This window comes from Phyllobates terribilis, unplaced genomic scaffold (assembly GCF_046119375.1).
Source record: "Phyllobates terribilis strain yellow unplaced genomic scaffold, ASM4611937v1 Scaffold_14__1_contigs__length_39327217, whole genome shotgun sequence".
Classification (NCBI taxonomy): Eukaryota; Metazoa; Chordata; class Amphibia; order Anura; family Dendrobatidae; genus Phyllobates; species Phyllobates terribilis.
Window position 1 is genome coordinate 3,120,520 of NW_027362774.1, and position 70,547 is coordinate 3,191,066.

The 70,547-nt window shown below is 49.0% G+C and overlaps 3 protein-coding genes across 5 annotated transcripts; 2 read left to right on the forward strand and 1 right to left on the reverse strand.

Moving 5' to 3' along the window:
• Positions 1-5,125: 5,125 nt before the first annotated feature.
• CUNH16orf87 (chromosome unknown C16orf87 homolog) lies at positions 5,126-15,998 on the reverse strand. 3 transcript variants are annotated; one of them, XM_073659925.1, is made up of 5 exons: positions 15,840-15,998; positions 8,462-8,558; positions 8,015-8,197; positions 7,224-7,334; positions 5,126-5,405 (listed from the first exon to the last, which is right to left on the reverse strand). In XM_073659925.1, exons 1-5 carry the CDS (start codon positions 15,903-15,905, stop codon positions 5,287-5,289), a joined length of 576 nt encoding a protein of 191 aa, XP_073516026.1. In that variant the 5' UTR covers positions 15,906-15,998; the 3' UTR covers positions 5,126-5,286. The 3 variants fall into 3 exon arrangements, with proteins under 3 accessions (XP_073516026.1, XP_073516025.1, XP_073516027.1); XM_073659924.1 differs by having other exon boundaries at positions 7,224-7,337; XM_073659926.1 differs by lacking the exon at positions 7,224-7,334 and having other exon boundaries at positions 15,840-15,996.
• Positions 15,999-18,778: 2,780 nt separating this feature from the next.
• On the forward strand, positions 18,779-31,718 carry GPT2 (glutamic--pyruvic transaminase 2). The gene is made up of 11 exons (XM_073659642.1): positions 18,779-19,086; positions 22,860-22,949; positions 23,025-23,133; positions 24,175-24,308; positions 26,112-26,355; positions 26,423-26,502; positions 26,575-26,711; positions 27,704-27,878; positions 27,955-28,110; positions 28,458-28,570; positions 31,130-31,718. The coding sequence occupies exons 1-11, from the start codon at positions 18,886-18,888 to the stop codon at positions 31,218-31,220; spliced, it is 1,530 nt and encodes a 509-aa protein (XP_073515743.1). The 5' UTR covers positions 18,779-18,885; the 3' UTR covers positions 31,221-31,718.
• Positions 31,719-33,593: 1,875 nt separating this feature from the next.
• Positions 33,594-36,886, forward strand: LOC141175923 (borealin-2-like). Its single transcript, XM_073659920.1, has 10 exons — positions 33,594-33,732; positions 34,043-34,171; positions 34,477-34,520; positions 34,604-34,664; positions 34,733-34,806; positions 35,008-35,075; positions 36,100-36,183; positions 36,257-36,374; positions 36,600-36,686; positions 36,827-36,886. The coding sequence occupies exons 1-10, from the start codon at positions 33,594-33,596 to the stop codon at positions 36,884-36,886; spliced, it is 864 nt and encodes a 287-aa protein (XP_073516021.1).
• The last annotated feature ends 33,661 nt before the right edge of the window (positions 36,887-70,547 follow it).

The window sequence follows — 70,547 nt, forward strand, 5'->3', positions numbered from 1 at the left end:
TAGTAGTTATATTCTTGTACATAGGGTGCAGTATTATAGTAGTTATATTCTTGTACATAGGAGCAGTATTATAGTAGTTATATTCTTGTAGACAGGAGCAGTATTATAGTAGTTATATTCTTGTAGACAGGAGCAGTATTATAGTAGTTATATTCTTGTAGACAGGAGCAGTATTATAGTAGTTATATTCTTGTACATAGGGGGGCAGTATTATAGTAGTTATATTCTTGTACATAGGGGGGCAGTATTATAGTAGTTATATTCCTGTACATAGGAGCAGTATTATAGTAGTTATATTCTTGTACATGGGGGGCAGTATTATAGTAGCTATATTCTTGTACATAGGGGGCAGTATTATAGTAGCTATATTCTTGTACATAGGGGGCAGTATTATAGTAGTTATATTCTTGTACATAGGGAGCAGTATTATAGTAATTATATTCTTGCACATAGGGGGCAGTATTATAGTAGTTATATTCCTGTACATAGGGAGCAGTATTATAGTAGTTATATTCTTGTACATAGTGGGCAGTATTATAGTAGTTATATTCTTGTACATAGGAGCAGTATTATAGTAGTTATATTCTTGTACATAGGAGCAGTATTATAGTAGTTATATTCTTGTACATAGGAGCAGTATTATAGTAGTTATATTCTTGTACATAGGGGCACTATTATAGTAGTTATATTCTTGTACATAGGGGGCAGTATTATAGTAGTTATATTCTTGTACATAGGGGGCAGTATTATAGTAGTTATATTCCTGTACATAGGGGCAGTATTATAGTAGTTTTATTCTTGTACATAGGGGACAGTATTATAGTAGTTATATTCTTGTACATAGGAGCAGTATTATAGTAGTTATATTCTTGTACATATGGGCACTATTATAGTAGTTATATTCTTGTACATAGGGGGCAGTATTATAGTAGTTATATTCTTGTACATAGGGGCAGTATTATAGTAGTTTTATTCTTGTACATAGGGGACAGTATTATAGTAGTTATATTCTTGTACATAGGAGCATTATTATAGTAGTTATATTCTTGTACATAGGAGCAGTATTATAGTAGTTATATTCTTGTACATAGGGGACAGTATTATAGTAGTTATATTCTTGTACATAGGAGCACTATTATAGTAGTTATATTCTTGTACATAGGGGGCAGTATTATAGTAGTTATATTCTTGTACATAGGGACAGTATTATAGTAGTTATATTCTTGTACATAGGAGCAGTATTATAGTAGTTATATTCTTGTACATAGGAGCAGTATTATAGTAGTTATATTCTTGTACATAGGGGACAGTATTATAGTAGTTATATTCTTGTACATAGGGGGCAGTATTATAGTAGTTATATTCTTGTACATAGGGGGCAGTATTATAGTAGTTATACTTATTAATAAATGCTGTGTGTTAATCTGAAGAACAGAGCACCATCACATTAGGTGAAATCTTTCAGCCCATATCCAAAATTAAACATTCTTGACACCATGTTGTAAACAAGATGATGATGATTAAATCCACTGCATTTTTTTTTTTTTAGTAAAACAATTCTGAAAAGTTAAGCAATTTTCTATATACTTTGTAGCAGTTCGTTGCTATTTTCCCATCCTCTCGCGGTGAGGACACGTATAGTCTACATGCAGAGGCTCATTGTGAACGGCTTCTATTAAAATTCTGGTAACATGAATATAACAGTTCCTTTTGCCTGACCACAAGCAGATTTATGCAAGATAATACAATGTAATTACATAAACCCACCTATACCATTGATTTACATCAGACACTTACGTTAGGTCTTCGGTACCAGCCATAGACATATCTAGAGTTTGACACCAGCATAAAATCACAGAGGTTTCCAGTAAGGTTCTTACACCAGGACGCAATGGAGAGGACTGAGGGTCCGGCCGGGATTGCCCCGAGATCTACTAAATCTGGTATAGATCATGGATATAAAAGTAATCCTAGCGGTGGCAACCGCAGTCCACAGCCATAGGGCATCTCTGGGAGAAGGTCCTGGCCGCCTGCCGCAAAGATTAATATCAAAAGGTCATTCCCTGCCAGCTGCGACCAAGCGGTATAAAAATAGCGCCATCCGATGCATCATTCCGTTATTTCAGGTACCTGGTGCACCCCACCCCCATCCCCCAGGATCCCCACCTGTAGCGCCTCCAAATGGAAAATTAAAGCAATGCACACTCTGGCCCCCCCAAAAAAATGGGTTTTCAAAAACAAGACAACCTTTTCCAAAATGAACCAATAATAGTCGCACTTGCAACAATGTATTTGTTGTTTGTAAATTACACTGTTCCTAGGTTCTAAAGTCTCAGCTGTCACCACTAGGGGGCGATTTGGGTGAAATTCTAAATTTGAATCCTCTACAAATGGCCACCTAGTGGTGACGATAGGCTGCAAAGATTTGTTAGAGATGCGTTACTGGTGTAAGGAACTGTACTAGAAAAAGGCTCCAAATCCTTTATCCCTTTGTTTAGTCAGAATATAACACAGTAATTCTAGTTTTCTTGTAATTAAAAAGGTGCATAGAAGACACAGATCATCAACATTAATAAAAAGGTTTCTAATGTGATCCGTGCATCAGTCATCACATGCGATAAGTGCTATACAGCTGCAGCTGGGATAAGACGTCTATATGAACGGCTCTCAAAGGAAGCAGATTTAAATGGTTGATTTTACAAGACGGCGCGCTGACAGCGTGAAAGAAAAGCAATGGATCTGATCTATTTAAATAGCACAATGGCCTCCAAATCTTTTAGTGCTGACCTTGAAATACAGACTCCCTGATAGAGCTGTTCTTATTACAGCAGTGCCATCTAGTGGTAGAAAATGGAAGTGTTAGTGCAGTGCATAACATCAAGCGCAGTATTATAGCAGTTGTATTCTTGTACATAGGGGGCAGTATTATAGTAGTTATATTCTTGTACATAGGGGGCAGTATTATAGTAGTTATATTCTTGTACATAGGGGGCAGTATTATAGTAGTTATATTCTTGTACATAGGGGGCAGTATTATAGTAGTTATATTCTTGTACCTAGAAGCAGTATTATAGTAGTTATATTCTTGTACATAGGAGGCAGTATTATAGTAGTTATATTCTTGTACATAGGGGGCAGTATTATAGTAGTTATATTCTTGTACATAGGAGCAGTATTATAGTAGTTATCCTTGTGGCCATTCTTATCTCTAATGTACATTTAATTTTGGGGTTAACTCCATTCCCCCCCCACCCTTTCCAAATTTCTCCATATGAAATAAAACTCAAGGCTTTTCTGTGTTGAGCACCGGTTTAATATATAAAAGGGTATATAAACTGTACATTTGTCAGACACTTCATTTAATTTATAAAATCGCAATATATATTTTCTTTATTTATATCAAGCATTTACATATACAGTACAGACCAAAAGTTTGGACACACCTCATTTAAAGATTTTTCTGTATTTTCATGACTATGAAAATTGTACATTCACACTGAAGGCATCAAAACTATGAATTACCACATGTGGAATTATATACTTAACAAAAAAGTGTGAAACAACTGAAAATATGTCTTATATTCTAGGTTCTTCACAGTATCCACCTTTTGCTTTGATGACTGCTTTGCACACTCTTGGCATTCTCTTGATGAGCTTCAAGAGGTAGTCACCGGAAATGGTTTTCACTTCACAGGTGTGCCCTGTCAGGTTTAATAAGTGGGATTTCTTGCCTTATAAATGGGGTTGGGACCATCAGTTGTGTTGTGCAGAAGTCTGGGGGATACACAGCTGATAGTCCTACTGAATAGACTGTTAGAATTTGTATTATGGCAAGAAAAAAGCAGCTAAGTAAAGAAAAACGAGTGGCCATCATTACTTTAAGAAATGAAGGTCAGTAAGTGCGAAAAAATTGGGCAAACTTTGAAAGTGTCCCCAAGTGCAGTTGCAAAAACCATCAAGCGCTACAAAGAAACTGGCTCACATGAGGACTGCCCCAGGAAAGGAAGACCAAGAGTCACCTCTGCTTCTGAGGCTAAGTTTATCCGAGTCACCAGCCTCAGAAATCGCAGGTTAACAGCAGCTCAGATTAGAGACCAGGTCAATGCCACACAGAGTTCTAGCAGCAGACACATCTCTACAACAACTGTTAAGAGGAGACTTTGTGCAGCAGGTCTTCATGGTAAAATAGCTGCTAGGAAACCACTGCTAAGGACAGGCAACAAGCAGAAGAGACTTGTTTGGGCTAAAGAACACAAGGAATGGACATTAGACCAGTGGAAATCTGTGCTTTGGTCTGATGAGTCCAAATTTGAGATCTTTGGTTCCAACCACTGTGTCTTTGTGTGACGCAGAAAAGGTGAACGGATGGACTCTACATGCCTGGTTCCCACCGTGAAGCATGGAGGAGGAGCTGTGATGGTGTGGGGGGTGCTTTGCTGGTGACACTGTTGGGGATTTATTCAAAATTGAAGGCATACTGAACCAGCATGGCTTCCACAGCATCTTGCAGCGGCATGCTATTCCATCCGGTTTGCGTTTAGTTGGACCATCATTTATTTTTCAACAGGACAATGACCCCAAACACACCTCCAGGCTGTGTAAGGGCTATTTGACCAAGAAGGAGAGTGATGGGGGGGCTACGCCAGATGACCTGGCCGCCACAGTCACCAGACCTGAACCCAATCGAGATGGTTTGGGGTGAGCTGGACCGCAGAGTGAAGGCAAAAGGGCCAACAAGTGCTAAGCATCTCCGGGAACTCCTTCAAGATTGTTGGAAGACCATTTCCGGTGACTACCTCTTGAAGCTCATCAAGAGAATGCCAAGAGTGTGCAAAGCAGTCATCAAAGCAAAAGGTGGCTACTTTGAAGAACCTAGAATATAAGACATATTTTCAGTTGTTTCACACTTTTTTGTTAAGTATATAATTCCACATGTGTTAATTCATAGTTTTGATGCCTTCAGTGTGAATGTACAATTTTCATAGTCATGAAAAGGCGTGTCCAAACTTTTGGTCTGTACTGTATGTATTCTGGCTGTTGGCCAGGATGATTCCTCTAAAACAAAACCAGCAGAATAAAATCACCATATTGTAAAATGTAAAAGAAACATAAAACAGCTGCGGTGTAAAATCTTAGAATATTTGTTAAAAGAAAAAAATAAAATAAAGTTATACATAAAACTCTTTAGTGCAGGGTCGTCCTTGTATCGTTTCCTGGAGACGCAGAGGTTTGGATTTTGGTATTGACAGTCACATAGATGGTGGCGGTATTCCCCCCCCCCTCTGGTCATAGTATCAGTCTTTGATTAATTATTTTTCTGTTAATTTCTGCCAGCGCCACTGAAAACACAAAAGCCTTTTCGTCCGATAGGTTGGCGTACATGTCCACCTCCTTCTCCTGTTTCTCTACAAAAAAAAAAAAAAAAAAAAAAAAAGAAGTGAGATGCTTCATATGCAGTTATTTAAGAAACAAAAAGAAAACAGGCAACAATAAGAACCCAGCATTAAGTGTTCCCTGCAGCACCCCCAGAGGTCAAATGAAGAATTACATGAATCCCAATGAAGTCAATGGGCTGGGTGTAACGCTGGGTCCTCCAGAGAGATCAGTTCTTTGTGGCAGCTCATCTCTGGGATGTATCACTGAGAAAAGTCTGGGAAAGCTGTGACGCAATATGGAGGCCATATTATTTATTCCACAGCATTGCAACTAATTACCCATTTTCTTAATTTAGCACCCAGAATTTTTTTTTTTTTCCCCCCAAACATAAAAATTGCTTTCCTGATACGAGGCAGCAATCATAACCCTGCAAATATAAAGAAAAACGGTTCTTTGACTGGGTTAAGTACAACATTTAAAAGGGGCTTTCTTAAACACTGATGGACTGACAATATCACTTTGATCTCCCCCACCGATCAGTTTGTTTTTTTTTTGAGCCAGGAATAGCGCCAATCATATTGTTGTGGCCATGCCTAGTACTGCAGCTCAATCTCACACAGCACCAGACACAGCACCAGACACAGCACCAGACACAGCACCAGACACAGCACCAGACACAGCACCAGACACAGCACCAGACACAGCACCAGACACAGCACCAGACACAGCACCAGACACAGCACCAGACACTGCACCAGACACTGCACCAGACACTGCACCAGACACTGCACCAGACACTGCACCAGACACTGCACCAGACACTGCACCAGACACTGCACCAGACACTGCACCAGACACTGCACCAGACACTGCACCAGACACAGCACCAGACACAGCACCAGACACAGCACCAGACACAGCACCAGACACAGCACCAGACACAGCACCGTTTCTCTATAATTCACTGATCTTGGGCTGGCAGAAGCTGGAGCTCCACTACTTTGATACCTTACAGATGGGCCATCAATATTACAGACCTGGAAAGCCCCTTTTAAAAGGAAATGATCAAAACAATAAAAAGGTTAAGAACAAGTGATGTAACAACATAGACATACACGTATACAATATGGAAACCCCTTTAAAAAAAAGACGCCACTACCCTAATATACTTAGGAAGGTGACCCAGACTAGAAGATGATTACAGCCGAATTCTGATTTTTGCCCTTAGTGGTCAGGACACAACCGTGAAGGGCAGAGGGATTTCTTAGCTCTAATAAGCAGAATTTTGAATGCAGCTTTGGATGTGACCAGAGTACAAGACCTGATGCAGCTTATAGGACCTGAAGTCATTACAGCTCCCCCCCCACCACAGAGAAGCGCCGACCGCGGCCAATAAACAGCGACAGTAAAGAACAATATGGCGACATTTATCATCGGACGAAGACATACACAGAAGTGACACAAAGTAACATCTTATAAGACAAATGTAACAGTTTCTACAAAACATGGATGTAACAAACAGTACAGCAAAGGGGAAGATGACGGCATTACAGGATGATGCACATTTAAAGGGACAGTGCGTATCAGTGGGATTTTTCACTTGCTGTTACCCCCCATAAATTCCAGGAGTGCCTTGCTTTTTGTCATACTGTACAGGATTTTTTTTTTTTTTTTGGTCTTCAGGTCACTGGTGTTTTTTTTTTTTTTTGTGGAGGAGACCAGGAAGCGACACAATTATTTATAAGGAAAATAAAATATTTAATATAAAAAAAAAAAAAAAACAACAACAACCGATGCTTTTCCGAGCAATTGCCGCCCCTACAATTGCTCCCAAGCAGTTACATTACCTTCTCCCATCCACTGCTGCCTCCGGCTCCCGCGGTCTCCCCGCTGCGCTCTCGCGTCTTCGCCGTATCTCGCCGCCGTCCCTTCAGCTCCGGAGTCCTTGCCGCTCCTCCCTGCTGCCGAGCAAGACTAATGGGTTAGGGTCAAGCTGCGTGAGGGGAGATGGGGGTGACGTGTGGCTGGTGATGGGGGGGGGGGGGTGCGGGATTAGACAAAAAGGTGGGAACCACAAGGTGAGATAAGCGGAAGCACAGTGCCCCCTGGTGGCTGCCCTGCTCTATCCAAAAGTAGGACATGGTGGGAGAAGGAGAAATTGGCATGATTTAGAAATAGTGAGGGTTAGGCGGCATTAATGCGGTTCTCCACGTTTGGGGACTTTTTTTTTATATATATATATATATATATTTTTTTTTTTTTTTGGCTAAAAATCATTTTTGGCAATTCAGCTTTTATTAAAAATGTTGCACCGTCTGCCTTTTACAGTCTCTGTTTTGCACTGTCTATTGCTGGCTGCAGAATGAGTTAACTGAGAATCCATCAGTGAGCTCACTAAAAAGGATTCATTTAGAGTTGTTGCCTTTTTTTTCCAACCCATCTGCAAAATAAATTTATTCTTGGCGGTTCCATCTGGACTTTTCCTAAAAGTTACATAAAATGTAACGATGCTATAAATAAAACATTATGAAAAAAAAAAAAAAAAAAAAGATTCATCATGACCATGATGGTGAAAGTTTTATCAAATGCAACAAAGTTTTTTTTTTTAAGGTTTTGCTCCTTTAATTTAACCATTTACCTTTCTCTTCCTCCTGTTTCTTGGTGGCCGCTGTCTTCGGCCGCCCCCTCCCGCGGCGGATGGGGTCCGACTGGCTGTTGGATCGGGACCTTCTCCTGTTTTCCAAGTCTTTCCGGACCGTGGAGATTATCCGCTCTCTCTTGATTCGCTCTGTCCTCCGCCTCTTGGGATCGGAGCGGTTTTCTGTAGGAAGTGAATAAAGGGGGTTTACATTGGGGGGTCCTCAATTTTTAAAGCCGATTTCATTTCTGTCTCATCTGGAAATTGGATGTAACTGGACGTCGACCGATCAAGTGGCCAAGATGGTCGGTAGAATTTCAGTCTCGGGCCGGACAGACGGCACAAAAGTTCACGTATGAAAAAACGCGAGACTCCATGTGCTGCCGAGGAAATGCTGGATAAGGTGTATAGTACTGCAAGGACGGCAGGAGACCCCCCCTGACATACCGGAGGTGGGGGGCACTCGCTCCATCTGTCTCCCGTGCAGAAGTCTCCGGCTGATGAAGATATAACCACACGGACAAGACTTACAGGCAACAGGCACCTGGAAAACAGAAGAAGGCAGTGGGCAATGGGGAGAACTACAAGATCCAGCATAACTCAAGACATTACATGCTGCTCAGTGAGTGTATCTAAGCCTATCATGTGTGATACTGACTGCTAAATCAATGTATCTAAGCCTATCATGCAACAGTATGCTGCTGAGCCCATGTATCCAAGGTTATTATGTGTGATACTGTCAGATGAGCTGGTGTACCTAAGCCTATCTGTGCAATACCAACGGCTACACCAATGTATCTAAGCCTATCATGTGACCGTGTGCAGCTGACCCAATGTATCTAAGCTGTTGTGTGATGTGTGATGCCGTCTGCTGAGTTAGTGTATCTAAGCTCCCCATATGACAGTGTGCGGCTGAGGCAATGTATCTAAGCCTGTAATACATGATACTGTCTGCTAAATCAATGTATCTAAGCCCATCATGTGGCAGCCCATGTATCTAAGCTTATCACATGTGATATTACAGTGGTCTGCAGAGGCAATGTATCTAAGCCTGTAATGCATGATGCAGTCTGCTAAATCAATGTATCTAAGCTTATGTCACAGTGTGCTGCTGAGCCCATGTATCTAAGATTTTCACGCGTGATGCTCCCTGCAGAGTTGGGGTATCTAAGCTCATCATCATATGACAGTGTGCTGCTGAGGCAATGTATCTAAGCTCACCAGCTTTTCGTATGCGATACAGTTTTCTATGCCAATGTATTCTGCGGAGCCCATGTATCCAAGCTTGACAAGCGACACTGCACTCCTCAGACATTGTATCTGAGCCTAAGGTGTGATACTGTCTGCTGAGCTGGTGTATCTAAGGCAGTGATAGTCACTCAGTACCCACAGTATGAAGGCAAATTCCCATATTGAATATTTCCCCATTTTTTTTTTTTATACTTGTTAACTACAATCATTTGTGTTAAAACAAAAATCCTAAAAAAGTAAAACTTCAAATACGGGGAAAGTTTTTCTTTACACTGGCGCTATATCAGCTAGTAACCACTAGATGGCACAATTGTCAATGCAATCTGAAAGAAGCCAATTGTATCATTATCTAACAAACAATTAACAAATGTAACAAGGTAATAAAAAGCTGAATGTCTCTCCTCCTTCTTCCCATTTTGTGGTTAAATAGAAGGAAAAAGCAGCTGAAACATGAAAATATGCACCCAGAGGGGGCACAAAGTAAAACCACCAACCAAAATGTGCCCTGTATTAGTTAAAGACCCCCATCATGCCTCCAATCTATTATTTTACTCTCAAGGAGCCCAAGATGACCTGTGTTCATTGCAACACAGCCCAGCAACTCAACAGTTAAGTAAAAGCAGCATCAATAAGATGCAGCGTCCCCCTAGGCTTGGGCTGAGCCTCTCGCAAGAATTGCTAACTATTGCATATTGTGTGCTCATGCCGCGTCCCCATGGGGCAGAGACTGGCGCTGAGACTGGCGCGCAGACTGCAGAGAGTGGGGTTTCCTTTAAATAAGTGAAAGGATAGAGCGGTGTCTGCTGGTACTGGATCTGGGAGGGGTGACCCGTCCAGCATGGCAGGAGGGAAAAATAGAAAAACCTAAAGCTGCTGTGTCACTGGTATCGGCACCCTTTACATTAATTTAGTATGGAAACACATTTTGACTCGTCTGTGGTAAATCACAAAAGAGATTCACCTGTGATTAATTATCCGAGCCCATGTGACATGAATTAGCCAATGACTTCACCGTTTTAAAAAGCCACATGGTAGGTCCTGTTCCTTTGTCACAATAGTGAGGACAAAGGAGCTGTCTGAGGACATCAGAACTGCTATTATTAGCAAACAGTAGACTTTCAAAGGGTATAAGGCCATCTCCAAAGACCTTGGTATCCCCCAGTTTCAACAGTGTGCAATGTTATTAAGAAGTTTGCAAAGCATGGAACCGTCAAGAACCTCCCTGGACGTGAGGGAAAGAGGAAAATTGACAACAGATGTCTTCGATGGTTGGTGCGAATGGTGGAAAACACCCCACGTCAAACATCCAAAGACCTGAAGGCCAACCTGGAACAGTCTGGGGTCATGGTTTCAACAAGTACCATATGCAGCACACTAAACCAAGCAGAGATTAAAGGGCAAAGGCCAAGGAAGAAACCATTTCTGAAGAAGAATGACTGATCTTTGCCAAAGAGCACCTTGAAAAACCACAATCCTGCTGTGGACAGATGAAACAAAAATAGAGCTTTTTGGCAATGCAAAGCAACAGTTTTTACAGACGGCGCAAAGAAGCTTAAAAGGAAAAAGAACACCTTACCAACAGTTAAGCATGGTGGAGGATCTGGTACTGGAGGCCTTGACTGTACCACAGGAATCATGAAATCAGAGAATTATCAAGAGATTTTAGAGCGAAATGTCCTACCCAGTTTATGAAAACTTGGTTTGAGTTGAAGACAATGACCCAAAGCACGCATCCAAAAGTACACAGGAATGGTTGAAAAAGAAACAATGGACAGTTTTAAAATGGCCAGCAATGAGTCCTGACCTCAATCCCAATGAAAATCTTTGGGGGTGAGACGAAATCTCCCATTGGGAAAAAGAACCCTGCAAACATTCAAGAGCTCGAACCAACTGCAAAGGAAGAATGGGAGGAAATTCCAGCTGAGAAGTGCAAGAAGCTTATAGATGGCTACAAGAAATGTCTGGAGGCTGTCAGCAATGCCAAAGGGTGGGCAACCAAGTATTAATTAGGGGGTCTTTTTTGCTGCACATTCTGTTTCTTCTTTGAAATTGCAACATGGAAGTTGAAAAACAATATTTTATTGTTGTATTACTTTGGACCACTGATTAAAAAGTCCTTAGGATATAACTTTGTACAATATCTTCAGAAATAAATGAAAATGGACCAGTCTACGAAAAAAAAATGAACGGTTAGAAGCTACAACTCCCAGCATGGCAGAGTTTCCACCATCCACAATCCATAGATTGCAGAGTTCTGCTTGATGATCTGATAATCGTTTTAGTTATTATTGCAGGACCGGCGCCAGCTGCCCGCTGCGGGGAGCCTCAATTCTTGGAACGCGAGCCGAGGATCATGACTAAACACAGATCCTGGAAAACAAAATTCAGCAGACGGAAATAAAATTCCATAGCTGGAAAAAATGTAACAAGTTGTTGCATAAGAGCCAGGAACGTGGTGAGAAGCCGGGCCAGACGCTGCAGCTCCGTCCCGAGAGGCGATGTTCTGTCTATGGTCTCAATTCACTTACCATAGACTTCAATGCAAGTCACAAGCGCCTGCATTTCGTTTTTTTTTTTACTGCAGAATCGCAACCTTAAAGAAGTTGCGCGATACCAAGTTGCACAAATGTTTTCGGTTGTGCGACTTGTCTGAGTATTGCTGTCAAACATCACATCACCTTGTAGCCCCCCCCCCAACCTAATAGATGCCAGACTTGCCCGTTTACATGGACCATGAGACCCTTAACCGCCCTCCACACTGGACACCTCTTCCTATTAACCTGGAATTCCCTAATAGGACCCTGGGAAGCAGGTGTATTACCGCAACTCTTTTTTTGGGATTATAGAGAAGTTGTGTCAAGTTGAAATTTTTGCCACACAGCAGTGTTACTACTACGGCTTCAGAAACATTGTGGGAAAATCCTTGAAATGTGAAGAAGTCATGTATCTTCATTATGCTGCAATCAGACAGCACTAGGCATTATATAATGTGCAGCTTAAATACAGTAAGTCCGGTGCCAACGATGAAGCGACATTGTAATGTGTGGGGTCACAGAGAGGCAATACTGAACATGTCCATCTCTAAACATTGTATAAATACATTACTGATCCTGAATTACATCCTGTATTATACCCCAGAGCTGCACTCACTATTCTGCTGGTGCAGTCACTGTGTACATACATTACTGATCCTGAGTTACATCCTGTATTATACTCCAGAGCTGCACTCACTATTCTGCTGGTGCAGTCACTGTGTACATACATTACATTACTGATCCTGAATTACATCCTGTATTATACCCCAGAGCTGCACTCACTATTCTGCTGGTGGAATCACTGTGTACATACATTACATTACTGATCCTGAGTTACATCCTGTATTATACTCCAGAGCTGCACTCACTATTCTGCTGGTGCAGTCACTGTGTACATACATTACTGATCCCGAGTTACCTCCTGTATTATACTCCAGAGCTGCACTCACTATTCTGCTGGTGCAGTCACTGTGTACATACATTACATTACTGATCCTGAGTTACATCCTGTATTATACCCCAGAGCTGCACTCACTATTCTGCTGATGCAGTCACTGTGTACATACATTACATTACTGATCCTGAGTTACATCCTGTATTATACTCCAGAGCTGCACTCACTATTCTGCTGGTGCAGTCACTGTGTACATACATTACATTACTGATCCTGAGTTACATCCTGTATTATACCCCAGAGCTGCACTCACTATTCTGCTGGTGCAGTCACTGTGTACATACATTACATTACTGATCCTGAATTACATCCTGTATTATACCCCAGAGCTGCACTCACTATTCTGCTGGTGCAGTCACTGTGAACTTACACTACTTAGATGGGCTGTACAGGACTGGAAATACATAGCGGCTTTCTACCAAAGACAGTGCCACACGTATTCCATAGGCTGTTTCCGGTATTGCAGATTCGCACCATTGAAGTGAACAGGACTGAGCTATAATCCCAAACTGAACCCATCAGTAATCACGGCTCTGTGTTTGGAATAAAGCAGCCATGTCTATCTGAACCTGTACAACCTCTTCCAAGGGGATTTCCAGTCCTACGGAGCAGATCAGAGGACAGAATTCCAGCGGTGATTACATTACAACGCGCTCTTTGTTTCCTGTTACAACTATTATTTCCAACAAACCAAGAGCAGAAAATATCCTTGTAAACCATAATGGAGCGAAACAATAGATTTATAGATTTGAAACACGCACGCTGCCCCTAGTGTTGAAATAAAGAAATACACATAGGGCTTGGGCTTTACATAAATAAAAGTTTTGAGTCGTTAATGAAAAAGTTCTTAAAACTTCATAATAGGAATAATGTGTAATCCCGTGGGCAGTTCAGATCAGAGGAGAAACAATGTGGACACAAAGCCTTTGTGAAATACATTGTTTCAGCCACATGCAATATTCCACCACAATCCACTTCACTTTTTCCATTACGCTAGTGTTCATACAAGAGGTCCATTAGGTGTGCGATAATGTTACAATGTATGAATTTGATGCCCGATGGTCCAAATGTGGGGGGGGGGGTCCACAATATTACGCACGGTATTAATAGACAATTATAACAAAATCCGCTGATGTAGCACTAGACAGAAATCTACGTTCTCCTGGTGGTAAAAGGAGGCTGCAAACTGCATTACCAAATATTCTGCACTTAATAATAAATATATTGATTAAAATAATTTGTATAATATTCACACTGCAAAAAAAATATATATTCAGAAAAGGTACAAAAAAATAAATAAATAAATAAAGAAAGAAAAATGGAGGTTGGAACCTTTCTGCACTATTACTAATTATATATATATATATATATATATATATATATATATATATATATATATATATATATATATATATATATATATTAGTATAATATTCACAATGCACAAAGGATAAAGAGCAAAATTAGTTGCAAAACTGTACAATAAAAAAAAAAAAAAAATGGAGGCTGGAATGTTTCTGCACGTATTATTTTATATATTACACTATATATATATATTTTTTTGTAAAATTTATAAAGTGTAATATTCAGATTGCAGAGGATAAACAAAAAAACCCCCACAACTTTTCACTCCCCCCCCCCCCCCCCCACAATATAAGGTCTCCTTTCCTTAGCCTGTACAGTATGAGGCCCAGACATGTGTAGCTTATACACAGCTCAGCACAATGTGAGCGCCTAGTGTTAACCCCTCCCACCCTGCAGAGCTCTCACTTCCCTCTCTTCACTGTGACTCCTCCAGAAAAAAAAAAAAAAAAACACAAACAGCCCTTAACAGTAATAACTGTTCTCACAGTGCAAAGACCTGAAACCTGAGCTCAGCTTCCACATCACAGAGGAGGTCACCCTGCTCTACTGTATGTACAGGATGTAGGACACCAGCAATTACTACACCTTCCCACTCCCAGTACTGGAATCTGGGGGAGGGGAAAGCAAAATATCACCTTAAATGGGGAAAAAAAAAATATATATATTTATTAATATTTATTTTTTATAAAAAGGCACAAAAACACACACTAACCCCTCAATGTAGAGGCTATGGCCACTTTATCTACATGATGTAGGACACCAGTAATTACTACACTCCTCCAGCAGAGGAATCTGAGGAAGGGGTGGGGGGGGGGGGGACAAGATAACATCACCTTAAATAAAAATAAGTAAATAACACAAAACACACCAACCCCCTAGGCTGAGGCCTCTTTATCTACAGGACATCAGTACACACTCACAGGAACTAGAGGAAATACATATTTATACACAAACAAGTCAATATTTATATATACACTAAACAAACATATTAACCCCTCTGTGTCTGGGTGGCGGCCAAAATATGTACAGGACTTGGATCGTCAGAAATTATTATACCCCCCCCCCCCCCACCACCAAGTCTGGAGGGGAAAGAAGATGAAGTCACCTAATAGTAGAAGCAAAAAGCAGTACAAATAAATAAAATATATAATAATAATAAATAATAATAATAATATACAAACACAGTAGGATGTTGTAAAGTGAGGGGTTAATGTCTGTGTATATAGTTATTACACATACATACATTAACCCCTGCCTTTACAACATCCTATAGTTACCAGACCCCATTCACCTCCTAGAAATGAAGCCCCCCCCCAGCATAGTCGATGCTATAATTAACCCCTTCATTCCTGCACCAGCCTGCCATTTCCTGTAGCTCATCTGATCCATAATATATATATATTATAGGACACATTTATAACATATTTATACAATATCTCATTAGAAACATAATAAGGAAAGGAAAAAATGGATAAAAAAAAAAAAAATTGCACAAAATCGGTTACTAATTAGACAAAATGAAGGTGTCTCCTCCTCGGTATTGGGGCAGGTAACAACGTGGGAGATCCCCCCCCCTGAGGAGATAATACATAGTATCACCCATAGAGAATAGCCTCATGCTGACAGTGCCACAGACTAGCAGAGCCTGGCAGCTGCCCCGCCCCCTGCAGGGTGCCCGGCGGGGTGACCCGGCGCAGCTCGGGCTCTCAGCCCTCCTCACCTGTTGGTCGCACTGCGGGCAGGACTTGGTGGCCATCTTCACTTTCTTGGCTCTGGCCGCGGACATGCTCCCTCTCGCAGGGGCGCGTTCACATCGCTCGCCCCCGACGACATAAACTCCCCCCTCCCCGCCTCTAGTGGACGCGCCTCTGTGATGGCGTAGGACGGCAAACTCTCATTGGCTCACGGCGGGTAGAATGGGGCGTGTCCTAAGAATCAATCAAACGTGTGCGCTCCAGGGTTTCAGTGTACACACAGCAGCCAATCAGATTACAGCTTTGTTTCTACAACCTCCTTAGCAAGGACCTGATTGGCTGGCGTCAGCAGCGCTGATACATTTTGTTACAAATGTATCACTGAGGAGTCATGTGACCTACTGATTGATAAATACTGGGTTCTCACTTCCTACACGCAGCATTTCTTCTTCTTCCTCAGTTTTGTAGCTTTTTATATAGAAGCCTAAGAAGTAAATCACAATCTAATGAGGGGAAATATTGATTTATGTCACCTGTATTTAATAAATCTATCATATTCTCCATATTGGGTCATCTTCGGCTATAACACTTATGCTTTTTTTATTTTTTATTTTAACTTGCTGAAGTGAGAAGTGGGACTTTTTTGGGGGGACTTTTTAACCCATTATCTACCATGTGTCCTTTTTTTGGGGACGCCTAATTTTTTGCTTCTAGCAACTAAGATTTTCTAATTAGGTCCCCAAAAAAAATATGAAAATTGCTAATTTGGCAAGTAATGGGTTAAAAAGACACAAATCATAAATCTGGCTTTTCCCTATTTCCGCAGTTAACCACGCCGCCGACTTTCCCAATTCCATTTAACCCCTTCACGCCCCCTGACATACACGTACATAAGCATAAAGGCTCATTCACACGTCACTGTTTTTTCACGTACGAGAAAAACGGACGTATTTTTTTTATTTTTTTATCAGAGTTTGGTCTGAGCGTCACCAGTTTTTCTCGTATGTGGAAACAAAAAAACAAACAAAAAAATCTCTATTCTTTTTCCTATCAAGCAGTTCGTGATAATCGAATGCCATCTGAGTTCTGTCTGATTTTTTTTTTCACGGACCGACTTGCGGCTTTGATCTGGCGCTGGAACAGTATCAGACTTCATGATTTTTTGTGTGGACTGATCGGATCGGCAAAAAATCCACCAAAAAATCATGGCCCTATTCATTATTATTAAACACGGATAGTAATCGTACGGAAAAACGGACGTCCCTGTAAGTAGTTCGGATTGAGCCCAATACATACAGGGAAATGAAACATGTCAGTTGCAGTTTAACCATTTAGATCATTCGCTGAAAGAGGAATTTAAAGCGCCACTCCAGTGGTTTTGATTGCAGCGCTGGAGTGGTGCTACTCATTTATGTTCTCTGACCATAGTCTTATCAGTCGCTGTCTTCAGCTCTTCTTGGCGCCGCACCAGTCCTGCGCCGCCACCTTGTGACCGCAATGTCTGATTGACCATAAGTCAGGGGTAACAGTCACACGGTCATTCAGGCTCTCATAGACTTATATTGAGTTGTGACTTCCAGCTCTCAAGCCAAACACTGGAGTGATCCGGCAGGTCACAAACTGCAGAAGATGAGCAGAGTGGCGCTGGGAACAGATGAAGACGGTGGCTGATGATTATAATACTAGGGAAAGGAAACATTAGTGGCACCACTCCAGAGAGAAATAAAAAAAAATGCTGGAGTGGTGCTATAACCATTTAGATCAGAGGCATTTAAATAGTTTGGTTGGTGTGTACCTGCACCCATCAATCCCTCCATGACACAATCAGGAGTGCCGATTGGGTTTCCTTGCGGCTGGGCTTAATCAGAGATTGTCATTTTCACTATATACTGCAATACTGTCGCATTCCAATCTAAAGTATAACCAACCAAACAATCACAGGTTAAAGTCCCCAAAAATAGATAAAAAAAAAAAAAGTGAAAATAAAAAAAATGTGTTTGAAAATAAAAAATTATATTAAAATTTAAATCAACCCACTTTTACCAAATAAAATATGGAAAAAAAAATATATGTTTGGTATTGTCGCCGCCATAAAAGTCAGTAATATAAAAATATATAAATTAACCAACCTAAACGGTTCAATCAAGTGGACAAAAAAAAAGAAACAAAAAGCCAAATTATGCAAGAAAATGCGATCAAATTGTCATATGTGCCCCAAAGCAATATTAATAAATACTCAGCTCGACCTGCAATAAACAGCGACAAAAAAAAAATAATTAGAAGCTTTCAAGTCTCAGGAAATTGTGACAATGGTGACATTCAAAACTTCCTCTCGTCTCACAATAAACGGACTGAAGAATAGAAAAGTATAAAATAATGAAAATAAATTATATTCACCTTACCAATGCTCCATCACTATTGTACCAGAGCTTCTGATCTCTCTGGTCCAGATGAACTTGTGACCGCTGCAGCCAATCACACCACCCAGACCCAATAGGATGTTTGGAGACCGGCGGGGGATCCTTGGCAGCATTGGAACAGGAGTGATGACAGACTGGTAAGATAATACTTTGATATTTTACAGCATTCTGGGTGATTTTATACCTCCCTTAATGTTAATTCTTACTTGTAACAGTTTCAATATTTTTTCAACTATTTGATTTTTTTTCACATCTCTATTATATTTAAATGTATCATTATTATATTGTATATTAGATTTATTTATACTCTAATTGTTGTTTATATGACATTTATATTTATCGTATTTATAGTTATCATATTTATTGTTTTATATTATATTTATATTGTATTCATTGTTATTACATTTATATTATTTATCAGAATTATTCATCTGTTATAGACAAGAAGTGAAGCAGTTGACCATTGCAACCGACCAAAGAGGTGCATTGAAGCTGGGCTGTGATTGGCTACCACTGGGTTTATACCGAGTGCTGTAGTTTCCACATTTCACCACCAGAGGGCGGTGCAGGCACTGATGCCCAGCTTGTGGCTGCGCACGGGTCACGTGGTGCTGGCATCCCTCAGTCACTGCGCTGAGACGTCGGGTCGGACATGAAGGTCCGCTCCGCGCTCCGGGATCTCCTGCGGGGCCGGACATACAGCAGCTCCGCCGCCGGGGCCCCCGCTGTCCGCCCTGCCCGGGACAGGATCCTCACCCTGCAGTCCATGAACCCGCAGGTCCGGGCGGTGGAGTACGCGGTGCGTGGACCCATCGTGATGAAAGCCGGGGAGATCGAGAAGGAGCTGCAGCAGGTGAGGCAGTGCGGGGGGGACTACAGGTGCCAGCAGGGCTCTGACATCCAGCACCAGGAGGCTCCATGTCCCAGAATCAGGAGGATGACCCCGGGGGCAGCAGAGCCCAGCTTGTCCGGCCAGTGCAGCCGCCTCCGCTCTGCTGCATCTGCCTGATTGCATCATCCGCTGCTGCCTGCAGACCCCCGGCAGCTGCTGCCGCCCCCCGCTGACACCGCACTGCTCCTATACTGGGGTCACACAGGGCACAGGGGGGCGCACAGCTGCCGACAGGACTCATAGGGTTAACAGGGGGCAATCTCTCTCGCTCTCTTTTTCTTTTCTTCTCTTTTCTTCTCTTTTCTTCTCTTTTCTTCTCTTTTCTTTTCTTTTCTTCTCTCTCTCTCTTCTCTTTCTTCTCTCTCTCTTCTCTTTTCTTCTCTCTCTCTCTTCTCTTTTCTTCTCTCTCTCTCTTCTCTTTTCTTCTCTCTCTCTCTTCTCTTTTCTTCTCTCTCTCTCTCTTCTCTTTTCTTTCTCTCTCTCTCTCTTCTCTTTTCTTCTCTCTCTCTCTCTTCTCTTTTCTTCTCTCTCTCTCTTCTCTTTTCTTCTCTCTCTCTCTTCTCTTTTCTTCTCTCTCTCTCTCTTCTCTTTTCTTCTCTCTCTCTCTCTTCTCTTTTCTTCTCTCTCTCTCTCTTCTCTTTTCTTCTCTCTCTCTCTCTTCTCTTTTCTTCTCTCTCTCTCTCTTCTCTTTTCTTCTCTCTCTCTCTCTTCTCTTTTCTTCTCTCTCTCTCTTCTCTTTTCTTCTCTCTCTCTCTCTTCTCTTTTCTTCTCTCTCTCTCTCTTCTCTTTTCTTCTCTCTCTCTCTCTTCTCTTTTCTTCTCTCTCTCTCTCTTCTCTTTTCTTCTCTCTCTCTCTCTTCTCTTTTCTTCTCTCTCTCTCTCTCTCTTTTCTTCTCTCTTCTCTTTTCTTCTCTCTCTCTCTCTTCTCTTCTCTCTCTCTCTCTTCTCTTTTCTTCTCTCTCTCTCTTCTCTTTTCTTCTCTCTCTCTCTTCTCTTTTCTTCTCTCTCTCTCTTCTCTTTTTCTTCTCTCTCTCTCTCTTCTCTTTTCTTCTCTCTCTCTCTCTTCTCTTTTCTTCTCTCTCTCTCTCTTCTCTTCTCTCTCTCTCTCTTCTCTTTTCTTCTCTCTCTCTCTCTCTTCTCTTTTCTTCTCTCTCTCTCTTCTCTTTTCTTCTCTCTCTCTCTTCTCTTTTCTTCTTCTCTCTCTCTCTTCTCTTTTCTTCTCTCTCTCTCTTCTCTTTTCTTCTCTCTCTCTCTCTTCTCTTTTCTTCTCTCTCTCTCTCTTCTCTTTCTTTCTCTCTCTCTCTCTCTCTTCTCTTTTCTTCTCTCTCTCTCTCTTCTCTTTTCTTCTCTCTCTCTCTCTTCTCTTTTCTTCTCTCTCTCTCTCTCTCTTCTCTTTTCTTCTCTCTCTCTCTCTTCTCTTTTCTTCTCTCTCTCTCTCTTCTCTTTTCTTCTCTCTCTCTCTCTTCTCTTTTTCTTCTCTCTCTCTCTCTTCTCTTTTCTTCTCTCTCTCTCTCTTCTCTTTTCTTCTCCTCTCTCTCTTCTCTTTCTCTCTCTCTCTTTTCTTCTCTCTCTCTCTTCTCTTTTCTTCTCTCTCTCTCTCTTCTCTTTTCTTCTCTCTCTCTCTCTTCTCTTTTCTTCTCTCTCTCTCTCTTCTCTTTTCTTCTCTCTCTCTCTCTTCTCTTTTCTTCTCTCTCTCTCTCTTCTCTTTCTTCTCTCTCTCTCTCTTCTCTTTTCTTCTCTCTCTCTCTCTTCTCTTTTCTTCTCTCTCTCTCTCTTCTCTTTTCTTCTCTCTCTCTCTCTTCTCTTTTCTTCTCTCTCTCTCTCTTCTCTTTTCTTCTCTCTCTCTCTCTTCTCTTTTCTTCTCTCTCTCTCTCTTCTCTTTTCTTCTCTCTCTCTCTCTTCTCTTTTCTTCTCTCTCTCTCTCTTCTCTTTTCTTCTCTCTCTCTCTCCTTCTCTTTTCTTCTCTCTCTTTTGTTTTTTTCCATATTTTATCAACAGATTGTGCCTGTGACCTGCTGTCCTATACTTCTTACAAGTTGATACAATTGTATCCAGTGTGGCCTCCTGATACCTGAGCTGCACTGATACATTGTCACTATCAGGAGGGCAGAGATTGTGCTTTCCTTGTGTTTATCTCCAGTAGATCGAGGTCGGATGTGAGGCTATGTGCCCACATAGCAGATTTGATGCAGAGCGTTTTTGCCTCTCTCTGGCAGAAAAAAACACATGCAGATTTACATGAATTTTTCTGCCAGAGGCTGAGCGACGATGGTGAGGCTGAGCGACGATGGTGAGGCTGAGCGACGATGGTGAGGCTGAGCGACGATGGTGAGGCTGAGCGACGATGGTGAGGCTGAGCGACGAGGCTGAGAGATGATGAGGCTAATTGCTTAATTCTGTGGTGGGGGAGGGGGTAAATAACCCTCTTGGTGAACGAGCCTCCTGTCCGCGGTCTATTTCTGGCGCTGCGCGTGTGTATTAGACCATTTCTTGGCTCGCTTGCACGTCTTCTGCCTCACGAATCATTCCTGTAACTGTGGACAGAACAATAATCATTGATAGTCCCACTGCAACACCAGTCCGTCGCTAGTAACTCCCAGTGTTGACTGTTAAAGGGGGTCTTCCCATCTTCGTAATTGGGTTATTGTCGGATAGTACTTGTAAATCGAAGTAATTTTGCAATTTGCTGCTTGTTAAAATTCTCAGCCGTTCTTGAGATATTAACACTTTTCTTTTGTTTGTAACCTGTTGCCTTGGAAACCGACCACCGCTGCTAAACAGCAAAACATGCACAATGCTTACAGGCTCTTTTCTATTGAGCTTGTAAGTGCAGCTTTGAAGCTGGCAAAGATCTCAGGAGCGTCCTGTTACCTCCTAATCCCGGCCAGCTTCAGCACAGCGCTCACAAGCTAGACAGCAGCGGTGGTCGGTCTCCTAGGCAACGAGCTGCAAGCAAAAGAAAAGCGTTACTATCTCAGGAGTGGAAGAAAATTTTAAGACGCAGTAAATTGCAAAAGTGCTTGTATTTACAAGCTCTATCCAACAATATCCAAATATGATAGCTCCCCCGCAGGGGAAATGAAGTATTTCACAGGGTCCATTTAAATTCATGTAAAGTATGGACATGAGGGGTCCTCCATAGGGAGAGACGCTCAGTGCTCTTGGTAGATGAGGGTCTGGAATTGAAGAGACCCTCTAATGGCCATGAATACTGACTCTTAAAGAGACAGCGCAGTTAAATAGAGATGTGATTCAAAGCAGCTGAAATCTTATGTGACCGTTTCCCTTTAAGACGCTTTTCGGGATCAGTGCAAAAAAACAAGACGTCTTGTACGTTTAGATTTTAAATGAGAATAAAGGTTCGGATTTTGCAGGATTTTGTGGATCGGGGACATTCTGAGCAGATTTAGACATTTTATTTTTAGAGAAATGAAGTATTTCTGGAAATCTGCCGCTCACAAAGGGATCATTGTAGGAGAGGCAGTTACCATGGCAACGCCTGTGTCCTCGTCCTTGCGGCTACGGAATCGTGGAGGATGGGGGTTATCCTTATAGAACATGTGACTCCCGTATCGGTCATCATTAGTGTAGCCGCTCAGGTTGTCAGCCAGCTTTCCGCAGACTCTGAATAGTGGAGAGACGCCCGGTGCTAAGATTCATATTCATGAACCAGGAGGCTCAGGATGAACGTTGGCTTAGTCGATATTATCACATTGAGATTGGTCTCTTCTTTAGGGGATCAAGAAACCGTTCAGCGAGGTGATCAAGGCGAACATCGGCGACGCGCACGCCATGGGGCAGCAGCCAATCACGTTTCTCCGGCAGGTAAACACCATCCCCCGCTTCCACTTGGCGCCGTCTTTTCCATCTTGGGTGTCTGAATTTGTGTTTGCTTCGCAGGTCGTCGCTCTCTGCACATATCCGGATCTGCTAGATAGTCCACGATTTCCACGCGATGCCAAGGACCGGGCGCGGCGCATCCTGGAGTCGTGCGGAGGACAGAGCCTGGGTGAGTGGCGGGAACTAAAAATATATATATATATAATCAAGTCAACCACAGCTCTGCGCTGTCACTGCCTGGAGCTGCTGGGAGCGATGGTGCAGGGAGGGAGCGATGGTGCTGGGAGGGAGGGAGGGAGCGACGGTGCAGGGAGGGAGCGACGGTGCAGGGAGGGAGCGACGGTGCAGGGAGGGAGGGAAGGAGGGACGGTGCAGGGAGGGAGTGATGGTGCAGGGAGGGAGCGACGGTGCTGGGAGGGAGGGAAGGAGGGACGGTGCAGAGAGGGAGCGACGGTGCAGGGAGGGAGCGACGGTGCAGGGAGGGAGCGACGGTGCAGGGAGGGAGCGACGGTGCAGGGAGGGAGCGACGGTGCAAGGAGGGAGCGACGGTGCAGGGAGGGAGCGACGGTGCAGGGAGGGAGCGACGGTGCAGGGAGGGAGCGACGGTGCAGGGAGGGAGCGACGGTGCAGGGAGGGAGCGACGGTGCAGGGAGGGAGCGACGGTGCAGGGAGGGAGCGACGGTGCAGGGAGGGAGCGACGGTGCAAGGAGGGAGCGACGGTGCAGGGAGGGAGCGACGGTGCAGGGAGGGAGCGACGGTGCAGGGAGGGAGCGACGGTGCAGGGAGGGAGCGACGGTGCAGGGAGGGAGCGACGGTGCAAGGAGGGAGCGACGGTGCAGGGAGGGAGCGACGGTGCAGGGAGGGAGCGACGGTGCGGGCAAGGAGGGACGGTGCGGGCAAGGAGGGACGGTGCGGGCAAGGAGGGACGGTGCGGGCAGGGAGGGACGGTGCAGGCAGGGAGGGACAATTCAAGGAGGGAGCAATGGTGCAGGGAGGGATGGTGCAAGGAGCCATTGTGCAGGCAGGGAGCGATTGTGCAGGGAGGAAGGGAGGGATGATGCAGGGAGGGATGGCGTACACACAAAGCAGTGCTGCACACACGACACTGCCTCTCTATGTTATCCCCCCATCATAGAGGGTCCCACACATTGGTGATCACTTACAGACCACCACATCTGATCCATCTGACCCGTGGCACTCTCGTTTTCAGGTTCCTACAGCGCCAGTCAAGGGGTCACTTGTATCCGGGAAGATGTAGCCCGGTATATCGAGCGGAGGGACGGAGGGGTCCCCGCAGACCCAGACAATGTATATCTCACCACTGGAGCCAGTGACGGCATCGCGGTAAGTTCTGCGGATGTAGATGGATTCGGGACCCTGTATATGATGTTGTATAAGGATCTCCTGCTGGTTCAGGTTCTACCCCTGGAGGTCCACGTGGGTCTCCACTGATGTGACCTGTCCACAGTCAGTGCTGCCCCCTGCTCCTCAGCTGTGATCTGACTATATGTCTGCAGTCAGTGCTGTCCCCTGCTCCTCAGCTGTGATCTCACTATATGTCCACAGTCAGTGCTGCCCCTGCTCCTCAGCTGTGATCTGACTATATATCCGCAGTCAGTGCTGTCCCCTGCTCCTCAGCTGTGATCTGACTATATGTCCACAGTCAGTGTTGCCCCCTGCTCCTCAGCTGTGATCTGACTATATGTCCACAGTCAGTGCTGCCCCCTGCTCCTCAGCTGTGATCTGACTATATGTCCACAGTCAGTGCTGCCCCCTGCTCCTCAGCTGTGATCTGACTATATGTCCACAGTCAGTGCTGCCCCCTGCTCCTCAGCTGTGATCTGACTATATGTCCACAGTCAGTGCTGCCCCCTGCTCCTCAGCTGTGATCTGACTATGTCCACAGTCAGTGCTGTCCCCTGCTCCTCAGCTGTGATCTGACTATATGTCCACAGTCAGTGCTGCCCCCTGCTCCTCAGCTGTGATCTGACTATATGTCCACAGTCAGTGCTGCCCCCTGCTCCTCGGCTGTGATCTGACTATATATCCACAGTCAGTGCTGCTCCCTGCTCCTCAGCTGTGATCTGACTATATGTCCACAGTCAGTGCTGTCCCCTGCTCCTCAGCTGTGATCTGACTATATGTCCACAGTCAGTGCTGTCCCCTGCTCCTCAGCTGTGATCTGACTATATGTCCACAGTCAGTGCTGTCCCCTGCTCCTCAGCTGTGATCTGACTATATGTCCACAGTCAGTGCTGTCCCCTGCTCCTCAGCTGTGATCTGACTATATGTCTGCAGTCAGTGCTGCCCCCTGCTCCTCAGCTGTGATCTGACTATATGTCCACAGTCAGTGCTGTCCCCTGCTCCTCAGCTGTGATCTCACTATATGTCCACAGTCAGTGCTGCCCCCTGCTCCTCAGCTGTGATCTGACTATATGTCCACAGTCAGTGCTGTCCCCTGCTCCTCAGCTGTGATCTCACTATATGTCCACAGTCAGTGCTGCCCCCTGCTCCTCAGCTGTGATCTGACTATATGTCCACAGTCAGTGCTGCCCCCTGCTCCTCAGCTGTGATCTGACTATATGTCCACAGTCAGTGCTGCCCCCTGCTCCTCAGCTGTGATCTCACTATATGTCCACAGTCAGTGCTGCCCCCTGCTCCTCAGCTGTGATCTGACTATATGTCCACAGTCAGTGCTGTCCCCTGCTCCTCAGCTGTGATCTGACTATATGTCCACAGTCAGTGCTGCCCCCTGCTCCTCGGCTGTGATCTGACTATATGTCTGCAGTCAGTGCTGTCCCCTGCTCCTCGGCTGTGATCTGACTATATGTCTGCAGTCAGTGCTGCCCCCTGCTCCTCAGCTGTGATCTGACTATATGTCTGCAGTCAGTGCTGTCCCCTGCTCCTCAGCTGTGACCTGACTATATGTCCACAGTCAGTGCTGCCCCCTGCTCCTCAGCTGTGATCTGACTATATGTCTGCAGTCAGTGCTGCCCCCTGCTCCTCAGCTGTGACCTGACTATATGTCCACAGTCAGTGCTGCCCCCTGCTCCTCGGCTGTGATCTGACTATATGTCCACAGTCAGTGCTGCCCCCTGCTCCTCGGCTGTGATCTGACTATATGACCGCCCCCTGTGTCTATTCCAGAGTATCCTGAAGATCCTAGTGTCGGGGGAGGGGAAGTCTCGGACTGGGGTTATGATCCCCATCCCCCAGTATCCTCTATACTCGGCGGCCATATCTGAGCTGGACGCCGTGCAGGTGAATTACTACCTCGACGAGGGACAGTGCTGGGCTCTGGACGTCACTGAGCTGCAGAGGGCGCTCTACCAGGCCAGGGAGCACTCCAACCCCAAAGTACTGTGCATTATAAACCCAGGGAACCCCACAGGTGAGGAGCGGGGGGCTCGGGGTTCGCTGTGTGTACATAATATTGTAATAACCCGCTCCTCGTACAGGACAGGTGCAGAGCCGCCGCTGCATCGAGGACGTCATTCACTTTGCCTGGGAGGAGGGGCTGTTTCTCCTGGCGGACGAGGTGAGGAGACTTTGTATTTATTTAGGGTTCTACCAGGGAGCGCTCATCCGCCCTGATACCATGCCTCTCTAGGTCTATCAGGACAATGTCTACTCCGAGGACTGTCAGTTCCATTCCTTCAAGAAAGTCCTGTACGAGATGGGACCAGAGTACAGCAGCCAGGTGGAGCTCGCCTCCTTCCACTCCACGTCCAAGGGCTACATGGGAGAGTAAGTGGGGCTCCGGCAAAGGACACAGAAACGACCCCGAAACAACTCGGACCGCCGACCAGACCCATAAACTGGATCGGACCCCAGATAGGATCTCTAAACTTGCTGGTACCCTATACGGGACCCCAGACCGGACCCCTAAACAAACTCACTTTGACCCCTGATCAGACCCCAGACCAGACCCCTGAATAAACTCTCTGGGAGCCTAGACCAGACCCCTGAACTAAATCTGTGGGACCCCAGACCAGACCCCTGAACTAACTCTGTGGGACCTCAGACCAGACCCCTGAACTAACTCTGTGGGACCTCAGACCAGACCCCTGAACTAACTCTGTGGGACCTCAGACCAGACCCCTTCACTAACTCTGTGGGACCCCAGACCAGACCCCTTCACTAACTCTGTGGGACCCCAGACCAGACCCCTTCACTAACTCTGTGGGACCCCAGACCAGACCCCTTCACTAACTCTGTGGGACCCCAGACCAGACCCCTTCACTAACTCTGTGGGACCCCAGACCAGACCCCTTCACTAACTCTGTGGGACCCCAGACCAGACCCCTTCACTAACTCTGTGGGACCCCAGACCAGACCCCTTCACTAACTCTGTGGGACCCCAGACCAGACCCCTTCACTAACTCTCTGGGACCCCAGACCAGACCCCTTCACTAACTCTGTGGGAACCCAGACCAGACCCCTGCACTAACTCTCTGGGTCCCCAGACCAGACCCCTGCACTAACTCTCTGGGTCCCCAGACCAGACCCCTGAACTAATACGTGGGGTCCCCAGACCACCCTCCTGAATCAGGTTGCCCAGACCAGACCCCTGAACTAACTCTCTGGGACCCCAGACCAGACCCCTGAACTAACTCTCTGGGACCCCAGACCGGACCCTGGACTCAGTGTGACCTTATTGGTGGTCTGCAGTGAGTCCTCCTGGACCAGGTATCTCTGGTACTACCCATTATATTCTGCGGTGCGCTCGTGTCTCGCAGGTGCGGGTACCGCGGGGGGTACATGGAGGTGGTGAACCTGCACTCGGACATTAAAGCGCAGCTGGTGAAGATGCTGTCCGTGCGCCTGTGCCCCCCGGTGTCCGGCCAGGCCGCCATGGATGTCGTGGTGAACCCCCCTCAGCCCGACGAGGAGTCCCACCAGCAGTTCATACAGGTATGTGTACTGCAGCCCCCACTACCTGCTGATTATAGAGAAGATGAAGACCCCTGATCATGTAATGTCCTTACAGGAGAAGGGGGCCGTCCTCTCCACCCTCGCTCACAAGGCGAAGCTGACGGAGGAATTGTTTAACCAGGTTCCGGGCATTCAGTGTAACCCTCTGCAGGGGGCGATGTACGCCTTCCCCCGGATCTTCATCCCTCCTCGTGCTGTAGACCAGGCTGAGGTCAGTGTGAAGCAAAGCTCCTTGCTTGTGGTCCGCACTACTGCTCTCATCATCCACATCCAGACGGATAAGTGGCTGCAGCCACAAGCCATAGCCTGCAGTGACTCGTGCGCCACCTGGTGGTTAAAGCTCGGAACTGCACAGAAGGAAATCGTGTTTCTGGTTTTCCTGCTCTCATGATGAATGTATCTGTACAATGTCATCACCAACCAATTGTTACATCTCATTTAAAGAGATGCTGTTAACTCCTCTGCTGTATTCTTTATGAGACTGCAGGGGTTAAATATAAGACAAGACTGCGTTTTATAGGTTTGTAAAGAATAAGTGCGCCATTTCATTGTTCCCAGGAATTGCAGATGGCCGCTGACATGTTTTACTGCATGCGGTTACTGGAGGAGACCGGGATCTGCGTGGTTCCTGGCAGCGGGTTCGGACAGCGAGAGGGGACTTATCACTTTAGGTGAGGTTTTTACTATTAATATTATTATAAAATGGAGTCTAGGAGAAACCTCTGCGATCAGTTATACTGAAGTGGCTGATAACCGAGAGTAATAGCCCAAATTTTCCTGTGCTACCATCACTGTCTCCCCAGATGGCTGATAACAGGGAACAATAGAGTGTAGCCTATTTCAAAGAAAAAATTTACCATATCCGACAGGAAATTTTCTCCCAATCCCCAAACGTTATGCATGCTCTCCCCCGCCACATTGTATCTTGCTCACTTTCTGATTTCGAACCAGTCACGGAAGATGAAGTGATCAGGCTCCTTGCATCTTCTCGCCCTACCACCTGCCCCAGTGACCCTATTCCCTCACATCTCCTTCAGTCCCTTGCTCCAGCTGTCACCACTCAACCTAACTAAAATTTTCAACCTCTCCCTCTCATCTGGTATCTTTCCCTCTTCTTTTAAACACGCCAGCATTCATCCATTACTTATAAAACCATCCCTAGACCAGAACTGCACGGCCACCTACAGACCTGTTTCCAATCTTCCCTTTATCTCTAAACTCCTGGAACGCCCGGTCCATTCCCGTCTAATCTGCTGCCTCTCAGACAACTCTCTTCTTGACCCTTTACAATCTGGTTTCCGCTCCTCACACTCTACTGAAACTGCCCTCACTAAAGTCTCTAATGATCTACTAACAGCTAAATCTAATGGTCACTACTCCCTGCTGATTCTCCTGGATCTCTCTGCAGCATTCGACCCTGTGGACCACCAGCTCCTCCTCACTATGCTCCGCACTGTCGGCCTCAAGGACACTGTTCTCTCCTGGTTCTCCTCCTACCTCTCTGACCGCTCCTTCTCTGTGTCTTTTGCCGGCTCTTCCTCCTCTCTCCTTCCCCTTACTGTCGGGGTTCCTCAAGGATCAGTCCTAGGCCCCCTTCTTTTCTCCTTATACACTGCTCCCATTGGACAAACAATCAGTAGATTCGGTTTTCAGTACCATCTCTATGCTGATGACACCCAATTATACACCGCTCCTCCGGACATCACCCCTGCATTACTACAAAAGACCAGTGATTGTCTTTCTGCTGTGTCTAACATTATGTCCTCCTTCTGCCTAAAACTGAATCTGTCAAAAACTGAACTACTCGTCTTTCCTCCCTCCATTAACCTACCTGTGCCCGATATTGCCATTTCCGTTTGTGGCTCAATCATTACTCCCCAGCAACAAGCCCGCTGTCTTGGGGTCATTTTTGACTCAGATCTTTCCTTCACTCCTCACATCAAATCACTCGCTCGCTCATGTCATCTACACCTCAAAAACATCTCAAGAATCAGGACTTTTCTCACCTTTGACTCGGCAAAAACTCTTACTGTAGCTCTTATTCATTGTCGCCTGGACTACTGCAACGCTCTACTCATTGGGCTCCCTCTTACTAAACTCTCCCCTCTCGAATCCACCCTTAACGCAGCAGCCAGGATCATATTCCTCGCCAACCGCTACACCGATGCCTCTTCCCTGTGCCAGTCATTGCATTGGTTACCCATCCAATATAGAGTTCAATTTAAACTTATCACACTTACCCACAAAGCGCTCCATGCTTCAGTACCCCCCTACATCTCCTCCCTTGTCTCAGTCTACCACCCTACACGTGCCCTCTGTTCCGCCAGTGACTTAAAACTAAAATCCTCCATAATCCGAACTTCCCACTCCCGTCTCCAAGATTTCTCGCGTGCTGCGCCAATTCTTTGGAATGAATTACCCAGGACAGTTTGATTAATTCCCAATTCCCACAGTTTCAAGCGGACCCATTTCTTTAGACTGGCGTATCGCCTCCACACACTATCTGTCCATCCCAGTTTTCCCCCATATTAAAATCTTCTTCAATTTCAGGTTCATACTAACCATGCACATAATAGCCTCGGTCAGGACTGCACACATACTGGCTGGCGACCAGTCCATGTATTATTTATCCTATATAGTATATCAAGGCTGCATTATACAATATATGTTCGTTCTACCTTTTGTCTCCCCCATTTCCTCATAGACTGTAAGCTCGCGAGCAGGGCCCTCACTCCTTTCCATATGAGTTATGTTTATTCTGTATTGTTTGTATAAGTCCCCCCTAAAATTGTAAAGTGCTGCGGCATATGTTGGCGCTATAAAAATAAAAACTATTATTATTATTATTAGCCTCATCTCCTGCCATCAACCGCTCACTGCAATGACAAATGCTACTGAGACTCAAATGACTGATAACAGAGAGTAAAAGAGTGAATTAATTTCTCCTACAATCACCATTTGCCCCCTGCTGGCTGATAGCAGAGAAAAATAGCATGTATGTCTTGCCTTTAGTCACTCACTCCATTGAAGACCCTCTCCAGACTGAAATGGCTGATAACAGGGAGTAATCGCTTGCATCTCCGATAGTCGGGAGCTGTAGATTGTGTTCACCGGTCTGAACCGTCAGCCTCGCACTAACCCCATTAAACAACACTACTCGGACTGAAGTGGCTGACGCCAGAGAACAATAGAGTACGATCCTCCATAATGGCGTCTCCTTTCTTTTGCAGGATGACTATTCTTCCCCCGATGGAGAAGCTGAGACACCTACTACAGAGCGTGAAGGATTTCCACGTTCGTTTCTTGGAAGATTTCTCCTGAACGTCAGAAAAAGTCACAGAGAAAGGAAATCACCGCATTCACCTTACAGCAGAGAAGGGGTTAAAATGCATTTTGTGAGGGGGAGGGATGCAACACAAGGACGAGGGGGGTCACACAAGAAAAAAAGTGTCCCCCCTCTATCTGCCGCGGACGGTACGGCCCTCGCTGTAGGACTTGGTTTACGGACTGTTACAATGTTTCGGCTCCGAGTTGCTTTGTTTTTATACTTTTCTGATTTGTTACAATTGTTTACAAAACATTCTGGAACCTTTCAGCCATAATAACGGAAGAAAAAAAGAAAACTCTCAGAGGACGGCTACAGGGGGAGTGAAGCCGGGAACCTCCTAAACTCATTAAAGGGGGGATCCGGCACACAGTGGTGTCACTAGAGTCCAGTGCGCAACTGTGCAAAATTTGGATCTGGATTTTCCCGTTGTTCAGATGTATGGACCCTTGTAGCATCCTGAATCCAATAAAGATAAATGCTTCCCCTCCCCATTATATAGCAATGTCCCCCATCCTGTGCCCCTTTCTGGTATACGTGTCCCCCATCCTGAGCTTCTTTCTGGTATGTGTGTCCCCCATCCCTGGTCCCTTTCCGGCATACATGTCCCCCATCCTGTGCCCCTTTCTGGTATGTGTGTCCCCCATCCCTGGTCCCTTTCCGGCATACGTGTTCCCCCATCCTGGGCCCTTTTCTAGTATACGTGTCCCCCATCCTGGTCCGCTTTGGTATACGTGTCCACCATCCTGTGCCCCTTTCTGGCATACTTGTCCCCCCATTCTGGGACCCTTTCCGGTATACGTGTCGCCCCATCCGGGGCCCCTTTACGGCATACGTATCGCCCCATCCGGGGCCCCTTTACGGCATACGTATCGCCCCATCCGGGGCCCCTTTACGGCATATGTGTCCCCTCATCCTGGGCCCTGTTCCAGCATACGTGTCCCCCTATCCCAGGCCCCTTTCCTGCATACTTGTCCCCTATCCCGGGCCCTTTTCCGGCATACACGTCCCCCATCCCGGGACCCTTTCTGGCATACGTCAGGTCTCCTCCTCTCCTCTCATCAGTATTGTGCACCTGTCCTTCTCTTATGAGGCTGTGTGCCCACTATGCGTTTTTGATGCGGAATTTCCGCAGCAGAAACGCTTTAAAAACACTTGGTAATCCGTGCCCCATGATCACCAATGAAAATCTGCATGTTCTGTGCCGGTAAAATCCACAGCATGTCCATTATTTGTGCGTTTCTGCATGCAGATTTGAGGTCCCAATGCATTTGAAAACCGCAAGTCAAATCCTCATGTAAAAACGCATGCAAAATCCGCAAGCGTTTTTGACTGCCAAGAACATACAGATTTCTGCTTCATTTCTACATCGTGGGCACATAGCGTCCGGCTAGCGGGCATGAAGGTTTAGGCTATGTTTAGACGTGACGTCACCTACCGCTGCAGAAGTGAGCGGAGCGGGATTATCCCTTTAAGACACCATGCATTACTTCCTTTAACCCTCTCAGGGCCAAAATCGAGCCTGGCTGCAGCATTAAGAAGTGCTACCTGTGCCGCCGTTCCCCATCATGGATGCAGTGTAACGGGGGCAGTTCCCGACTTCTGATCCCCCCCGGATGCATTTTGCATAAGTTTACACGGTCATACTGGTACTAACTGGGCCTTAATGGGAACATTTTAGGTAATAAAAGCTGAGCTCTGATTGGTTGCAACGCATTATTCATTCAGTGCCGTCAGTCGTAGAAGAAAATGCCGCCACCGTGCCGGAGATGGCGGCGGCACGGACTCAGCCGGGGAGGCTTATATTGAACGGGGAGTCACGTACGTTGTAAAATCTGATGCAGCAGAGTTGGCAATAACATATATAATACAATAAAAATCAAATCTGGTGGAAAAAATGTGAAAAACTCCCCAAAAATCAGTCCGGATCGCTCCTGTCTCTCTACTGCCACCTAGCTGTGCAGTGGGGTAATACCACATTATCAGCAGACTGTCATCCAGTATGGCGGACGAGTGCTGTCAGTATGGAGGATATATGTCGTGTGGATTAATACGGAGCAGAAATTCTGTATTTTATCCCAGGTATCACAATCCATGATTGTGCCGCCATCTTTAGGGCAGGTCACAGAATAAAACACCTGGACATGAACGCGTCATAAATTTGTGCTTCACTGACAGCAAACAGAGATCCTAACATGATAAAGGAAGTCCAGGCATGCTGGGAGTTGTAGTTGTGCACGGGCGCTCCGCCCCTGTGTTAGCAGCCTCAGGTGTTGCATTGCAGCCTCACCTCCTCATTATATAAAGGGCGGCTCTCAGGGGGGTTTCTGCAGGCTTCTCTCAGGTTTTAGGTGTTGTAGAGTGGAAGAATGCCCCCAAAGAGGACCAGGAAGAAGCTGGCGTCCCGGCCTCGGGAGAGTGGAGATTCTGGGCTGGGGATGGTGGATCCTCTGCAGGAACAGAAGAATGAGAAGATCCGGCTCTTCATGCAGGACTTCATACAGCAAGGTGAGTGGTGGCCAAAATGGCTTTAAGGGGTCCTCCAGCTTCAACCCAGATGTGAACGCACAACTCTCCGCATGCTCTGTCCACAGGCTACGATGGGAGTTGTAGTTATAGATCTATTCCCCACTGATCTGCTCCAATGTGGCCACCAGCTGCATGGCTGATACCATGGGTGGGGTTCTGGCCACTAAGTGTAGAGTAGCCTGGATACATTGTACCTTATTCTCAGCAGTCTGTGCAGGGGTGGTCAGACGTCAGTAGGGGCCCCGGGCCCTCGGTCACCTATATGCTCCTATTTTCCTGTCTTATGCAGGGAAGGAGCGTAAGGCGGAGGTGATGAAGGAGCTGGAGGTTCTCTCCATGCTCCCAGACCAGATCCTGGAGGTGGAACTCCTGAAGATGCCGATGTCCGTACGACAGATGAAGGTTGCCGAGTACTACAGTGAGTCTGACACTGCCCAACAACATGGCGGTCACCCAGCTCTGCGAGGCTCCTGACTGGCTGTGAATAGGGGAGAGGGAGGATGGAGGCCGTACACATTAGCTCCCAGCTTTTCTATAAAATAACAGGCACTCTTCTACTGATCCAGGATGGGTTTCTGTATTCATAATTCTGCAGGCTTCAGAGCTGAAATCCTCTCATTACTTTCTGCTTGTATTCTGGAAAGTAGAATAGTGAGTGCAGCTCTGGAGTATAATAGTGACTGCATGGCACCAGCAGAAGTCCCACTTCTTATCTGTTTTTAGAGCTGATGGACATGGACAAGGCTGACACTGCTTCCCTTCTGAAGGTGAGGGGCATCCTGATACTTGTAGTTCTGTCTCTAGTGTTGGCTCCTTTATGGGCTGTTCTTTGCGTCTTCCTTGGTCGCAGGCTGACAGACTGGATGAAGAACTGCAAGAGGCCAAACTAGTAAGAAAGAACAGCAAGAAAGGTAAGTGTGTGTCTGGAGCTGGATGAGGTGGCTGTAGTGGTCAGGTTTCCGGCAGACTCTCTTCTCAGTTAAGGTCACCACGACTGTAGAACATGATCCTAAAGTGATGTCCACGAAGCAGAAGAACCGGACAGTGCAGAAGGTGAGCGCAGATGGTCCTCATTAATGGAGAAGCTTGGTGAGGGTACTGTCCAAAGGTCAACTACTACCAGTACCTGGATGGTGGTATCCAAATATTGCTGGAGGAACAGGACTCTGGAGCAATGGTGCAGAAGCCTTCACCAGGTCGTGCATCCCGCCATGTGATGACTCACGCTGCATCTAACTCTTCTCTCCTTTGTAGGTTGTAAAAAGTAAATCTCTTGTTTCACTGACTAATGATTCTGGGAAGAAAACGGCCTCTTTACCCAGGTAACTTCTGGGGGCTCCGCCGGGTTGACATTTGATCAAGACAACATCGGCCGTGCGTTAATTTACATCGCACTCCCAAAAACCTATGTATGTGGGATATTGGGGAGCAGAGGGGTAAATGCTGCTGACCCATCATGTTCAATTTATAGCAATGGCTTAATAACTGCCCCTGCCACTGGGGGGCGACAGGTGCAAATAAAGCTGTATGCACACTGCTGTAGTCAGTGGTGTAACTACAGTCCAAGGGGCCCCAGTGCAGAATTTGGACTGACCCCCAACCCCCTTGGCCTTGTGTTCCAGATCCAGTGAAGATGTGCATACCCTCATGTAACAATGTCCTCCATCCTGATGTAATGTCTCATCCTTGGCCCCTTCCTGGAATAATGTCACCCACCCTGGACCCCTTCTAGTAGTGATGTCTCAATCCTTGGGCCCCCTCCATTAATGGCTTCCCATCCTGGTATAATCTCTCCATCATTGGGCCCTTTCCTGGTATAATCTCTCTGTCCTTGGGCCCTTTCCTGGTATAATGTCCTTCCATCCTGGGCTTCTTCCATTAATAAAGTCCCTGTTCTTCTGCTCTTATCCAACAAATCTCTAAAAAATAAATGGTTTCCTCTTGCCTTCTCCTGCTCCCCCACAGATCGTCATCCTCCTGTATTGCTGGGGTAGAAACCGTCAGCTGACTTCAGCGAGCGACAGACAGCACATGTCACTGCCACGCGCCCCCAGTTCCTTGCGTGCTGATGTCCGCTGCCGGCCTCTGATTGGCCGGTGGTCTGTACTGTGGTGCAGGGATCTGGTAGGTCTCTGCACCACAATACATTTAAGCTTAACCTGCATCCTCTGACATCCAACTGAAATGGCTGTAGGCGAGCCCGGTCATGGCTTCTAAACAGTCACCACTAGAGGGAGCTGCCTGTATACAGCTTATAGTGAGTGGTGGGGAGCTCCCCCTAGTGGTGGCTAAAAGCAGTATTTATCTGAATATTAGGTTTCATGGAATTCTAATTTGATTCATTAGGTCGATATCTGCAACTCCATTAAATAAAGCTCCCAAGAAGATGATGTCCACTTCATCCTGCAGAACGTTATCCAGACCCTCCAAGTACATCGGACTTTATACCTTGAGTGGTTGCTCTCTGCAAATGTACGATGTAAATTCTTTTTCTTTTTTTCAGAAATGTGATCGCACCTTCTACCCGTGTCACAAGAAGCCGCACCGGCTTGTCAGTGAATGCCATCCCGACGCTACATGAAGGCCTTCCTCTTGTACAGATACCATTGGTGGATGGGCAGGTAATGTGGGGTACCCAGATCTTGCTGCAACTACAGAAATCCTAATGGTGCCATCCTGGTAGGTGCCCTATGCTTAGTCCATGTCCTTTGTCACAATTTTTCATCCTCTTATGAAGTTTGGAGTCTTGCACAAGTTTTTGGTATCAATGAATTTTAGGGAGCCCCCTCTCTGAGGTCTCCAGGGGTCCGCCTGCCCTCATCCTATAGTTTCTTCTTTCCTTGCAGACTTTATCATCTGCATATGACGACCTGGAGTCTCTGGACGTGGAGCTGCTGAGACAAGACACTGTACAGCACATACACACACTGGTGGTGAGCGGCTCTACATGGAGGCCTATACATAGAGCTCATGTATTCCTTCACTGGCTGCAGGCGGAAATGCCGACAATGAGGAATAGAGAGAAAGCTGGAGGCTTCTTGTACCATCAACTCAATCTGCTTTGTCTCCGCAGGGTCAGCTCACCACCCTGTGCACCAAAGCAACGCAGCATCTTGGGAGCTGCCAAGCGTGATGGAGACCTGGGAGCCGCGTCCTCAGGACAGTTTAATGTCTTATTTATGCAAATGACTTTGTAATTCTAATTAATAAAGCTATGAACTAATCTTGCGGTGTTGATCTGTGAGCAAGGGCTGGTAAGGAACAAGTGTTTGCTGCATTATACTCCAGAGCTGCACTCACTATTCTGCTGGTGCAGGCACTGTATACATACAGTAGTGTTCAAAATAACACCAGTGTTCAAAAACACGAGTTAAGAACAATCTTTCTACTAGTTATTTCCAGCATTGGGAACACTACACAGTTTTCTAATTCAAAACATGAAGAGAAATGTATATAATTTTTAACTACTTTACAGAAAAATAACAAAAAATGAACATTGGGCTGTTCTAAAAAAATGGCAGTGTCTGCATTCGTCTTTACAAACTCACAATAGTTCTCTTTTTTTTGAGGATTTAACATTCCTGTGAATCACTATCCTAATTAGTTGTTACCCACAGTTTGTTAGAACTGCTTCACATCTATGTTGCATAGAGTCAACCAACTTCTGCCAGTGTCAGCTGTTATTCCAGCCCAGGATGCTTAGATTACATCCCACAATTTCTTGGCATTTGTTGGCTTTATCAAAAACGTAGTTTGAGGTGTCACCCCACAAGTGTCCTATCAGATTAAGGTTTGAGGATTGGTCTGGTCACTCCAAAAAACAATTTTGTTGGACTGGAACAAAGATTTTGCTAGTTTCCTGGTGTGTTTAGGGTCGTTGTCTTGTTGAAACACCCCCCCCCTGCCCATGACGGCACCACTGAGAGAGGGGATCCACCATTCAAGGACAGGAAATTTACAGACAAAAGGGTGGTACCTCTCTCCCGCATTAGTTGGTTTCTTGTCCTTAATGGGATCCTACAGCTCATATAGGAGGCATACCTGTGGGGTGCCAGAAGATGGATGTTGTGGGATACCAGGCCCGGCCAGTCAGATTCAGGCAGTGGTGGTTCCCTGCTGCGGCTGGTGCGGTGCCCTGAAGCGCTATCGCTGGGGCCAGAGGCCTTTAGGGTGTGTGTGGTGGGGGGTTTCCAGACCAAGAGGATGGGGCCTGTTGGGGCCCGCTGAGACTTACTGTGCTGGACCCCCCTGGTTGCGGCAGGTGGGATCGCGGCGCTGCCCGGAGGCAATCTAAAAGACTTCTGGGCTGGCCGCGCGAGCGCCTCCTGATGACTCGACGCCGCAATGCATGACTGGGAAACCAGTCTGCACAGGCGTGAGCGTTCCCCCGCAGGTTCTGGAGGAGGAGGGGTGCAACAGACACCGCAGGCACTATGGGAGGGACTCCCAGTGCCTTAAGACAGCTGGAGGCGCCAGTAAATGCTTCTCTGAGGCTCTGGCATGCTGTCTGGGGAAATGAGTGACCAGGAGCTACTTGAGGGGCAAGAGCTGCATCCTCAGTCGCCACCGCCAACTCAGCGCAAGAAGAATCCGGAAGTGATGGGACACCAGGATCGTAACGGTGGTAGCGGGCGCTCCGGCAGATCGTCGCAGCACAGCAAAGGCTCCACTTCAGCATGTTCCAGGAGGACCCCGTCTACAAAAATGACTCCGTCTCCTGAGCCGGTACCCTCTCTTCCGTCTGGTTGATAAGTGATCTTCGTGAAAGTCCACTTTGTAACTCGGGCCTCCCTCTCTTTTTTTCTCTTATTAGGGAAGAAAGAGTACAGGAAAAACAAAGAATAGGATGTAACATACCTGGCGGCGTCCTTGCATAGTGGTCCATCTCCCACTGTGCAAGAGCGCGCACTTGATCTCCAGTCCAGTCTGCTAGCCTGGCTTCCCTCCATGCTGTCTGCTTGCCTCTGTTTCTGCTGCTTAAGGGCAGCGCCCGATCACTTCCTGCTTCTTGTAGCTGCTGCAGGCACACCCCTAATGCGTCATCAGCCTATTGCTGTCTGTCACCTGGTATTTAACCCAGCTCCTCCCTGGAATCCATGCCTGAGCATTGTGTTCTGTCAGTTGGCTTTCTGTCACTGATGTGCCTGGTCCTGTCTATGCTTCCTGCCTGGCGGAATATCGGTTCCCGTGTCTGAACTGTGTCCTGTCTGAACTATCTTCTAGCCTGTTGTCGTCTGCCTATCCTGGAGGCTGTATTTCCAGGCCAGTGTGAACACGCTCCTAGCCTGTTCTTTCCGCCTTCAAGGGGCCGCATACCTAGACCCGCTCCTGTATCTTGCTGCTGTGTCTGTTCTTGTCTGAATACTCTCCTAGCCTGTTACCTGTTTTTCTCTATGTCCGTACCTTCCCTTTTCCTGCAGAATCTGATCCCGTACCTAACTCCTACTCGTTGTCCCTGTACTCCCGTTTGTGAGTTGAGTCCACTCGCTACTTCATTTCAAGTATCCTGTGTGTACCTGGTTCTGCCTTTCCCTTCCAGTCTGTTCCGTGTGAACAGAGCCCTGTCCCCTCTGCTCTGCCTTGCTCACCGCTCTGGCGGTTCTTGCCTGCTCTGCCTTGCTCACCGCTCCTGCGGTTTCCGCTCTGCTCTGCCTTGCTCACCGCTCCTGCGGTTTCCGCTCTGCTCTGACCCTTTGCTCGCTGCTCCGGCAGTCTCGCTCTGCTCTGACCCTTTGCTCGCTGCTCCGGCAGTCTCGCTCTGCTCTGACCCATTACTCGCTGCTCCGGCAGTCTCGCTCTGCTCTGACCCTTTGCTCGCTGCTCCGGCAGTCTCGCTCTGCTCTGACCCTTTGCTCGCTGCTCCGGCAGTCTCGCTCTGCTCTGACCCTTTGCTCGCTGCTCCGGCAGTCTCGCTCTGCTCTGACCCTTTGCTCGCTGCTCCGGCAGTCTCGCTCTGCTCTGACCCTTTGCTCGCTGCTCCGGCAGTCTCGCTCTGCTCTGACCCTTTGCTCGCTGCTCCGGCAGTCTCGCTCTGCTCTGACCCTTTGCTCGCTGCTCCGGCAGTCTCGCTCTGCTTTGACCCTTTGCTCGCTGCTTCGGCAGTCTCTCTCTGCTCTGACCCTTTGCTCACTGCTCCAGCAGTCTCGCTCTGCTCTGACCCTTTTCTCGCTGCTCCAGCAGTCTCGCTCTGCTCTGACCCTTTTCTCGCTGCTCCGGCAGTCTCGCTCTGCTCTGACCCTTTGCTCGCTGCTCCGGCAGTCTCGCTCTGCTCTGACCCTATGCTCGCTGCTTCGGCAGTCTCGTCCTGCTCCTCTCTCGCTCACCGCTCCAGGTGGCCTTGTCCTGCTCTTCTCTCGCTCACCACTCCAGGCGGTCTCGTCTTGTTCTGCTCTTGCTCGCCGCTCTGGGCAGCCTCACTCTGCTGTTTGTCCACCGCATCTGCGGTTCTGTTCCTCAGTCCCAGTCTGTACTGGGTCCTATCCACTCGGTGCTCAAACCTGTCGTACCTGCCAGTACCTCCCTGCCTGCATACCAGTCGTGCTTACCAACATCCGCCAGTCTGCATACCAGCCGTGTCTGCCTATACCCAGCAGTCTGTGTGCCAGCCTAACCTGCCTGTTCCTGTATTCCCCTGTGTGGGTCAACAGCCGTGTCCGGGGTCTGTCCTGGAGTAGCACCTGGTCCCTCTGCTCGGTTCCTCCTTGGTGTACTGGTGTCATATGCCGTCATGCGACCCTGGTCGGATCGGGTGGATACTTAGTTACGCCCCTCCAGGCATTCACTCTCCAGCACGGTCCAGTGGAATCACTACATATACACGCACACGCCACTCAGCCCGGGCGTGTGCATTACAGCATGCTCAGGCCATGGTTCCCGTTGAGCCCCACGGCCTTCGCTCTCTGAGATGTTTTCCAGCGAATACGTGCATCTAGAAGAAATTATTATTTTTTTTTGCTACTAGCTGAGTTCCAGGGGAATTACGCACCCGTCCAGGTGGAGCTTTCTGCACCCGTTCCAGCTGATCCGCCACGGTATTATGGAGATCCAAGACAGAGTCGTGCATTTGTGGAGCAATGCATGCTACACTTCAAGTTCTACCCTCTTTGTTTTCCCACCGATCGGGCTAAGGTGGGATTCATGATGTCTTACCTAGCGGGTGATGCCTTGAAATGGATCACCCCCCTATGGGATGCACAGGATCCTATCGTCCTGGAAATAATGGCCTTCCTGGTGGCCTTTCTAATGGTCTTCGATGACCCTAATCCGGAGGCTCCTGCTGAAGCTTCACTTCCCAATAACCCGGAGCAGCCCCGTTGGGTAATGTGTGTGGGTAGCGCACTAGTCCTCCTGCCCGAAGAGACTACTGCCCACCCAGAATCCACACAGGATGACTACGCTCTCCGGAATACTTCTCCCAACCTCAAGAGGCAGTCCAGACGTGCTAGGCGTAGAAGCAAGCCATCACGCTAGGGTCTGTCCTCCCAAAGACCTCCTGACCCCAAACTTGAAGTCCCTGCTGAAGCTTCACTTCCCAGTATCCCGGAGCAGCCCCGACGGGTAATGTGCGTGGGTAGCGCACCAGTTCTCCTGCCCGAAGAGACTGCTGCCCACCCAGAATCCACACAGGAGGACTTCCTGCACCCGGTATCTGATGCTTCACCCACTTTAACCGGTGAGCCTGTCCAAGGGTACTCTGAAGCAGTGATTACCTCCGAGTCTGTGCATCTCTACTACCTGGCGGAGGACCCCCTGTTGCTTCCTTAATCCTCCGGGATACCACCTGATGACAAATGGAGAGAGACTTCCCTACACCCGGTACCCGATACTTCGTCCGCTCCGTCCTGTGAGCCTGACAATGGGTACCTCAAAGCGGTAGTTAACCCCGAGTCTCTACACCCCTCCGACCAGGCGGAGGACCTCCAGTTGTCTCCAGAACCCTTCGGGGTGCTACCTGGTAGCAAATGGACAGAGTCTTCCCTATACTCTGTACCTGATACCTCGCCCGCTTCGTCCAGTGAGTCCGACCTAGTGTACTCCGAAGCAGAGGTTATCCCCAAGTCTCTGCACCCCTCCGACCAGGCGGAGGACCTCCAGTTGTCTCCTGAACCCTTCGGGGTGCTACCTGATAGCGAATGGACAGAGACTCTCCTATACTCGGTGCCTGATACCTCGGCCGCTTCTTCCAGTGAGTCCGACCTAGTGTACTCCGAAGCAGAGGTTGTCCCCGAGTCTCTACACCCCTCCGACCAGGCGGAGGACCTCCAGTTATCTCCTGAACCCTTCGGGGTGCTACCTGATAGCGAATGGACAGGGACTCTCCTATACTCGGTACCTGATACCTCGCCCGCTTCTTCCAGCGAGTCCGACCTAGTGTACTCCGAAGCAGAGGTTACCCCCAAGTCTCTGCACTTTTCCGACCCTGCGGAGGACCCCCAGTTGTTTCCTGAATCCTCCGGGGTACCACCAGATAACAAAGAGACAGTGACTTTTCTACACCTTGTACCTGATACCTCGCCCATTTCATCCTGTGAGCTTGACAAGATGTACCCCGAAGCAGAGGTTACCCCCGAGTCTCTGCACCCCTCCAACCCAGCGGAGGACTTCCAGTTGTCTCCTGAACCCTCTGGGGTGCTACCTGATAATAAGTGGAGAGAGACTTCCTTGTGTGCTGTTCCTGGTACTTCACCCGTTTCGTCTGTTGCTGAGGATGGCTGGATAGGAGGTAGCATCCTAGCTACCCAGATTAGACCAGTTTTGTCTCTTCCTGTGGACAGTAGAAGTAATCTCCTTGAAGAGAAGGATTGGCCCTCAAATTCCCTGCGGAAGATTCTGGCAGGCCTGAAGAAGAGGGGGTGTAAGGGGGGGGTACTGTAACATACCTGGCGGCGTCCTTGCATAGTGGTCCATCTCCCACTGTGCAAGAGCGCGCACTTGATCTCCAGTACAGTCTGCTAGCCTGGCTTCTCTCCATGCTGTCTGCTTGCCTGTGTTTCTGCTGCTTAAGGGCGGCGCCCGATCACTTCCTACTTCTTGTAGCTGCTGCTGACACACCCCTAATGCGTCATAAGCCTATTGCTGTCTGTCACCTGGTATTTAACCCAGCTCCTCCCTGGAATCCATGCCTGAGCATTGTGTTCTGTCAGTAGGCTTTCTGTCACTGATGTGCCAGGTCCTATCTATGCTTCCTGCCTTGCGGTATCAGTTCCCGTGTCTGAACTGTGTCCTGTCTGAACTATCTTCTAGCCTGTTGTCTTCTGCCTATCCTGGAGGCTGTATTTCCAGGCCAGTGTGAACACGCTCCTAGCCTGTTCTTTCCGCCTTCTAGGGGCCGCATACCTAGACCCGCTCCTGTATCTTGCTGCTGTGTCTGTTCTTGTCTGAATACTCTCCTAGCCTGTTACCTGTTTTTCTCTATGTCCGTACCTTCCCTTTTCCTGCAGAATCTGATCCCGTACCTAACTCCTACTCGTTGTCCCTGTACTCCCGTTTTTGAGTTTAGAGTCCACTCGCTACTTCATTGCAAGTATCCTGTGTGTACCTGGTTCTGCCTTTCCCTTCCAGTCTGTTCCGTGTGAACAGAGCCCTGTCCCCTCTGCTCTGCCTTGCTCACTGCTCCGGCGGTTCTTGCCCGCTCTGCTTTGCTCACCGCTCCTGTGGTTCTCGCTCTGCTCTGACCCTTTGCTCGCTGCTCCGGCAGTCTCGCTCTGCTCTGACCCTTTGCTCGCTGCTCCGGCAGTCTCGCTCTGCTCTGACCCTTTGCTTGCTGCTCCGGCAGTCTCGCTCTGCTCTGACCCTTTGCTTGCTGCTCCGGCAGTCTGGCTCTGCTCTGACCCTTAGCTCACTGCTCCGGCAGTCTCGCTCTGCTCTGACCCTTTGCTTGCTGCTCCGGCAGTCTCGCTCTGCTTTGACCCTTTGCTCGCTGCTTCGGCAGTCTCTCTCTGCTCTGACCCTTTGCTCGCTGCTTCGGCAGTCTCTCTCTGCTCTGACCCTTTGCTCGCTGCTCCGGCAGTCTCCCTCTGCTCTGACCCTTTGCTCACTGCTCCGGCAGTCTCGCTCTGCTCTGACCCTTTGCTCGCTGCTCCGGCAGTCTCCCTCTGCTCTGACCCTTTGCTCGCTGCTCCGGCAGTCTCGCTCTGCTCTGACCCTTTGCTCGCTGCTTCGGCAGTCTCGTCCTGCTCCTCTCTCGCTCACCGCTCCAGGCGGCCTTGTCCTGCTCTTCTCTCGCTCACCGCTCCAGGCGGTCTCGTCTTGTTCTGCTCTTGCTCGCCGCTCTGGGCGTCCTCCCTCTGCTGTGTTTGTCCACCGCATCTGCGGTTCTGTTCCTGAGTCCCAGTCTGTACTGGGTCCTATCCACTCAGTGCTCCAACCTGTCGTACCTGCCAGTACCTCCCTGCCTGCATACCAGTCGTGCTTACCAGCATCCGCCAGTCTGCATACCAGCCGTGTCTGCCTATACCCAGCAGTCTGTGTGCCAGCCTAACCTGCCTGTTCCTGTATTCCCCTGTGTGGGTCAACAGCCGTGTCCGGGGTCTGTCCTGGAGTAGCACCTGGTCCCTCTGCTCGGTTCCTCCTTGGTGCACTGGCGTCGTATGCCGTCATGCGACCCTGGTCGGATCGGGTGGATACTTAGTTACGCCCCTCCAGGCATTCACTCTCCGGCACGGTCCAGTGGAATCACTACATATACACGCACATGCCACTCAGCCCGGGCGCGTGCATTACATAGGACCTGTGCACTATGCACGGAAGTCTTACCCGCTACTTGGGAGAAGAGTCTCTGCAGCTCCTGTATTGAGCAAACCATATGCGAGGAATCTCCGAAAATTGCCTCAGAACTTAGATACCTGATAAAGTCGCAGGTTGAAGATACCATTAAGTCCCTTCGGGGGGGTAGAAAACTTAAAAAAACAAAAACATATCCCCCGAGTCCGGGTCTAGCAGCTCTGAGAACGGCGGAGATTCGGACACGTCCGTTTCTTCATCATCTTCTTCCTCGTCTACAGATAGGGGAGGACGGAGCTGTTTCCCTATCGAGGAAACAGCCTCATTAAGGCCGTCAGGTCCACCATTGGGTTAGCAGATCCCCGGCCCAAGAGATCTATCCAGGACGTAATGTTAAGCGGTCTAGAACAAAAAAGAGGAGATCTTTTCCACTTAATGAGCAAGTTCACTCTTTAATTAAAGAGTGGATAAGACCGGAGAGGAAGGGCCTCCTTTCCTCAAAAAGGAAGTACCTGTTCGATGACCCTGCGTGTTCCTTTTGGAAGAAAGCGCCAAAACTGGACATCGCGATTGCCAAAGCCTCAAAGAAGTTCTCCCTCCCATTTGAGGACATGGGCGTCTTAAAAGACCCCATGGATAAAAAAGCAGACACCTTCCTAAAGGGTTCCTGGGAAGCCGCTGGGGGGGGGGGTAAAAACCTGCGGTAGCTGCCACATCTAAGGCCAGGTCATTAATGGTCTGGTTAGACCAGCTTGAAACGCAACTGCGACAGAAAACATCTAGAGACACAATACTAGAAACCATCCATGTAATGAAAGGAGCAGCGGCTTCCCTAGATGACGCCTCGGCGGACTCCGTCAGATAGGAGCTAGGGCGATAGGGCTCGCTAACGCGGCCAGACGAGCCCTCTGGCTTAAATGTTGGCCCGGGGATCTACAAACAAAATCAAGATTTTGTTCCATCCCCTCTGAGGGCGAATTTCTATTTGGGCCCACCCTTGATGACATCTTAGAGAAAGCGGGGGACAATAAAAAGCAGGTCCCTATCCTGTCTAACACTACTTATGCTTACGGGAAGCCTTTTCGGAGCAAAAGGTTTATCCGCAAAAAGCCCCCTAAAGAGCAGGATAAGTGGGAGGACAGGAGAAGGAAAACCAAAGGGTTCCTATTCAACAAACCCCACAACGATAGCAGAAAGCCCTCCCAATGAGAATTGGCCCCAGGTGTAGGGAAGGCTATCAGATTTTCTCCCAGCCTGGGAAACAATATCCAACAGCTCATGGATTCTGAGCCTAATACAATCAGGCCTGAAATTCCAGTTCCTCTCATTTCCACAGCCAAACTTTGTTTTAACCCCCAAAAGGTCCTCAAACGAGGAGCAACTGGCCTTAGAACAAGAAATCCGGGGACAGGTAGGGAAAGCGGTCCTTCAGGAGGTCCAGAAGGGAGAGGAAGGCGAAGGCTTCTACTCTCCGTTATTCCTAAGAAGAAAAAAACAGATGGGACTTACAGGACGATTATAAATTTATAAAAGTTGAACAAGCATTTGAAGGTCGAAGCCTTCAAAATGGAGACAATAAAATCATCAGTAAAAATGCTGTTTCCCGATTGTTTCATGGCTGTTCTGAATTTAAAAGACTCCTATTATCATGTCCCAATACACAAAGATTACCAGAAGTTCCTCAGAGTAGGAGTTCCCATAAGTGGAGAGGTCAAACGCTATCAATATACGGCCCTCCCATAGCCCCAAGGGTATTCACCAAAGTTATTGCGGAGGTGATGGCACATCTAAGAGAACAGAACACCCTAGTCGTTCCATACCTGGACGACTTTCTGGTAATAGGCAGTTCCTTCCTAAACTGCAGAACCCATCTGAAAAAGGTCATGGATTCCTTGACACACTTAGGATGGCTTTTGAATCTGAAAAATTCCAAAACAGAACCATGCCAGTGTCGCGCCCCCGGGGCCGTGGGGTACTCAGCACCGGGCCTTCAGAAGCTTGGGGGGTTTCACGGTGGCTGGCCCGGTCCGTGGCCCAGGATGGACAACTGAAAATAGGGGAATGTATATTGGGATAATAGGTTTGTAAATGTTCGTGACGCCACGTGTGGTGTCTGGTGAGGATCACCAGCACTGCAGCAGTCCACTGAGGCCGGTGTTGTGGCAGCTTAGATGGTATCGCTCCCCACAGGTGGAGCAGGGCCTCAGGGCAGCATAGGAGGGGGGATGCAGAACAGAGGGGACCCAGCCGGGTCAGAGCAAGAATAGGAGCACACACGAAAGTCACTTCAGTACCTTTTACTGATGGAAATGCCTGCACATCATGGAGCACTGTAGGGTGAGGGGTGCACGTCCGGATTCTCCCCAGTGAGCGGGTGTAGGGCCTCCTGTTTCTTGCCTCTCTGTAGTAAGTTTCTGACCTGCCTGGAGCTAGGCCTAACTTGGTTTCTGTTCTGCACTTGCTGACTTGGTGATAGGGCCTTCTGTTGGAGATCACTCTCCCTATTCTCTGGGGTCTCCGTGATTCCTGGCCCTGGTACGTATCAGCTTTTGGTGATCCTGGGACATGTAGTTCGCCAGGGATTCCGTTTGTTTTCTACTGGTTATGAAGATCCACGTAGACTCGGACCCGGTGTCCGGTATATGCTTCTGGGGTGAGCTTGTAAAGCTCCTCTGCCCCCTATGTTACTCTCTTCCACTTGCCTTCGGCCCGGCTCGGGCCCTCACTAGGCTACACACACTGCAGCCGGGACGCTGCTCTATCCTGAGCTCTGTGAGTTCTAGTCTGGACTCACTCTACAGACTATACTGAACTCTTTCTGCAGGAACTGCTGAATCACTGAGCTGCCTAGCGGAGGTGTGTGTATGCTGTGGGGGCCTCTTGTGGAGAAATCCGGTAATGCACCCCTCTAGGATCTGTGATACCAAGCGCAGCTGGGCACCACACCAGATACAGGAATACCTAGGCATCATGTTGGATTCAAAAAGACAAGAGTGTCATCTCCCCACAGGGAAAATTCACAAAATCATAGACCAAATATCGCGTGCAAGGACCCGCCCATCTATGTCCCTACGGAAAGCCATGTCCCTTCTAGGCTCCCTGACGGCATGTTTCCCAATGGGCCCAAATACACAACTGGGCCCTGCAGTGGGAAATCCTAAAGGCAGAAAAATTCCTAAAAGGGCATTTAGAAGGGCAGCTAACGCTATCTGCAGAAACCACACTTTCCCTAGAGTGGTGGGGGAAGATAGATAATCTAACCCGGGGTATTCCATGGACAATCCCTATACCTCAAATTCTGACCACAGACGCAAGCCCCGGGGGCTGGGGGGCTCACCTCAACAATCTTGTAGCTCAGGGGGTCTGGACAGAACATCTGAAGCCAGTTTCCTCAAACATGAAGTAGCTTCTAGCAGTAGAGTGGGCACTCTGGGAATTCATACACACACTACAAGGCCACCACGTGAGGGTGTTCTCAGACAACCAAGTAGTAGCGTACCTGAACCACCAGGGGGGTACCCAGTCCCATTCTCTGATGCAGGCAACAGAGGTCATCTTTCATTTAGCCGAGGAAAACTTACAATCCCTATCGACCCTACACATAAAAGGGATAGAAAATTGCACCGCAGACTTCCTGAGTCGGACACAGCTAAAGCAGGGCGAATGGGAGTTAAATCAGTCAGTTTTTCATCAGATTGTACAAATGTGGGGACGTCCTTCCATAGACCTGTTCGCCAACAGTCGGAACAAGAAAACACACTCATTCTGCTCTCTAGACCCCAAAGGAAACCCCATAGCTTTAGATGCCTTTATGATCCCATGGAGTCACCCTCTAGCTTACGCTTTTCCTCCGACCGCCCTGATTCCAGTTGTTCTGAGGAAAATCAGGGAAGAGAAAGTGAGAGTAATCTTGATAGCCCCCTTCTGGTCAAAGAGGGCGTGGTTTTCGTGGCTGAGGATGATGTCAATCTCCGACCCATGGGTTCTTCCGGAGCTTCCGGACCTTCTTTCACAGGGTCCAGTACTTCATCCTCAGGCTAATGTGGCACCCCAGTGGTCCGGTTGCCATAGTGGCATTGCCTCCCTCAAAAGAGATAATGCCATGCCTGGAAGCAAGCAGGGGTCCCCTAGTCAGGTATACTAAACATGCAACACTGTCCTGGCTCCAGACCAGCAAGGGGAGTTTCTCCCCTTGGCAACTGGTATCTGGGGGCGGGGTTAGTTAGTCTTAGTGTGAGGAGTTGAAGAGAGGACGTCGAGGAGAGAGGAGGTGGGGAGTTAAGCTGCACGGCAGCTCACCCCAGAAGCATCAGCACAGAAGAACCGGACACCGGAGTCCAAGGTTGTGGGGCACTCAAGGCCCAGCCGCAGAAACCGGAGGGCAGGAGACTGCAGGTCTCCTGGCCCCATCAGACGCTCGGAGGCTCAGCAGCACATAGGGCCCAGCACCGCCACGAGGGAGTGACGCGCCAGCAAGGCCCGAGCTGCCTGCCATACGGGTGAGCACGGAAACGTTACACTCAGGGACGAGGGCCACCGCACAGCTACAAGCAGCAGGGCCAAAGAGTTTAGTGGAAAGGGAAGGCCTCCAACTTCATCTGGCAAGGAGGATTCTTTACTTGCTTCCAGGCTGCCTGGACTTCCACTTCTAGCCAGTACCCTAGTCCCGGCTTGTTTAATCAGCGCCAGTAAAGACCCTGGGACTGCACTTCCTTGACTCTGTGTTTCTTGCTGCACCATCAACCCATGCACTACAACGACCAGCACAACCTGCAACATCATCTACACTGCCCTGGAGCTAGCTCTTCCTGTGGAGAGCCACACCATCCCTGCTGCAGTAACATCAGCTTCAGAGGACTGCTCCGCAGCGGCGGCTCCCTTTAGCCACATTCCACACGTGGCGTCACGAACTCTATAAAAACTCTATAAATCCCCTATATATAATCCCTTTTATTGACCGCCCTGGGTCACGGACCGGGTCTCCGCCACTGTGACATTCCCCCAGCATCCACCGGCCCGGCACCGGGTACCCCACGGCCCAGGGGGCGCGTCAACTTGGCGTCACGAACAGGATTCACGAAGCCCGGTATAACCGGGTCCTGTGTGCCATAGACTTTATTGAACTGTGTTATCACGTCATTTGCCGCCCGCTGAGGGGGAAGAAAGAAGCCCCGATCCGGAACCGCCAGGTAAGAGATCCTTCCGCCTACAGAGCAGCATACTGGTATGTCAGCAGACGCCCAGGACCTGACTGAGGTTCACTAGGGGGGAGGAAGATGCCCAACATGGAGGAGGGTTCAGCCGCAGGCTCGGCCGCTGCCACTGTGATGCCGTTATCAGTGCCGTACATACCGGGGGCAGCGTGGTTGCCCCAGTACTCAGGGGAGTCGCACACCCTGAACGACTTTGAGGAAAGACTGCACAGTTTGTTTAAAGTATACCCCCTGTCTGAGGAGCAAAAAGTCAGCATCCTCATAGGCTAGCTAATCGGTGCAGCCCAGAGAGAGGTGAAGTCCTGGCCGGGCTGAGACAAAGGCACTGTCAAGGAAATACTGGCCCGATTGAAGGATACCTTTGACACCCGCACTGCAGCAGAAATTAAAATGAAGTTTTACGGGTGCAAACAAAGGATGCAGGACAGTGTACGGGACTATGCTCTAAACCTGCAGAAGGCGCTGCGGGCCATCAAACAGGTAGACCCCGACAGTGTGCGAGAAGAGGACAGATTGCTAACTGAGCAGTTTATTGAGGGGCTCCAGTCCAGCGCTCACAGGACACAGCTGCGCATTATGGCTCTGCAAAACCCCGATCTGGACTTTGCTAAATTTAAAGACAGAGCCATCCGGTGCTGCGGGAATCAACACCAGGAGGCGCTGCATCCCACCGGCGCCCAGCTATCACATACCACCAGGAGGTGGCATCCTTTTCCCCAGAACCTGTGGAGGCTGACGCGCAGACTCTGGACATTGACCCGTCTGCCGACCTGCGCCTTCAGGTCCAGGAGCTGACCAAAAGTGTGGCTGCGTTAACCAAAACCGTGCAGGCCCTGCAAGTGTCTCCCCAGGAAAAGATCCAGCTAGCTTCCAGTCCAGATGACGTCCCATGGCGACGACAGAAGAGAATTCCACTGATCAGAGGGAGGAACAGCGATCGCTACGACCTGGACGGACAACCCATCTGCCGCTGCTGTCAAAAGGCGGGACACTACGCAAGATTCTGCAATTTAAACGGGCAACACCTGGGGCAGAGGGCGAACCCCCAGGAGTAAGACAACCAGGCCCACAAAGCTGGCGAGACAAGTACGTGGGAGGACGACCGGTCCTACCCATCGTGCTTGATGGCATCTCGATGAACGCACTGCTGGACACTGGATCCCAGGTGACCATGATGCCATATATCCTTTATAAACAATACTGGACTGATTCAGACATTACCCACAGTCCAGATGAACTTCTTAACATCTATGCCAGCAATAGTCAGCCCTTGCCTCAGGTGGGGTATAAAGAGGTGACCATAAAAGTTGGCAAAGTAGAATTGCCATCACAAGGAATGATTATTGTTGATATTGATTGAAAGTCATCCCATGATAACCTTAGGCACTAATGTGATAGAAAATTGTCTTGGAGAAATTATTGTTTTGTTACAACAGGTCACAGAGACTGCCAGTTCCAGTCAGCAGCGGGTTCTGCAGAAGGAGATCAGAGCCCTGATGAGAAGACAACAGGTAGAGCTGTCTGGTGGAGAAGTCGGCAGTGTCAGGATGAGTGATCCGTTCCCCATTGCAATGCCCCCTAGGAGTGAAATGTTGATATCGTGTCGGGCAGCAATTGGTCTCAGGGGTCAAGATTATCAGGCCCTGGTAGAACCCGTGTACTCTGATAATAGGCCCACCATCTTGACAGCCAGGGGGGTAGTCGATGTCCGCAAGGGGAGAGTACCGATACGCATCCTGAATTGTGGGGAGAAAGAGGTCCATTTACCCCGGTATGCTACCCTTGCTAAGTTATTCACTGTCAGTAACAACTCAATAAAGGCAGTGGAACCCTTGCCTCCATCCAAACCGGCGGAGGATAACGGCTCCAAGGGGCAGATGGAGGATTGGTGTCAGAAGCTACAAGTGGGCACTGACTCCACCCCTTTACACCAAAAGCATGGAGTATACTGGGTGGTCCAAGAGTATGAGCGGGTCTTCAGTAAATACCCATTAGACTTTGGGCAGGTAAAAGGGGTCCAACATCATATCCCCACAGGAGATCATCCACCCATTAAAGAGAGGTACCGGCCTGTACCTCCAGCTCACTATCAATGTGCCAAAGGGATGTTATGGGAGATGAAGGAGGCTGGGGTGATCAGAGATAGTTGTAGCCCCTGGGCAGCTCCATTAGTTCTCGTGAGAAAGAAGGATGGTACAATGAGGATGTGTGTTGACTACAGGCAGATTAACCGCATTACACATAAGGATGCCTACCCATTACCCAGGATTGAGGAGTCACTAGCTGCATTAAGATCAGCTAATTATTTCTCCACTTTGGATCTCACCAGTGGGTATTGGCAGGCTCCTGTGGCAGAGGCGGACAAATAAAAGACCGCATTTACAACACCAATGGGCCTCAGCGAGTTCAACTGCATGCCATTCGGGCTCTGCAACACCCCAGGAACCTTCCAGCGGTTAATGGAGTGCTGCCTAGGACACAAGAACTTCGAAACTGTCCTGCTGTACCTGGACGACGTAATTGTCTACTCGAAGACATATGAAGACCACCTGGAGCACCTGGCCGAGGTGTTTGAAGCCCTATCTGGCCTGAAGGTAAAGCCATCCAAATGTCACCTGTTGAAGCCCAAGGTGCAGTACCTAGGTCATGTGGGAAGCGCTGAAGGTGTAGCGCCAGACCCTGAAAAAGTCACCGTAATCAAGGACTGGCCAAGACCCTCCACTATCAAGGAAGTGCGGCAGTTCCTCGGGCTGGTAGGCTACTACAGGAGATTTATCAAGGGTTTCACCAAGATAGCAGCACCCATGCAGGACCTCCTGGTAGGCCAGTCCAAGAAGGCCAAGAACCCGAAACCTCCGTTCAAATGGGGTAAACCAGAAGACGAATCTTTCACCCGACTGAAGATGGCTCTGACCGGAGACGAAGTCCTGGCCTACCCCGACTATGGCCAACCCTTTATACTTCATACAGATGCCAGCAACGTGGGATTAGGAGCGGTGCTGTCCCAGGTACAGAAAGGCAGATAGAGAGTGATTGCCTACGCCAGCAGGAAGTTCCATCCTACGGAAAGGAACCCCGACAACTACAGTTCCTTCATGTTGGAGTTTCTCGCCATAGTCTGAGCTGCAACAGAGCGCTTCAAGCACTATCTCGCCTCCTCCAAATTTACAGTCTTCACAGATAACAACCCACTGACGCACCTGGAGACTGCGAAGCTTGGTGCCCTAGAGCAACGATGGATGGCCCGACTGTCTAACTACGAGTTTACCATCAAGTATCGGGCGGGGCATAAAAATGCAAATGCTGATGCGCTGTCCAGGATGCCCAACCTGCCAGATGGGGGAGAAGACCCGGAAGAGCTGGAGGAGATAGAGATACCTGCTTTCCATCGTCATGGGGTAACCCAGTGCTCCCACTGTGTAAGGGACAAGAGCTCCGCCAACAGAGAGGCCACGTTCAACCCATTGCCCCACCATGGATGGGCAGAAACGCAGGATAGCAACCCGGCTGTCCGCCTAGTCAAGGAGTTGCTGACACAAGCTGATTCGCACCCTGATCTAGATGCTCCACAGGAAACCAAACAGTTGTGGAAGGAGAAGGGTAAACTGTTCATCTACAAAGGAAAGCTGTGTTGAAGAAGCATCAACTCCCGGACACACGAACTGGTCTGGCAGGTGGTAGTCCTGAGGCGGGATGCGTCAATGGTCTTAGAAGCGTACCACGATGGAGCAGGTCACTTTGGGTGGAAGAAGTTGGAAGTCCCGCTACGTGAGCGATTCTACTGGTCTGGCATGAGGAAAGCAATCGAGAGATGGTGTCGAGAATGTGGTCCATGCAACCTGAGATGAAAAGACCGTGACAGCCAGAGGGCTCCCCTGCAGCCCATCATCACCAAACAGCCACTAGAACTGGTAGCCTTGGATCACGTGAAGCTAGCCCCAAGCTGGTCAGGCTATGTCTACGCTCTCACCATAGTAGACCACTACTCCCGGTTCTTGGTAGTAGTGCCAGTGAAAGACCAGACGGCTCAGACGGCAGCCAAAGTGTTCCAACAGCACTTTTGTCGACCGCACGGTTACCCTGAACGAGTGCTTACCGACCAAGGTCCAGCCTTTGAAGCAGAGGTGTTCCAGGAATTCTGTAACTTGTACGGCTGCAAGAAAATAAGGATGACGCCGTATCATCCCCAGACCAACGGATTGTGTGAGAAGATGAACCAGGTGGTAATAGACCTGTGGAAGACGTTGCCCCTTGAAGAACGTAGACTGTGGCCAGAGAAGTTACCAGATTTGGTGGACCTATATAACCACATCCCGGTGAACTCCACCAACTGTACACCTGCTTACCTGATGAGAGCAAGACCTGGTAAGCTACCCATTGACTTAGACATGGGAGTCCTAACACCAGAGACAACATCACCAGATGCGGATTGGGATACCGAGTGGCAGCAACAATACCGCAAGCTGCAAGAGTGTGTTGAGAGAAGTTTGTCCCAGGCGAGACAGAAGCAAGAGAAAACTTACAATCAGCACGCACCTGCCGTTCCCTTATCACCTGGAGAACAGGTACTTAAGAGGAAAAGACGAGTCCACAAGTTAGATGACCAGTGGGAGGTTGAGCCATACACCGTCCTACCCTCAAATTACGACAACACCAAAGTGTGCCTCATCAGCAAAGATGGAGGGGAAACTTCAGCGGCAGTCTCAAGAGATCACTTGAAGATATATCCTGAACAGTTGAAACACACAGAAGAAGATCAAGACAGCCTTTGGCCCACAGAAAAAGTGGTGGAAACGGTTCAGACAGTCCTCGGAGAATTTCCCCGGTCTTGGACGCAGGTGAACAGTGCGATTGTAGTACCGATCCTTACCTTTCTCCAAGCGGCCTCACCGGAAGCTGTAGAAGTCCCAGAACAGCTGGAAGACCAGTCGGCCCCAGAGACAGAAGTTTCATCATCAGCAGACCAGGAGAATCTACCTTCTGCTAGCAGTGAACCTGTCGTACCCAGGGTGAGTCAAAGAATTCGTAGGAGATTACCCAGCCTACCGGTGTTACCTCAGGCTACCTGTAGTGTAGTTCACACTGAACCCACCACACCAGGAGTAGACACTAGGGACCAGTGTAGGGCAGTGAAAACTAACGTACTACGTAGATCGACCAGGAGTACAAAAGGTCAGCTCCCTGCTCGCTGGAGAAACTAAAGTATAAGAGAATTAAAGTGTATGTTGTATATAGTTGTAACTGTTAAATAGTCTAGGAAATGTATATTTGTTAAATTTATGCACAATTGGGCCACAGGACTAGGTGTGGTCAGGACAATATTGAATATAGTTACTAATAGGCCTAGAAAATAAACCGCAGGCGTGGCTGAAGACCAGGCCCAACAAAAGAGTGCCCTGAAGCCACGCCCAGGGACGATACACAAAGTGGGTTGATGCGGTTCCCACCAGCCAAATTACAGTTACCTGGATTGTGCCGTAAAGACTAAGCGCCGCAGTGACTGCTTTCAATTTTTGTTGGGTTTTTGTAATTTTTGACTTTGTAACCTGTTTGTAATGTGAATTGTTATTTGTTAATTTTAAAAGGTATCCTCAGTCCGGGAGTACTGAAGTTAACTAGGGGGGAATGTGGCACCCCAGGGGTCCGGTTGCCACAGTGGCATTGCCTCACTCACAAGAGGTGATGCCATGCCTGGAAGCAAGCAGGGGTCCCCTAATCAGGTTTTACTAAGCATGCAACACTTTCCTGGCTCCAGACCAGCAAGGGGAGTTCCTCCCCTTGGCAACTGGGATCTGGGGGCGGGGTTAGTTAGACTTAGTGTGAGGAGTTGAAGCGAGGACGTGGAGGAGAGAGGAGATGGGGCCTGGAGCTGCACGGCAGTTCATCCCACAAGGAACAAACACAGAAGAACCAAACACTGGAGTCCGAGGCTGTGGGGCACTGAAGGCCCAGCAGCAGAAACCGGAGGGCAGGAGACTGCAAGTCTCCTGGCCCCATCAGACACCCGGAGGCTCAGCAGCATCACAGGGCCCAGCACTGCCACGTGGGAGCGACGCACCAGCAAGGCCCGAGCTGCCTGCCACACGGGTGAGCACAGAAACGTTACACTCAGGGACGAGGGCCATCGCACAGCTACAAGCAGCAGGGCCAAAGAGTTTAATGGAAAAGGGAAGGCCTCCAACTTCACCTGGCAAGGAGGATCCTTTACTTGCTTCCAGGCTGCCTGGACTTCCACTTCTAGCCAGTACCCTTGTCCCGGCTTGTCTAATCACCACCAGTAAAGACCCTGGGACTGCACTTCCTTGTCTCTGTGTTTCTTGCTGCGCCATCAACCCCTGCACTACAATGCCCAGCACAACCTGCAACATCTACACTGCCCTGGAGCTAGCTCTTCCTGTGGATAGCCACACCATCCCTGCTGCAGTAACATCAGCTTCAGAGGACTGCTCCGCAGCGGCGGCTCCCTTTAGCCACATTCCACAGGTGGCGTCACGAACTCTATAAAAACTCTATAAATCCCCTATACATAACTCCTTTTATTGACCGCCCTGGGTCACGGACCGGGTCACCGCCACTGTGACATTCCCCAGCATCCACCGGCCCGGCACCGGGTACCGCACAGCTCAGGGGGCGCGCCATACGCCTTCCCCCGGATCTTCATCCCTCCTCATCCCTGACCAGGCTGAGGTCAGTGTGAAACAAAGCTCCTTGCTTGTGGTCCGCACTACTGCTCTCATCATCCACATCCAGACGGATAAGTGGCTGCAGCCACAAGCCATAGCCTGCAGTGACTCGTGCGCCACCTGGTGGTTAAAGCTCAGAACTGCACAGAAGGAAATCGAATTTCTGGTTTTCCTGCTCTCATGATGAACGTGTCTGTACAATGTCATCACCAACCAATTGTTACATCTCATTTAAAGAGATGCTGTTAACTCCTCTGCTGTATTCTTTACGAGACTGCAGGGGTTAAATATAAGACAAGAGTGCGTTTTATAGGTCTGTAAAGAATAAGTGCGCCATTTGATTGTTCCCAGGAATTGCAGATGGCCGCTGACATGTTTTACTGCATGCGGTTACTGGAGGAGCCCGGGATCTGCGTGGTTCCGGGCAGCGGGTTCGGACAGAGGGGACTTATCCCTTTGGGTGAGGTTTTTACTTATACTATTACTTTTTTTTTATTTTTTTTGCAGCTTTTATAGGGGCTATCAATCATACTAAAATGGCTGATAACAGAGAGAAATAACCTGAATTCTCCTGTACTACCCCATTAACCGCTCACTGCAATGACAAATGCTACTTAGACTCAAATGACTGATAACAGAGAGTAAAAGAGTGAATTAATTTATCCAACAATCACCATTTGCCCCCTGCTGGCTGATAGCCGAGAACAATAGCATGTATGTCTTGCCTTTACTCACTCACTCCATTGAAGACCCTCTCCAGAATGAAATGGCTGATAACAGGGAGTAATCGCTTGCATCTCCAATAGTCGGGAGCTGTAGATTGTGTTCACCGGTCTGAACCGTCAGCCTCGCACTAACCCCATTAAACAACACTACTCGGACTGAAGTGGCTGACGCCAGAGAACAATAGAGTACGATCCTCCATAATGGCGTCTCCTTTCTTTTGCAGGATGACTATTCTTCCCCCGATGGAGAAGCTGAGACACCTACTACAGAGCGTGAAGGATTTCCATGTTCGTTTCTTGGAAGATTTCCTCTGGGGGGAGGGATGCAACACAAGGACGAGGGGGTCACAAAAGAAAAAAAGTGCCCCCCTCTATCTGCCGCGGACGGTACGGCCCTCGCTGTAGGACTTGGTTTACGGACTGTTACAATGTTTCGGCTCCGAGTTCCTTTGTTTTTATACTTTTCTGATTTGTTACAATTGTTTACAAAACATTCTGGAACCTTTCAGCCATAATAACGGAAGAAAAAAAGAAAACTCTCAGCGGACGGCTACAGGGGGAGTGAAGTCGGGAACCTCCTAAACTCATTAAAGGGGGGATCCGGCACACAGTGGTGTCACTAGAGTCCAGTGCGCCTCTGTGCAAAATTTGGATCTGGATTTCCCCGTTGGTCAGATGTATGGGCCCTTGTAGTGTTCTGAATCCAATAAAGACAAACGTGTCCCCTCCCCATTATATAGCAATGTCCCCCATCCTGGGCCCCTTTCCGATATACCTGTCCCCCCATCCTGGGCCCGTTTCTGGCATACATGTCCCCCAATCCTGCGCCCCTTTCCGGCATACATGTCTCCCCATCCTGGGCCCCTTTCTGGCATATGTGTACCCCATCCTGGGCCCCTTTCTGGCATATGTGTACCCCATCCTGGGCCCCTTTCCGGCATAAGTGTCCCCCCATACTGGGCCCTTTCCGGTATATGTGTCCCCCCCATCCTGTGCCCCTTTCGGGCATACGTGAGCCCCATCCTATGCCCCTTTCTGGCATACGTGTACCCCATCTTGGGCCCCTTTCTGGTATTCCTGTCCCCCCATCCTGGGCCCCTTTCTGATATTATTGTCCCCCCATCCTGGGCCCCTTTCTGGCATACATGACCCCCGTACTGTGCCCCTTTCCGGCATACGTGTACCCCATCCTGAGCCCCTTTCCGCCATACGTGCCCCCATCCTGGACCCCTTTCTGGCATACGTGTCCCCCATTCTGGGACCCTTTCCGGTATACCTGTCCCCCCATCCTGGGCCCCTTTCCGGCATACGTGTCCCCCATCCTGGGCCCCTTTCCGGCATAAGTGTCCCCCGATACTGGGCCCTTTCCGGTATATGTGTCCCCCCCATCCTGTGCCCCTTTCGGGCATACGTGAGCCCCATCCTATGCCCCTTTCTGGCATACGTGTACCCCATCTTGGGCACCTTTCTGGTATTCCTGTCCCCCCATCCTGGGCCCCTTTCTGGCATACATGACCCCCATACTGTGCCCCTTTCCGACATACTTGTACCCCATCCTGGACCCCTTTCTGGTATACCAGTCCCCCCATCCTGGGCCCCTTTCCGCCATACGTGTCCCCCATCCTGGGCTCCTTTCTGGCATACACATCACCCCATCTTGGGCCCCTTTCGGCATACGTGTCCCACCATCTTGTGCCCTATTTCAGCATACGTGTCCCCCCCCATCCCGGGAACCTTTCCGGCATACACCTCCCCCGATCCCGGGCCCCTTTCCTGCATACTTGTCCCCCCACAGCATCTTGCAGCGGCATGCTATTCCATCTGGTTTTCGTTTAGTTGGACCATCATTTATTTTTCAACAGGACAATGACCCCAAACACACCTCCAGGCTGTGTAAGGGCTATTTGACCAAGAAGGAGAGTGATGGGGGCTACGCCAGATGACCTGGCCTCCACAGTCACCAGACCTGAACCCAATCGAGATGGTTTGGGGTGAGCTGGACCGCAGAGTGAAGGCAAAAGGGCCAACAAGTGCTAAGCATCTCTGGGAACTCCTTCAAGATTGTTGGAAGACCATTTCCGGTGACAACCTCTTGAAGCTCATCAAGAGAATGCCAAGATGAAGAACCTAGAATATAAGACATATTTTCAGTTGTTTCACACTTTTTTGTTAAGTATATAATTCCACATGTGGTAATTCATAGTTTTGATGCCTTCAGTGTGAATGTACAATTTTCATAGTCATGAAAATACAGAAAAATCTTTAAATGAGAAGGTGTGTCCAAACTTTTGGTCTATTCTGTATATAAGAAAATAATTTTGGTGAGTCCCAAAAATAATTTAAAAGATCATACAGGTTGGGAATACATCTCAACGCGTTTTTGGCAAAAAACCCTTATTCACTGAGATACAGATTCCTTATGATACATGGTATAAAAACAAATGGTGACCAACCGCTGATCAATAAACACATATGTTAACAATCAATCACATTAGAAAAAAAAAAACCCACAAAAAAACAAACAAACAAAAAAAAAACAAAAAGGCAAAAAAACAAAAACCCTGCATTCAAATCCCTAAAATGTAATATAGGTAAAGGGTATCATTCCTATGGTTCATACCGTTGGGGTATTTTGTATCCAGTTTAATGATCCAAAATAATTCTCTTAGGAGGAGTTTTTTCCTCTAATAGGAATATCCACTTTTTCTAGCCCATAGACTGAAAAATTGTTTAATTCCCCTTTATGTCTCTCTACAAAATGCTTGCATGCTCCTGAATAGGATGCCTTTTTATTGTTGATGTTGGTAACATGTTCTCCATCCTTTTCTTTAATTTACATATTGTGCAGCCAATGTATTTTATTTTACATTCTTTCCAAAATATGCAATACACAACATAATTTGTATTGTAATTGATAAATCTTTTAATATCATTGGCTGCATCAATTCTTTGCGTTTGCAATGTATACTGGCACATGGTACATTTGGAACATGCACATTTAACAAAACCTTTACAACTTCGCCAGGTTTTTTTTATCACTTTTTTTGTGGCATGTATAGACTTGGGGAAAGAGTAGCACCTATTCATCTCCCTTTTCTCGGCACACATACTAATCCATTTCTCAGAACTATATTTAAGTCCCGATCTTGGAATAATACAGGGAGATATCTGTTTATAATAGTTTTTATTTCCTGAAATTGGCAACTATATGGGGTACTGAAGATGTTTTTTTGTCCATATTATTAGATTTTATTGTTATTGGTTTCTGGTTGTTATTAATACCATCATCTCTGTGGTTTACATGAGTATTTCTTATGACGCGCCCCCTGGGCCGTGGGGTACTCGGCAGCTGGGCCTATGGACGCCGGTATGGGGGATATCACGGTGGCTGGCCCGGTCCGTGATCCAGGGCGGTCAATTTAAAGGGGAAAAAAGGATTATTATTTATAGGGGATTTGTAAAGTGTTCATGACGCCACCTGTGGATTGCGGCTAGAGGGAGCCGCCGCTGCGGAGCAGTCCTCTGGAGCTGATGTTACGGCAGCAGGGATGGTGTGGCTCTCCACAGGTAGAGCTAGCTCCAGGGCAGTGTAGGAATTGGTGGTTGCGCTGGGCGTTGTCGGGAGGCGAGAGGGCACAGCTTGAATAATGGACGGAGGCAGTGCGGTGCAGTCATCCGAGTCTTTACTCACAGTTCTTATGACAGTTCCACTAGTGCACTGTACAGATATCAGCCTCCCACGTCGCGCTGCGTTCACCAGGCAGGGATTCAGCTCTTCCTCAGGCAGATTGGGAGCACCTGACGGAACCCCACTGTCTTATGTTCCTAGCTAGACCGTCTTTATGCTGGGTCTTTCTCCCTCCTGCCCTGCGCTTCCCCACTCTCAATCCCGCTCGGATGCTCTGAAGTCCTTCCTGTCTTACTGGAGTTCCCAGACCTGCTTGACCCTCACGGAGATTAGATTAGGGCTTCGGCAACTGGTCTATGTAAGCCAGAAGCCTCCGGTTTTTCCAGCCGAGACTTGGAGTTACACGACTGGTCCAGGGGCCGATCCCCTTCTTGCGGCCTACGATCCCTCTGTCTTCTGGCAGATGCGGGGCGTACAGGTGCTGTCCTGCACTCTCCGTACCCCCTGGGATCCCTTCAAAGATCGGAGCCTACTCCTCTGCTCCCCTCCTGGGCCTCTAGGACTGGGCCCTACTTGTGGAGCAGAGCTCCTAAAGAGACTCTGCTCCCTGACTGACTTCACCCACTGACTGATCTGCCACCCTAAAATGGCTTTCCTTTAAATACGTACTGTCAAAGTGCTCCGCTAAACTACTTCCTCCACCCACATCCACTACTGGTTCCCCCTACCTCTGGGTTCCCCCCACTCCAGCCAGAGTCAGGGCTCAGCAGGAAAACACATTGCATCTTGCCCTTCCAGCCGGCCTGGAGCAGTGTAGTGTTGGATGCAGGTGTTGGGGTTCCATGCAGCACTCCCTCCTTACCTGAGAGAAGGAGACACCACACCTCTGGTTGAGGTGCAGTACCTCTGTGGCGACTGAACCCTCAGGGGCGCCACATTCCCCCCTGGTCAAACACAGCACGTCCGCGGGCTTGACCAAAGCAAAACAGGGTATATTACAGACATGCAAATTTTTAGATGCATCACATATAAGATCATAGAACATAACATTTCTTCCCTTTTTGGGAGGCACTTTTTTCTTGAACATTACAGGTTATTGTTACGCTATAAAAACATTTTTAATAAAATTTCTGTAACAGGGTGTAAAAGTAGCAGCATGAGGGACCCGTCCGCACACCCTCAACGTAGGCCCTGGGCGTGGCTGCAGGGCACAGGTGATCCTGGGGCTGGACCACGTCTTCCGCCACGCCAAACGGGTTTTTCCTCTGAGGTCACTTGATTGTTCTTATAAAACCAATAGGAAGCACTTTAAGAAGTGCAAAACTATATACAAGATAAGTTTTTGGCTGTTCACAGTCTGTAGTCTGTATACCCTGACGGGTAATTATGCACACACTTTAAGAAAACATTATTCTGAACTTTCAACTACTGTACCCTTACGGGTGACTATGTACAGTTTTTAGTCCCACCTACTGGACTAGTAGTTGGGTCCCCGCTTGGGGTATTTCTGATTTTTGCTGGACCCAGCCGGGTCGCTAGCTATGTCCTGCGGGGGTGTGTCCTCAATCCCGCGGTACACTTGTAGGGCGTACCACCCGCATTCCCAGTGGTGCCGAGTGTAAGTGACACGTCACCGGGGTATAGATTCCTGTTGGGATGGCCCTGTTCCTGCTCGGGCTCAACATCCCGCCGGTTTACAAAAATGTCCCTCGCGAAGTCGGGGTCTTGAATGAAGCCCCACCCAGCCTTCAGGTCGAACTTCACTACGAGTCCTTCTTCACGGGGGCTGGGGTGGGCAGACTCCGCCTGACGGGTTTGGGCCTTTGTGGCCTTGTTCCGGGCCTCCAGACGCTCGCAACGCGCCCGCCGAGAGCGCCGCTCCTTCTCCAGCTGCTGGAGCTCCCGCCTGCAGAACTCCTTCCTCTGCAGGGCTTCGGCCTGGGTCTCCTGCGGGAACCCCATCAGGTCCCCACCCTGGTTGTCCCAGCTAAACTCTTCTCCGCTGGGGCAGGCAACCGGGGGCGCTGGTGTCAGGAGTAGCGGGCACGGCTGCTGGTCCTCGAACCGGGTGGACCAATCGAAGGCTGGCGCGCCGTACACCCACTCAGGTGCCGGAGGTGGAGGCTCCAGGAGGGAACCGAGCAGGAGGTTCCTGGCTTCGGCGCCCGGGAGTGGAGGTTCCGCGAGGGCACCAAGTAGAAGGTCCTGCGGGTCAGCGCCCGGGGGTGGAGGTTCCGGGCTGAGCAGCTGCTCCAGAGAGGGCATGGCGGGGTACGGGGAGTGCTGATGTAGGAGACCCAGGAGCAGGTCGGCGCTTGCAGCGCCCGAGACAGGGGATTCCTTCCTACCTGCTCCTGTGCTGCACACGGCCTCCTGGTATTCAGTGGGCTCCGCCGGGGCTGGGGTGCCACTGCTGGTATCCTGTGCTGCTCTCCGCCGGGCTGCCAACTTCTCTAACAGCTCGCTCCTTCACTTGGTGACCACTGCTCCCTGGGCCCTTTCCACTTGTTGGCTCAGCTCCAAGACTTCACTCTGGAGGAATTCCGCATCCTCCGGGGTCAATTTGCTGCCTTCCCCTTCCAGGGTGAGGAGGGTTGCTTGCCACTGCAGGCTAGAGGCGGAGGCTGGATCCTGGCTTCCGTCCATGCTGGCTGCCGGGTACGGTCTGTCTAGACTGGTTAAGACCACACCCTGTCTCCATTCCTTCTCTCCTCCTCCTCTCCTCTTTCGGGGGCGGTCCCATGACAATCTGCTGTCGGTCACTCCTTGCGACGTCCCCCCTGCCTTGACGGACACATCTATGCGGACAGTCACTGTTGCAAGGGGCAGGGTGTGCTTTTGGTGCCATTCTGGGACCCGGCCCACGATGGGAGGTTCCATATTGTTGTTTTTGATCACGCACATAATGGCGCCCGTTCTTCTGGGGCGGGCGCCACATTCAATGTAGAAAAACAGTTCCTTAGGCACACAATACCCGCTGATAACGGGTTGGTCACGTATCCTGTTCGTGACGCCAGATTTGACGTGCCCCCAGGGCTGTGGCGTACTCGGCAGCTGGGCCTATGGACGCCGGTATGGGGGATATCACGGTGGCTGGCCCGGTCCGTGATCCAGGGCGGTCAATTTAAAGGGGAAAAAAGGATTATTATTTATAGGGGATTTGTAAAGTGTTCATGACGCCACCTGTGGATTGCGGCTAGAGGGAGCCGCCGCTGCGGAGCAGTCCTCTGGAGCTGATGTTACGGCAGCAGGGATGGTGTGGCTCTCCACAGGTAGAGCTAGCTCCAGGGCAGTGTAGGAATTGGTGGTTGCGCTGGGCGTTGTCGGGAGGCGAGAGGGCACAGCTTGAATAATGGACGGAGGCAGTGCGGTGCAGTCATCCGAGTCTTTACTCACAGTTCTTATGACAGTTCCACTAGTGCACTGTACAGATATCAGCCTCCCACGTCGCGCTGCGTTCACCAGGCAGGGATTCAGCTCTTCCTCAGGCAGATTGGGAGCACCTGACGGAACCCCACTGTCTTATGTTCCTAGCTAGACCGTCTTTATGCTGGGTCTTTCTCCCTCCTGCCCTGCGCTTCCCCACTCTCAATCCCGCTCGGATGCTCTGAAGTCCTTCCTGTCTTACTGGAGTTCCCAGACCTGCTTGACCCTCACGGAGATTAGATTAGGGCTTCGGCAACTGGTCTATGTAAGCCAGAAGCCTCCGGTTTTTCCAGCCGAGACTTGGGGTTACACGACTGGTCCAGGGGCCGATCCCCTTCTTGCGGCCTACGATCCCTCTGTCTTCTGGCAGATGCGGGGCGTACAGGTGCTGTCCCGCACTCTCCGTACCCCCTGGGATCCCTTCAAAGATCGGAGCCTACTCCTCTGCTCCCCTCCTGGGCCTCTAGGACTGGGCCCTACTTGTGGAGCAGAGCTCCTAAAGAGACTCTGCTCCCTGACTGACTTCACCCACTGACTGATCTGCCACCCTAAAATGGCTTTCCTTTAAATACGTACTGTCAAAGTGCTCCGCTAAACTACTTCCTCCACCCACATCCACTACTGGTTCCCCCTACCTCTGGGTTCCCCCCACTCCAGCCAGAGTCAGGGCTCAGCAGGAAAACACATTGCATCTTGCCCTTCCAGCCGGCCTGGAGCAGTGTAGTGTTGGATGCAGGTGTTGGGGTTCCATGCAGCACTCCCTCCTTACCTGAGAGAAGGAGACACCACACCTCTGGTTGAGGTGCAGTACCTCTGTGGCGACTGAACCCTCAGGGGCGCCACATTCCCCCCTGGTCAAACACAGCACGTCCGCGGGCTTGACCAAAGCAAAACAGGGTATATTACAGACATGCAAATTTTTAGATGCATCACATATAAGATCATAGAACATAACATTTCTTCCCTTTTTGGGAGGCACTTTTTTCTTGAACGTTACGGGTTATTGTTACGCTATAAAAACATTTTTAATAAAATTTCTGTAACAGGGTGTAAAAGTAGCAGCATGAGGGACCCGTCCGCACACCCTCAACGTAGGCCCTGGGCGTGGCTGCAGGGCATAGGTGATCCTGGGGCTGGACCATGTCTTCCGCCACGCCAAACGGGTTTTTCCTCTGAGGTCACTTGATTGTTCTTATAAAACCAATAGGAAGCACTTTAAGAAGTGCAAAACTATATACAAGATAAGTTTTTGGCTGTTCACAGTCTGTAGTCTGTATACCCTGACGGGTAATTATGCACACACTTTAAGAAAACATTATTCTGAACTTTCAACTACTGTACCCTTACGGGTGACTATGTACAGTTTTTAGTCCCACCTACTGGACTAGTAGTTGGGTCCCCGCTTGGGGTATTTCTGATTTTTGCTGGACCCAGCCGGGTCGCTAGCTATGTCCTGCGGGGGTGTGTCGTCAATCACGCGGTACACTTGTAGGGCGTACCACCCGCATTCCCAGTGGTGCCGAGTGTAAGTGACACGTCACCGGGGTATAGATTCCTGTTGGGATGGCCCTGTTCCTGCTCGGGCTCAACATCCCGCCGGTTTACAAAAATGTCCCTCGCGAAGTCGGGGTCTTGAATGAAGCCCCACCCAGCCTTCAGGTCGAACTTCACTGCGAGTCCTTCTTCACGGGGGCTGGGGTGGGCAGACTCCGCCTGACGGGTTTGGGCCTTTGTGGCCTTGTTCCGGGCCTCCAGACGCTCGCAACGCGCCCGCCGAGAGTGCCGCTCCTTCTCCAGCTGCTGGAGCTCCCGCCTGCAGGACTCCTTCCTCTGCAGGGCTTCGGCCTGGGTCTCCTGCGGGAACCCCATCAGGTCCCCACCCTGGTTGTCCCAGCTAAACTCTTCTCCGCTGGGGCAGGCAACCGGGGGCGCTGGTGTCAGGAGTAGCGGGCACGGCTGCTGGTCCTCGAACCGGGCGTACCAATCGAAGGCTGGCGCGCCGTACACCCACTCAGGTGCCGGAGGTGGAGGCTCCGGGAGGGAACCGAGCAGGAGGTTCCTGGCTTCGGCGCCCGGGAGTGGAGGTTCCGCGAGGGCACCAAGTAGAAGGTCCTGCGGGTCAGCGCCCGGGGGTGGAGGTTCCGGGCTGAGCAGCTGCTCCAGAGAGGGCATGGCGGGGTACGGGGAGTGCTGATGTAGGAGACCCAGGAGCAGGTCGGCGCTTGCAGCGCCCGAGACAGGGGATTCCTTCCTACCTGCTCCTGTGCTGCACACGGCCTCCTGGTATTCAGTGGGCTCCGCCGGGGCTGGGGTGCCACTGCTGGTATCCTGTGCTGCTCTCCGCCGGGCTGCCAACTTCTCTAACAGCTCGCTCCTTCACTTGGTGACCACTGCTCCCTGGGCCCTTTCCACTTGTTGGCTCAGCTCCAAGACTTCACTCTGGAGGAATTCCGCATCCTCCGGGGTCAATTTGCTGCCTTCCCCTTCCAGGGTGAGGAGGGTTGCTTGCCACTGCAGGCTAGAGGCGGAGGCTGGATCCTGGCTTCCGTCCATGCTGGCTGCCGGGTACGGTCTGTCTAGACTGGTTAAGACCACACCCTGTCTCCATTCCTTCTCTCCTCCTCCTCTCCTCTTTCGGGGGCGGTCCCATGACAATCTGCTGTCGGTCACTCTTTGCGACGTCCCCCCTGCCTTGACGGACACATCTATGCGGACAGTCACTGTTGCAAGGGGCAGGGTGTGCTTTTGGTGCCATTCTGGGACCCGGCCCACGATGGGAGGTTCCATATTGTTGTTTTTGATCACGCACATAATGGCGCCCGTTCTTCTGGGGCGGGCGCCACATTCAATGTAGAAAAACAGTTCCTTAGGCACACAATACCCGCTGATAACGGGTTGGTCACGTATCCTGTTCGTGACGCCAGATTTGACGTGCCCCCAGGGCTGTGGCGTACTCGGCAGCCGGGCCTATGGACGCCGGTATGGGGGATATCACGGTGGCTGGCCCGGTCTGTGATCCAGGGCGGTCAATTTAAAGGGGAAAAAAGGATTATTATTTATAGGGGATTTGGAAAGTGTTTGTGACGCCACCTGTGGATTGTGGCCAAAGGGAGCCGCCGCTGCGGAGCAGGTCCTCTGGAGCTGGTGCTACGGCAGCAGGGATGGTGTGGCTCTCCACAGGTAGAGGTTAGCTCCAGGGCAGTGTAGGAATTGGTGGTTGCGCTGGGCGTTGTGGTGCAGGGAGGGAAAGATGGCGCAGCTTGAATAATGGACGGAGGCAGTGCGGTGCAGTCATCTGAGTCTTTACTCACAGTTCTTATGAAAGTTCCACTGGTGCACTGTACGCGTGCTAGCCTCCCACGTCGCGCTGCGTTCACCAGGCAGGGGTTCAGCTCTTCCTCAGGCAGATTGGGAGCACCAGACGGAACCCCACTGTCTTGTGTTCCTAGCTAGACCGTCTTCAAGCTGGGTCTTTCTCACTCCTGCCCTGCGCTTCCCCACTCTCAATCCCGCTCAGATGCTCTGTAGTCCCTCCTTTCTTGCTGGAGTTCCCGGACCTGCTTGACCCTCATGGGGATTAGAATGAGGCTTCGGCAACTGGTCTATGTAAGCCAGAAGCCTCCGGTTTTTCCAGCCGAGACTTGGAGTTACACGACTGGTCCAGGGGCCGGTCCCCTTCTTGCGGCCTACGATCCCTGTGTCTTCTGACAGATTCAGGGCGTACGGGTGCTGTGCCGCACTCTCCGTACCCCTTGGGATCCCTTCAATAGATTGGAGCCTACTCCTCTGCTCCCCTCCTGGGCCTCTAGGACTGGGCCCTACTTGTGGAGCAGAGCTCCTAAAGAGACTCTGCTCCCTGACTGACGTCTCCCACTGACTAATCTGCCACCCTAAAATGGCTTCCCTTTAAATACCTACTGTCAAAGTGCTCTGCTAAACTACTTCCTCCACCCACACCCACTACTGGTTCCCCCTACCTCTGGGTTCCCCCCACTCCAGCCTGGGTCAGGGCTCAGCAGGAAAACACATTGCATCTTGCCCTTCCAGCCGGCCTGGAGCAGTGTAGTGTTGGATGCAGGTGTTTGGGGATTGAATTCACAGTATGGGCGGGTGCCCGCTGTCTGCTCTAAGTGCAGCGTTCACACTAATAGGTTTTCTATAGTTGCCATATTTAATCTTTTGTTGTTTTACATCCCCCATGAGATACAAATCCAAAAAGCTGATATTATCCTGCGGTTCAGTATAAGTAAATTGTAAATTGACATCATTAGCATTGATATAGGATAAAAAATCTGGGATTTTTTCCACTTCTCCTACCCATATTAGTAAAACATCGCCCAAATATCTAACATATAGTTCAATGTCATTTTTAAAAGGATTTTTGTCTGTAAAAATAGCGTTTTCTTCCCACCACGATACAAAAAGTGCGGCTAAAGATGGGGAGAAACATGAGCCCATTGGGCAACCTTTGATTTGGAAATAATATTCTTCATTGAACATAAAAAATTATTCTCCAGGAGATATTCAATGCTCCGGATAATCATTTCCTTCGTTTCGTCCATATATTTTTGTAAATGGTGGAATACAGCAGTTAATGCCAGATTATGTGGAATAGATGAAAACAGATTTACCACATCGCATGACAGAAATTTACATTTTTCATATAATCAATTACTGATGACTAGTGATGAGTGAACGCGCTCGCCACTGCTCGGTACTCGCCCGAGCATCATGGTGCTCGACAAGCTCGGCGAGTATTTCCGGGTTGCTCGGCGGGAGCTCGGGTCCCCTCCCTGCATGTTTGGCGCTCTTTACAGAGCCAATGAACATGCAGGGATTGCCTGCCATGCACTGTAATGCTGTAGCCATGTTGGTTGTGGCATTACAGTGATTGGCTGGCCGCACAGCGTCATCAGGTCTAAATCAGACCTGGCGCCGCCATGCTCGTCACAGTCACTCCGGATCAGACAGTGTAGGGAGAGCTGCTGCTGTAACAGGGAGAGATTCGCTTGTGTATTAGGTAGTGTAGGGAGAAAAACCGTATATTACGCATATCTATCTTAGCAAACAGTCCTTCTGAGGACTAATCCATCTGCAGAGATATCAGGCAGGCAGTGTATATAGGCAGGCAGGCAGGGTATATAGCAGACTGGAGTGCATATAGCACAAGAGGCTCCATTCCAATTCTGCCTTCTGCTGCTGTTAGATATTTCTATACAAAGGTCCAGGTCTCAGGGGCCAGGAATACTTTTTTTTTCATCTTAATCCTCATTATTTGCTTATAAAGCAATCCAGAGAACACCATTTTTCTGCGCCATTTGCTTGTTGGCACTGCAGAATACAGCCAGGTCCTTTCCATATTGCAGGGCTAGAAACCCAGCTATTTAAAACTCCGTCACACGGATCACATATACGTTGTCAGAAAATACTGCCATTTCTGGCCTCCATTAAAAATTTCTTTCAGTGTGTCAGTGAAGCAATTCACACCAGATTGGTGTTCAAACTACTTACCTACAGGCCAGGTATTTAAAACTGTGTTTTCTCCATCACACGGATCACATATAAGTTCGCTCCAAACTCAGTCATTTGTAGTGAGCGTGGAAGATACTGTCCTCCATTTAAAATGGGCAAGGCACGTCGCAAGTGACGGGGAACTGGACGTGATGGTGATGGTGCATGCAGAGGCCGAGGACAAGGCCGTGGGCAAGCTGAAATTGTGCCACAACAAACACCAACATCTTCTCGCCTGACCTTCCTGTCCCAATTTGTAGGGGACCGCAGCACACCACTATTGAACCCAGAGCAGTGTCAAAAGGTTGTTGGTTGGATAGTGGATAATGCTTCCAGTCACTTAGCCACCACCACCACCACCCTGTCTTCCACACGGTCAAGTCTCAGTAGCCGTGAGTCTGGACCGCATATTCCTCACCCTGATCCTCCTTCCTCCCACCATGCCGAGTGCCCGGAGACAACTGATCCCACACTTGGACACTCTGAAGAGCTGTTCACTTTTCCATTTATAGATTCGTGCCTCTCGCCCGGTCCACTTGAAGTGGGGCAAGAGGAGATCGCGTGTAGCGATGCCCAAATATTTGAGCAGCCACGGTCACACGAAGGCGACGGCGGGAAAGTGTCACAAGAGGTGGACGATGATGAGACACAATTGCCAGAAAGTCAGGAGGAGGACCAGGGTGCAGAAGTGGAAGACGAGGTGGTGGATGATATAGTAACTGACCCAACCTTGCAGGAGGACATGCAGGGCAAGGAGAGCAGCACACAGGGGGAGGGAGGCAGAGCACCCCAACAGGCAGGAAGAGGCAGTGTGATGGCCGCAGACAGAAGGCGGGCAACCGTTCCCCGTAACACCAACGCGAAGGAAGTTGCCAGTACAACTGTT

Bases quoted from the DNA above. Each gene is read 5' to 3' on its own strand.
- GPT2 (XM_073659642.1), top strand. From the start codon at position 18,886: ATGAAGGTCCGCTCCGCGCTCCGGGATCTCCTGCGGGGCCGGACATAC. The intron at 26,712-27,703 runs GTAAGTGGGGCT...CGTGTCTCGCAG, and splicing joins TCCAAGGGCTACATGGGAGA to GTGCGGGTACCGCGGGGGGT. The intron at 27,879-27,954 runs GTATGTGTACTG...ATGTCCTTACAG, and splicing joins CCCACCAGCAGTTCATACAG to GAGAAGGGGGCCGTCCTCTC.
- CUNH16orf87 (XM_073659924.1), bottom strand. From the start codon at position 15,905: ATGTCCGCGGCCAGAGCCAAGAAAGTGAAGATGGCCACCAAGTCCTGC. The intron at 8,559-15,839 runs GTGAGGAGGGCT...TCTGTTTTCCAG, and splicing joins GCCCGCAGTGCGACCAACAG to GTGCCTGTTGCCTGTAAGTC. The intron at 8,198-8,461 runs GTATGTCAGGGG...CACTTCCTACAG, and splicing joins GCGAGTGCCCCCCACCTCCG to AAAACCGCTCCGATCCCAAG.
- LOC141175923 (XM_073659920.1), top strand. From the start codon at position 33,594: ATGCCCCCAAAGAGGACCAGGAAGAAGCTGGCGTCCCGGCCTCGGGAG. The intron at 34,521-34,603 runs GTGAGGGGCATC...CCTTGGTCGCAG, and splicing joins ACACTGCTTCCCTTCTGAAG to GCTGACAGACTGGATGAAGA. The intron at 36,375-36,599 runs GTAATGTGGGGT...CTTTCCTTGCAG, and splicing joins TACCATTGGTGGATGGGCAG to ACTTTATCATCTGCATATGA.